Source organism: Idiotropiscis lumnitzeri, unplaced genomic scaffold (genome assembly GCF_059441095.1).
Source record: "Idiotropiscis lumnitzeri isolate Australia: NSW breed Sydney's pygmy pipehorse unplaced genomic scaffold, RoL_Ilum_1.0 HiC_scaffold_179, whole genome shotgun sequence".
Lineage (NCBI taxonomy): Eukaryota > Metazoa > Chordata > Actinopteri > Syngnathiformes > Syngnathidae > Idiotropiscis > Idiotropiscis lumnitzeri.
This window is the reverse complement of record NW_028283717.1, coordinates 225305-297393: the sequence shown is the minus strand read 5'-3', so window position 1 is coordinate 297393 and position 72089 is coordinate 225305.

Sequence of the window (72089 nt, the reverse complement as noted above, 5' to 3'; positions counted from 1 at the left end):
AGCAGCGACCGCTGCGAAGTCCCTATTGTTTTTGTAGAAATTATTATTATTATTATTTTTCCGATTGTTCGATTGCATTTTTGTCCCCCGAAACATGCACAAAAATTCACCAAACTTGGCAGTCTCATCGGGCATGGCGAAAAATTTGATATTTTAACGTCTAATATGAACAGGAAGTGAGTTATGAATTTTTGAAAGTCCGACTTTTGCCCTTTTTTGCATGTTTACAGGGGTCATTCTTTTGCACCCTGATCCTAAAGGCTTCATCTGATTGCCTTAAAATTCTGTCTGTAGCATCTTAAGACCTGGGACAAACACTGGGACTAAAATTTTTTGTTTCCGAAATACTATATGACGGGGGCGGGGCTTCGAAGTTTTCACTTAAGATTTCCTTCGCCGCAATGGACAAAATGCTTAATAACTCTCTTGCACATGCTGCTAAAAATCCAAAACTTCACATGTACATAAAGAGTCGGTACCTGAAGACATCTATATGTTTATATTCAGTTATACACCTTGCGCCAATCAATATCATTTTTTACATTTTGACGTACTGCACGGTGCCCTTTTAACGAATCCGATTGAAAATTGGCTAGAAAAGACTCAAGACATTGATCTTACTCTATCCCTATTTTTGTGACTTTCCTTCGAAGGGCGTGGCTATTACGGTGCCGCAGAGTCTGATTATTCTCCGTGGCAACAAAAGTTCCTGCAAAATGATTCAGATGATCCATCTTCTCGAAATTTTTCACATTTGAGGATATTCAGGCCCTGAAGACGGCTGCCAACTTATTTTTGATCGCAGTGGTAGCGCCACCAACTGGTTAAAACAAATACAAATTATTTTCGTTGATGTTTTTCTCCGGGCAGGTTAACAAAATCTACCTTATATTTGCTCGGATGAGTGTTTAGGCCTTGAGGATGTCACAATACGAAAGTCTTTCGCCTTTTTCAGAGTGTCACATGATGGTGTCTTGTGGCCCGTCTTTATCAGCTGATGTTCCATGAGGGCGTGACTTACCTGTCACAAGAATGAAGGCAAGTCACGCCCCCCGCTGTCCGTTAACTCCGCCAAGATGCTGCTCCAGGTGGTAGAGAGGATGAAGGCTCCCTTGTCTCTGTTCATGGTTTTTATGCCTCGCTTGCAGATCTCAATGGCCTCTCTGATCCAGCGCTGTTGTTTGTTCTCTTCGGTGCCGATGACCCTGCCCTTCTCCCGGTCCATGATGTGGTTTTCCCTTTTGCAGTGGTCAGTGATTGCTGATTTGTAATGTTCATGTTGTGCTTGTTCTTTTTCATTTTTTTGACAGGTAAGTCACACCCTCATGGAACATCAGCTGATAAAGACGGGTCTCAAGACACCATCATGCGACACTCTGAAGAAGGCGAAAGACTCGCCGAAACATGTCAGGTAAAAAATTTTACCGAAAACATAATTGTCTGCTTTTAATGAATCTGTCAAATATCAATAATAAGAAGACAAAATGAACCTAATACAAATAAATGAATGCTTAATAACTCCCCTGCACATGCTCCTAAAAATCCAAACATTCACCTGTAAATAAAATGTCCCGACCTGAAGACATCTTAATGTTATTATTTTGTTATACACACAGCGCCGCCAAGTGGAATCAAAAATTTGTTTTTATTTTAATTTTCACGTACTGCACGGTGCCCTTTTGACGAATCCGACTGAAAATTAGTCAGAAAAGACTCAAGACAATGATCTTACTCTCTGGCGAGTTTTGTGACGTTTTGGCAAAAGGCGTGGCAATTACGGTGCTGAAAAGTCCGATTGTACTTTGTGGCAACAAAAGCTCCGGCAACATGACTCAGATGATCCTATCTTCTCGAAGTTGTACACATTTGAGGATACTTCAGCCCTGAAGACATCTACCAACTTATTTTTCATCGTAGTAGTAGCGCCACCAACTGGTAAAAGCTAATACAAGTTATTTTCTTGGATGTTTTTCTCCGTGCAACTCAACAAGGTCGCCCTCATATATGCTCGGAGGACTGTTTCGGCCATGAGGATGTCACAATACGAAATTCATCCTTTTTCGTGAAAAGTTGTGGGAGTGGCATTGCACTTTTTGGCAATAAAACAACGCTGATTATGAGGTTCTAAATATGAACGACAACTCGTGAAACTTGACACACACATCAGGCAGAGCAAATTTATCAATATTTTATACGTTAGTTGTGCAGCTTTTTTGAAATGGCTCGCCATGGCCCTCGAGAAATGTTCAAAAAAGCAGCCCTGGTTGAGTGTTTCACCTCGCTTTTTGTAAATTTTATGGAGTACAGTGAACCCTCGGTTATCGCGGTTAATGGGGACCGAGACCACCCGCGGAAACTGAAAATCCGCGAAGTAGCGGCGCACCTTCAAAAATGCTTAAAAGAAAATACAATATATATATAATAAATATATATATATATATATATATATATATATGTATATATATATATATATATATGTATATATATATATATATATATGTATATATATATACGGGGAGAGAGAGAGAGAGAGAGAGTGAAATTCATGTGATAACAAAAAAAACAAATTATTATTAAAACGTATTATTTTTTTATTCCCCAGCCATTCTTTTTGTATTTATTTAATTACTCCGACTTTTACCTGCTGGTACGCCGTCCGGTGTTCCCTGTGAAATGAAAGGTGGCATTCTTTATTTATTTATTTATTTATTCATTTATTCATTCATAACTGACAGCTTCGCGCTCCGTTCGTGCCCGGGCGGAAGAGGTGTTCCAATTCGGCTTAACTGTGACACACGCCCGCCCTCCTCCCCCGGAGCTTCCATTCGGTTAAACTTAGGGGCCGCTTGGCACCGCCCGTGCCCGGGGAAGGTGCTCCTCTTCGGCTTACTGTGACGCGAGCATGCCCGCCTCCTCCGGAGCTTCAATTCGGTTAAACTTAGGGGCCGCTTGGAACCGCCCGTGCCCGGCGAAGGTGCTCCTCTTCGGCTTACTGTGACGCGAGCATGCCCTCCTCCTCCAGAGCTTCCATTCGGTTAAACTTAGGGGCCGCTTGGCACCGCCCGTGCCCGGGGACGGTGCTCCTCTACGGCTTAACTGCCACGCACGCCGGCCGGAGCCCTGGTACGGTCCGAACCGCGCGAAACGTCGCCACCGATCGTGTCCGGGGGAACGTGCTCTTCTTCGTCCACTCTCCTCTTCGCCCACGCTCTTCTTCGGCGCACGCCGGCCGTCTAACCGCTCCAGCGCCCGTCGTGCCGCTCGGCGAAACTACAATGCCCCCGAATATTTTTTAGACCCGCGAAGAACTGAACCCGCGAAAGGTGAACCGCGAAGTAGCGAGGGTTCACTGTATGTATAAGACCAAGACCTACAAAAAAGTCTCTTGGAGCAATGAGCTAGGTTTTACAGGAAGTCGGCCATTTTGAATTTACTTAAAAGGGGCGGGTCACCACAATGGACTTTGTGTAGAAATTATTATTGGGGCCCGAGCAGCGACCGCGGCGAGGTCCCTATTGTTTATGTAGAAATTATTATTAGGGCCCGAGCAGCAACCGCTACGAGGTCCCCATTGTTTTTGTGGAAATTATTATTATTATTATTATTAGGGCCCGAGCAGTGACCGCTGCGAGGTCCCTATCGTTTTTCTAGAAATTGTTATTAGGGCCCGAGCTGCGACGGCTGCGAAGTCCCTAATGTTTTTGTAGAAAATATTATTACTTTTATTATTATTATTATTATTATTATTAGGGCCTGAGCAGCGACCGCTGCGAAGTCGCTATTGTTTTTGTTGAAATTATTATTATTATTATTTTTCCGATTGTTCGATCGCATTTTTGACCCCCGAATCATGCACAAAAACTCACCAAACTTGGCAGTCTCATCGGGCATGGCGAAAAATTTGATATTTTAACGTCTAATATGAACAGGAAGTGAGTTATGAATTTTTGAAAGTCCGACTTTTGCCCTTTTTTGCATGTTTACAGGGGTCATTCTTTTGCACCCTGATCCTAAAGGCTTCATCTGATTGCCTTAAAATTCTGTCTGTAGCATCTTAAGACCTGGGACAAACACTGGGGCTAAAATCTTTTGTTTCCGAAATACTATATGACGGGGGCGGGGCTTCAAAGTTTTCACTTAAGATTTCCTTCGCCGCAATGGACAAAATGCTTAATAACTCTCATGCACATGCTGCTAAAAATCCAAAACTTCACATGTACATAAAGAGTCGGTACCTGAAGACATCTATATGTTTATATTCTGTTATACACCTTGCGCCAATCAATATCATTTTTTACATTTTGACGTACTGCACGGTGCCCTTTTAACGAATCCGATTGAAAATTGGCTAGAAAAGACTCAAGACATTGATCTTACGCTATCCCTATTTTTGTGACTTTCCTTCGAAGGGCGTGGCTATTGCGGTGCCGCAGAGTCTGATTATTCTCCGTGGCAACAAAAGTTCCTGCAAAATGATTCAGATGATCCATCTTCTCGAAATTTTTCACATTTGAGGATATTCAGGCCCTGAAGACGGCTGCCAACTTATTTTTGATCGCAGTGGTAGCGCCACCAACTGGTTAAAACAAATACAAATTATTTTCATTGATGTTTTTCTCCGGGCAGGTTCACAAAATCTACCTTATATTTGCTCGGATGAGTGTTTAGGCCTTGAGGATGTCACAATACAAAAGTCTTTCGCCTTCTTCAGAGTGTCACATGATGGTGTATTGTGACCCGTCTTTATCAGCTGATGTTCAATGAGGGCGTGACTTACCTGTCACAAGAATGAAGGCAAGTCACACCCCCCGCTGTCCGTTCACTCCGCCAAGATGCTGCTCCAGGTGGTCGAGAGGATAAAGGCTCCCTTGTCTCTGTTCATGGTTTTTATGCCTCGCTTGCAGATCTCAATGGCCTCTCTGATCCAGCGCTGTTGTTTGTTCTCTTCGGTGCGGATAACCCTGCCCTTCTCCCGGTCCATGATGTGGTTTTCCCTTTTGCAGTGGTCAGTGATTGCTGATTTGTAATGTTCATGTTGTGCTTATTCTTTTACTGCTCTGATTTTTAATTTTTTTGACAGGTAAGTCACACCCTCATGGAACATCAGCTGATAAAGACGGGTCTCAAGACACCATCATGCGACACTCTGAAGAAGGCGAAAGACTCGCCGAAACATGTCAGGTAAAAAAATTTACCTAAAACATAATTGTCTGCTTTTAATGAATCAGTCAAATATCAATAATAAGAAGACAAAATGAACCTAATACAAATAAATGAATGCTTAATAACTCCCCTGCACATGCTCCTAAAAATCCAAACCTTCACCTGTAAATAAAATGTCCCGACCTGAAGACATCTTAATGTTATTATTTTGTTATACACACAGCGCCGCCAAGTGGAATCAAAAATTTGTTTTTATTTTAATTTTCACGTACTGCACGGTGCCCTTTTGACGAATCCGACTGAAAATTAGTCAGAAAAGACTCAAGACAATGATCTTACTCTCTGCCGAATTTGTGACGTTTTGGCAAAAGGCGTGGCTATTACGGTGCTGAAAAGTCCGATTGTACTTTGTGGCAACAAAAGCTCCGGCAACATGACTCAGATGATCCTATCTTCTCGAAGTTGTACACATTTGAGGATACTTCAGCCCTGAAGACATCTACCAACTTATTTTTCATCGTAGTAGTAGCGCCACCAACTGGTAAAAGCTAATACAAGTTATTTTCTTGGATGTTTTTCTCCGTGCAACTCAACAAGGTCGCCCTCATATATGCTCGGAGGACTGTTTCGGCCATGAGGATGTCACAATACGAAATTCATCCTTTTTCGTGAAAAGTTGTGGGAGTGGCATTGCACGGTTCGGCAATAAAACAACGCTGATTATGAGGTTCTAAATATGAACGACAACTCGTGAAACTTGACACACACATCAGGCAGAGCAAATTTATCAATATTTTATACGTTAGTTGTGCAGCTTTTTTGAAATGGCTCGCCATGGCCCTCGAGAAATGTTCAAAAAAGCAGCCCTGGTTGAGTGTTTCACCTCGCTTTTTGTAAATTTTATGGAGTACAGTGAACCCTCGGTTATCGCGGTTAATGGGGACCGAGACCACCCGCAAAAACTGAAAATCCGCGAAGTAGCGGCGCACCTTCAAAAATGCTTAAAAAAATATACAATATATATAATAAATATATAAATATTTATATTTATATATATATATATATATATATACGGGGAGAGAGAGAGAGAGAGAGAGTGAAATTCATGTTATAACAAAAAAACCAAATTATTATTAAAACGTATTATTTTTTTATTCCCCAGCCATTCTTTTTGTATTTATTTAATTACTCCGACTTTAACCTGATGGTACGCCGTCCGGTGTGCCCTGTGAAAAAAAGGTGGCATTCTTTATTTATTTATTCTTTCATAACGGACAGCCTCGCGCTCCGCTCGTGCCCGGGCGGAAGAGGTGCTCCAATTCGGCTTAACTGTGACACACGCCCGACCTCCTCCTCGGAACTTCCATTCGGTTAAACTTAGGGGCCGCTTGGCACCGCCCGTGCCCGGGGAAGGTGCTCCTCTTCGGCTTACTGTGACGCGAGCATGCCCTCCTCCTCCGGAGCTTCCATTCAGTTAAACGTAGGGGCCGCTTGGAACCGCCCGTGCCCGGGGAAGGTGCTCCTCTTCGGCTTACTGTGACGCGAGCATGCCCTCCTCCTCCGGAGCTTCCATTCGGTTAAACTTAGGGGCCGCTTGGAACCGCCCGTGCCCGGGGAAGGTGCTCCTCTTCGGCTTACTGTGACGCGAGCATGCCCTCCTCCTCCGGAGCTTCCATTTGGTTAAACTTAGGGGTCGCTTGGCACCGCCCGTGCCCGGGGAAGTGTTAAAGAAATTTAAGTTTGTATGTTCATCTGTTAGTTTTGTTGTTTAGTTTGTCATCTTAGCAAGTTTCAAACTATAACTAATCTTACAGGCCCCCTTTGTTGCACATGCATTCGTATCTTTCTGGCCTCTAATTAAACTTTCGACAGCTACGGGTGCCAGGTACGGCCTCATCGCGAATGTGACTCCCCAACGCCAGAACCCTTTTCTGTAAACACCTCCCTTGGGGTGTTGATGACCCCTTTAACCCTTCGTAGATAATGTTGGGGCCCGAGGCCTCTTAAGGCTGTAACTTATGCATTTAGGGAGGTCCAACACAAGGCTTGGTATTTCTAAAGCAACAATATCGTCATGGCCATAAAATAAGTTCAACATGTTAAGCCTTGTGAAAATACACTACACAGGTCAAATGAAGTTCAGAGTGAACATGCTCCCTTTTGCTGTTAGAATAAGCAGAAGTATGAACAAAAGGTGTCTTGTAAGCTGAAACCGTTAGAATAGGCAGGAAGAGGGTGGGCAAGTGGGATGGAGTCAAATGTCAAGTTTTCCATTCTGTATGTATTGCATATTCAAATTGCTTATGCTGATGCAAATAAAAACCATGTGTGCAGTCGAACACGCTGGCTTCGCCTCGGAGTTCGAGGGCTGCCCAGCGCGGAAATGACAGACAATCTTGGCTGGTTGATTCATTTGTTCAGGCTTGTTTTGATAGAAACATCCTTAACATTACTTGGTCCTTCGAATGCCGGATGAAAACGTGTGATCTGCGGTGGACGATTGACGACGACTGAAAACGGCGCCATCGTGAAAAGTCCTCTCTTCCAGGAGGCCGGTCCTCGGCCATCCTCCACCGGAGAGAACACAGACTTCATCCATGAACCGCGAGTGTCTCGACCAGCGGAGAGATTGTCACAGGTCAGTGGTTGTATACAACAGATAGTAAAAAACTTTTTGGGGTTTTTGAAGGATAGTAGGGTTTCAGGGAGTTCCTTTACCCGAAGAGATAGTACATCTTAGCTTAGCTATTTTCTGGAAGAAATACAGATTTAACTTTGCTATTTTGGAAGACTTGTTGGAAGACTCGGACAGTACAGAATTAACTGTTGTTTATTCTGGAAGGCAGATTAAGGCATTCCTTGTCTGGTAGAGAGTACAAGTGTAGTTGATTATATCTGCTCGGATAGTACAGAATTAACTGTTGTTTTTTCTGGAAGACAGATTTAGGGGTCCTTATTTCTGGTAGAGTACAGATGTAATTATTACTATATTTGGAAGTGATAGTACAACGTTTGTTATTTATAGAAGACGAAAATAGTTTATCTATTTTCACAGACACAGAACTGATCAATCTGTGAGTGTGTATGTGTATTGTATGAATGTCCAACGTTTGAGAAATCTAAAACTGACCGAGGGTTGTGAGTAAAAACACCCAGGAATACCCGCTCCAAATTGGGAGTAGAAGCTTGGTATTCAACCCAAAGTCAGGCAATTTGAATTTTTCTCAACACTGAGGAACCATAACTAGACACCATAACAATTAAGACTGTCAGAAATGGCGGCAGAATTGATGAAGGAAGTTAACTGTCAACTTTCCGAATTTGAAATAAAGGAAAAATGTAGGTTAGTTGAAATTGAAAAATATTGATTAGCTTCTCGTTTGTAGCTGTTCAATGTTGAGAACTGTGTGTGTTGTTTTGTGGGCCCGTGTATATGTCTGAGTCTGACTATGTGTGTGTGTGAGAACAAAGAAGAGAAAGGGTGGGGGTTGAGTCAGTGAGCTGGAGTGTGTGCGATTGGGGATTACTAATACCACTTGGTATTTTATCCCATGTAATACAGTAGGATTATAAACAGCAGACTGTTGTGGATGTAATAGACAAGAAATCTCCACCTGAAAAAGTTGAAGTGAGAATTGCCACAACAGGAAAATTGAGTTGCTGTCCTACTGATGAGAAACCAGTTTTTAGAACACCCTAGGTGTTGACAAACTGGTCCAATTTTCTAAAATTGGGGTATTGGGTAGTATAGTAAAGTCCAGGGAAACTTTGCAGTGTAGAGATTGGAAGTTAATAAGAAAAGAAAAGGAATGTGTAAAGAAAGAAAAAGAATGTGTAGAAAAGGGAAAGGAACAATTAATGTTCCATAGAAAGGATTGATGAAGTCCAAATGATAGGGCAAGTGAGAAAGGTGTCATAGGCAGATTTGCAAGTGGAAAACTGTATAGAGTAACAGAATTAGAACCTATGTGGTTGAGGGATGTAAGACACTGAGTTGGTTGCATGAATTGAAAGAGAGAAGTAGGTGTTATGAAAGATGGAATGAAGGTTTTGAAAGTGAACATGAGGAATCTTTGCAAAAGCATAGGTGTTTCCTGATTTTGAATTTTAAGTGGTGTCAAACCTGAGGTGCGGGGGCAGAATTTGGTTCTCTAACTGAGAGGCAAGGTAGGTTGAGAAGGAAAAGCGTAAGTGAAATAGGATGAGCGGAAAGTTAAGAGGGGGTTGGAGATGACTGAGAGGTAAAGTAGGTTGGGCAGATGCCAGAAGGAAAGCGTAAGTGAATTGGAACGAGCGGAAAGTTTAGGGGGAAGGAGCTGTTGCCATTGGCTTGAGATTGCCTGCTCGTAAATTGGCAGGGAGGAGTGGCCAGTAAACTGGAGCCTTTGGTAGGGGGCGTAACCCCTGGCAGCTTGGTTGCCTGGGGACCGCGTGATTGGCGTATGAACAGTGAGGCCCCCCCCCTCCCTTCTTTTTCTGCTGTGAGCGTCTAGGATAGGCTTGCACACGAGGGCGGCCAAGGAGAAGACGAGTAATTTACATAATGAATGAAGGGTTTGAGAACTTGTTTTAAGGAAGTGTACGATTGGGAAAATGAATGACTAGGCCGGGACCCCAGTGGGGCTTCGGACTGCGAGTTGATGTCCAAACCTCTGGATTCCCCCTCTGACAGTGACAACAGTGAGGACATTGAGGAAGATATTAAACATATGTTTGACCTCGAGAATTACTTAATGCGTCATCAAACTGAACCGATGAGATGCAGCTGTTAAAAAAGGAAGTCACATATTTAGGCCGCATTTTGACTGAAAAGGGGCGCATTTTTGGTGACAAGCAAAAAGAAGGCGTTGCCCGAGCCCTAAAACCAATAACAAAGAAGTAAATGATGTCCCTTATAGGTGTACGCAATTATTGCCAGGCATGGATTGCAAAGTACTTAGAAATCACACGACTATTGCTGGACATCATTTATGACAAGCCAATGACATTTGAGGAAAAAAAAAATGTTTGAACACTTGAGGTTGACAAGCTTTTGAACTTGTCAAGTGTGAACTCATTGATTAAGATGTATTAGCACTACCAAATTACTATGAGCCATTTGAGCAAACAGTGACTGCAAAAAATGGTTTCATGACCTTGTGTGGCTGCAGACGCGCAGGGCTCATGAAATCACTTGCATATTAGTCACAACAATTGGATCAAGCAGCCTTCACCCACCACATTCACATTGCACGGCGACCTAATTGTCACATTACACTGATAAGGTGCGCTCAGCCCAGCGTCACTTTTTCCCGCACCAGTAGAAGGCACACCACACGACTGTGGAAGCCGAGTCCAAATTACCACCAAACAGCGACCTGACCTCTTGGACACCTTTCTCCCGACTGGAGAGACAGTTTTTTGACGGCCGCAAAGGGGTGGGAATTTTTTTTTTAACAAAGCATTTTGTTTCAAGGGATATTAAAATCTGTATGTGCAGGACAAGCAGCAGAAACTTCTGTGCTGATCCAGAATTGTAAGATGTTTTCTAAAAAACATTTTACAATTTGGACTGACTGCCAAGATATATGTTTATGTGTTCTGTCGACATTGGGCAAACGGCGTTTTAAAAAATCACAAAAGATGAAAGAAAAGTTGTGCATAAAGCACGTCTAAATAAGTATTTGTAAATGCAAAATTTTCTGAACAGAAAATGAAACGATTACAATTGAATACTGCCTCGCAGACAATGCAGCAAGGGGTAATGCACACACACACACACACACACACGCAGCAAATCAACTTGACAATTTGATCTCACGCCAGGGAAAAATACACCACTAATTGAATGCACACATTGGGAGAAAAAAGGTGCAAACATTGCTGAGGAGTAGAGGAGTAACATGAGTGACACATGTGTGTCAACAGGGGGAAGTATGATATGAAATTGTTCCCACATATAGACTTTTCAACAAAAAACTTTTTTTTAGACAAAGTGTTAGTTGTTTGGGTTGCAATATTGTTTGGTTATAATTAATGTGTTTTCAAAATGGATTACGTTGTTTCCAACAACACATGATGATGTTAAAACAGTTGGAAAAAGTGTTGTGTAATCGAATTATCCTGACATTTGGAATTTCAAGAGTGATTTAAAGTGAAAATGATGCATTTTGTGAATAATGTTTGTAACAAGTGGGACAGTTGTTGCAAAATTGACTCAAAGCGTCATTTTGCATACAGTCTGCAGGACTTGTGGAACGCACGAATGGAACTGACTTATCAAGACAAAGAAAAAAAAAAGAGACAATGGCCAGACTGTGTTTCAATCACAGCAATGAGGATAGTGCCAGCCGAAGGAAGGACACTATCCCCTTTTTATCCTATATGGCCTCACACATAGACTCTCAGGTTCATCAGAACCACCAGCGACTGGCACATCTGTCCCAGTCCACATGAAAGACATGTTTGACCACAATTACTGGCCAGTGTGTTTTGATCCACAGATAAACCACGTCCATGTGGGAGACCAACTCTTCCTCAAGGTGCTGAAACGACCTCGTTGGGACAGTGAACGCTGGGACGGCCCTCATCAGGTGATTGCAGTGACCCCGACGGCAGCAAAGGTCGAGGGGCGTGGCGGCTGGAACCATCAGTCGCAGTGCAAGCTTCTCCGGTCCCTGCTGAAGGCTGAGCGACGCAAGTCCCTTGGAGAGGATCTCCACCACGTACCAACAAAAGACCACAGTTGGAAAGAGGGTTTTCCGTGGCAAACACACCCCTCTCGGAAGGATGGAGCAAGCCGCCGAACAGCAACTGGGCACTGCCCTGTCGACCAGATGCATCATCTACTTCCTTGCAGGGCTGTGCCTGGTCAGCGCACAACCTCGAGACCAGGACAACGTCAAACGCAGACGAGTTGCACAGGCGCAGACTGCTGACTACACGCACATCAAATAAAACCTGCAGCCTCTGAAAAAACGCTCAAGGTCACTGATTCATGTAACTTGCATCACAGAAAAGAGTTGCAGTTGTGAATGTTTGATGTTCCGGGTTTATTTTGTACATACATGTATTGGACCAAAAACTGCATTAGCTTTGCTTTATTATCTTTTAATTGTTATTATTTTTTTGGGCTTCTCGTTCGGGGCATGGGTTTCTACCCTTTTCTCCAAGAATTTTTGAGTTTTTGGGTAGTTTTTCTCCCCCCTCAAGCGACAGCCTTTGATGATGAGATTTGAAACTTGATAAACAGGAGGGATATGTTAAAGAAATTTAAGTTTGTATGTTCATCTGTTAGTTTTGTTGTTTAGTTTGTCATCTTAGCAAGTTTCAAACTATAACTAATCTTACAGGCCCCCTTTGTTGCACATGCATTCGTATCTTTCTGGCCTCTAATTAAACTTTCGACAGCTACGGGTGCCAGGTACGGCCTCCTCGCGAATGTGACTCCCCAACGCCAGAACCCTTTTCTGTAAACACCTCCCTTGGGGTGTTGATGACCTCTTTAACCCTTCGTAGATAATGTTGGGGCCCGAGGCCTCTTAAGGCTGTAACTTCTGCATTTAGGGAGGTCCAACACAAGGCTTGGTATTTCTAAAGCAACAATATCGTCATGGCCATAAAATAAGTTCAACACGTTAAGCCTTGTGAAAATACACTACACAGGTCAAATGAAGTTCAGAGTGAACTTTTGCTGTTAGAATAAGCAGAAGTATGAACAAAAGGTGTCTTGTAAGCTGAAACCGTTAGAATAGGCAGGAAGAGGGTGGGCAAGTGGGATGGAGTCAAATGTCAAGTTTTCCATTCTGTATGTATTGCATATTCAAATTGCTTATGCTGATGCAAATAAAAACCATGTGTGCAGTCGAACACGCTGGCTTCGCCTCGGAGTTCGAGGGCTGCCCCGCGCGTAAATGACAGACAATCTTGGCTGGTTGATTCATTTGTTCAGGCTTGTTTTGATAGAAACATCCTTAACAGGAAGGTGCTCCTCTACGGCTTAACTGCCACGCACGCCGGCCGGAGCTCTGGTACGGTCCGAACCGCGCGAAACGTCGCCACCGATCGTGTCCGGGGGAACGTGCTCTTCTTCGTCCACTCTCCTCTTCGCCCACGCTCTTCTTCGGCGCACGCCGGCCGTCTAACCGCTCCAGCGCCCTGTCGTGCCGCTCGGCGAAACTACAATGCCCCCGAATATTTTTTAGACCCGCGAAGCACTGAACCCACGAAAGGTGAACCGCGAAGTAGCGAGGGTTCACTGTATGTATAAGACCAAGACCTACAAAAAAGTCTCTTGGAGCAATGAGCTAGGTTTTACAGGAAGTCGGCCACTTTGAATTTACTTAAAAGGGGGCGGGTCACCACAATGGACTTTGTGTAGAAATTATTATTGGGGCCCGAGCAGCGACCGCTACGAGGTCCCCATTGTTTTTGTCGAAATCATTATTATTTTTATTATTATTATTAGGGCCCGAGCAGTGGCCGCTGCGATGTCCCTATTGTTTTTCTAGAAATTGTTATTAGGGCCCGAGCTGCGACGGCGGCGAGGTCCCTATTGTTTTTGTAGAAATTATTATTAGGGCCCGAGCAGCGACCGCTACGAGGTCCCCATTAACCGCGATAACCGAGGGTTCACTGTATTACTCTTACTCGATCTTGGCGCCGCTTTTGACACTTGATCATAACATATTATTAAAACGCCTTGAAACTTGTGTTGGCATTTCAGGTTCAGCGCTTTCTTGGATTAATTCGTATCTGTCGGAGACGACGCACCGTGTAATTCATGGCAATGCGTCTTCTGATCTTTGTAAGATCACACGCGGAGTTCCGCAGGGATTGGTACTAGATGCTACCGCTTGGTGATATTATACGGAAATATCACATTAGTTTTCATTGTTATGCTGATGATACGCAATTATACATGCCGTTGGATATAACGAATCCGTGTGATTGCTATAAATTAGAGGCATGCCTTGCCGAAATTAAACTATGAATGTCTTTCAATATTTTGCGTCTTAACTCAGATAAAACCGAGATGCTGATCATTGGACCAGCGCGTCATCTGTACCTTTTTCAAAGACACCACTATGAGTATCGATAAATTGCCCAAAAGGATTCAACAAAAAATCTCGGTCTTATATTTGACACAACTATGTCGTTTCAAATGCACATTAAAAATATTACTAGAACTGCATTTGTTCATCTGCGTAACATTGCTAAAATTCGCCCAATTCTATCAACTTGTGATGCAAAAATCTTAATCCATGCGTTTGTTACGTCTCGCCTCGACTATTGTAACGTTTTGCTCTCGGGTCTCCCCATGTCTAGTATTAAAAGTTAGTTCAAAATGCAGCAGCTAGACTCTTGACTAGAACGAGAAAGTTTGATCATATTACCCCGATACTTGCCAATTTGAATTGGCTTCCGGTCCACTTGAGATGTGATTTTAAAGTTCTGCTACTTGCCTATAAAATATTGCATGGCTTAGCACCTTCCTATCTCGTTGACCTCGTGGTACCATATGTGCCGTCCCGAAACCTTCGCTCACAAAATGCTGGTCTTTTAGTGATCCCGCGAGCCAAAAAGAAGTCCACAGGTTCTAGAGCGTTCTCTATTCGGGCACCAATGCTTTGGAATGTACTACCCTCAGGTATTAGAGGCGCCACCTCAGTAGAAATGTTCAAAACACTATTAAAGACGCATTTATACTCTTGTGCATTTAGTTGAACTATTTGTTGGCCTGTTTACTGCCGCTTTTTCTCTTATCTTCTCTTTTCTGCCCCCTTTTCCCCGGCTGGGGGATTAGGTGACGGTGACCCACTAGGAAGTTTAAGGCATTGACAAACTGGGCATGCACCTGTTCCAGTGATGTCGTCTTCCTGCAGCGCGACATTTATTTATATACTTTAGCATCTAATTTAATTATTTGTTGGCCTGTTTACTGCCGCTTCTCCTCTTTTCTGCCCCCTCTTCCCCTGCTTGGGAATTAGGTGATGGTGACCTGCTATGAAGATTACGGCACTGACCAACCGGGGAGGGACCTGCTCTGCCGAAGTCGTCTTCATGCAGCACCTCTTCTGATTTCCCTATATTTCAGCACTTCGTTGAACTACTTGTTGGCCTGTTTACTATTTCTGTTCTTTTTTTTCTGTTCCCAATTCCACAGCTTGGGAATTAGGTGATGGTGATTCACTTGGAAGTGGCTGTTCTGAATTTACCCCAAACTGACTATTTCAAGATCAAAGGCTCAACCTCGGATATGCTGCCATGGCGATTACGGTCCTGGATGAGGACCCACTCCACTAAAGTCATCTTCCTGCAGCACTTCATTTAATTGACTCTCACATTATCTCATCTAACATTGTATAGCATCATTGTATGTGTCAAATGTTGCCCACTTGGCATCCAAAGCAGCCTGGTCATCCTGGAAGGGGGTTTCCCCCCCATCTGTGGTCCCTTCTCAAGTTTTCTCACTTTTCCCCCAATGGGGTTTTGAGTTTTTCCTTGCCCTCCTGGGGGTTAAGATCAGTGGATGTTGATTGTGGTTATGTAAAGCCCTTTGAGACTGTCTGTGATTAAGGGCTATACACATAAAATTGACTTGACTCGACTTGGACCAGAATAGAAGTGGATGAGGGAAAAAGGGAGGGGCGGTGTTGACTGATATTGTGCAGATGGAAGTAGGCTGACCGGGTTGTGTTATTATGCTTATGGAAAGATAGAGTGCTGTCAAGGATGACACCCAGACTCTTGACCTGAGGGGATGGGAAAACAATGGAGGGGCCAACAGGAATGGGAAAACTGCCAACTTTGGATTGTATTGATTTTGTACTGAAAAGAATAACTTCTGTTTTGTCGCTGTTAAGCCTCATGAAATTATTAGAAAACCAGTCATTGATTTCAGATAGACAGGAGGTGACGGAGGTGGGAGGGAGTGATATGCTGGGTTTGCAGGAGAACTAGAGCTGGGTGTCATCCGCGAAGCAATGGAAAGCGATATTGAATTTTCGGAAAATTCTGCCAAGGGGAAGGAGGTATATGATAAATAATAGGGGGGCCAGGACCGAGCCTTGGGGCAAACCTGAGGTGACTGGGAGGGACTTTGATGAGAAATATTTAAGCTGGATGAACTGAGTGCGGTCTTTGAAGTATGAATGGAACCAGTTGAGGGCGGTGTGGGTGATGCCGATGGAAGAAAGTCTTTTGAGAAGGATGGTGTGTGAGATGGTGTCAAAGGCCGCAGTCAGGTTAAGAAGGATGACAATGGAGAATGAATCTGAGTCAGCTGCAATGAGGAGAGCAGAGGTGACCTTGAGTAGAGTTGATTCAGTGCTGTGAAGTGCACGGAAACCGGACTGAAAGGGTTATTGCAGGTGAGATGAGAGTGGAGTTGAGTGGCGACTACATTATCTAGGACTTTTGAAATGAATGGTAGGTAGGAAATAGGGCGGAGGTTCAGGAAATAGTACTGAGCGGCTTTTTCTTAATCTCATGAGAAAATGTACTTGGGCAAGCACAGTCGAAAAGAGTCGTGCGTTATCTCAGCCCAGCCTCACATTCTTCCCCCGGCACGGGTCTACGTCCAAGGGAAGGTCCTCTCCAGATTAATCATTGTCTGGATGGTTGATTCCCAGCTGGTCCCCAAGACTGGTATTCCACGGCTGGCCTTCTCCGGCGGGCAGTCTCTCCGTCTCTTCTGCTGGTATTCCCCTGTAATCTTGTCAGTGTGCATGTATGTGTGCTCCAAAATCAAATTATGTCTTTCAGAATGTGTTTTTGCAATGGCGTCCCCTTGAACCCTCCAATCAATCAATCAAATTTTATTTATAAGAGCACTTTTCATACATAAAATGCGGCTCAAAGTGCTGTACAATAAAAACATCCAAATTACAACGAAAAACTAAAACCCATTCCACCCACTCAACATAAACACAAGACACATCCACATACACGCCTGAACTCGCACACACACAGAACACTCGCATTCACACAACTTAATAAACCATCTTAGTAGAAAGACAGGGTAAGGCACAGAGAAACCATATGAGAAAATGTACCCAGGGTAGGTCATCCGCGCTGAGAGGGATGACGGCTCACGCCCACAGGGAGCTGCGCCAACACACAGACCCCTAGCCCAGACTGACCGGGGTAGACCCTACACATAGTGCAGAGGGCCCCGGTCCGCCGGGCCTAAGGAGCCTCCGGGATGAAGCCCCCTGTGAGAAGGCCAGCCACACCTCCCAGCGCGGAGGCCCCCCTTGAGGAAACACTGGAGCTAAAATATATAAAAGAAAATGATAATGCTAAACAAAAAAGAAGCTAAAAATTAAAGGACAATAATATAAAAAGACGAAGCTAAAATATATAAGAAAAATTATGATACTAAAAGACAGAGAAGAAGCTAAAAATTAAAAGACAATAATATAAAACGACGCAGCTAAAATATATAAGAAAAATGATGATACTAAAAGACAAAGAAGCTAAAAAAAATTAAAGACAATGATAATATATAAAATGACAATCCTGAATTAAAAGACTAAGATAAATTATTTAAAAGCCAAACAAAAAAGGTGAGTCTTGAGCAGGGGTGGGCAATTATTTTTTCCATGGGGCCACATAAGAAACATTAAATATTGTGGAGGGCCGGGCCAAAAGGCTGAACTCAATTCTGCATAATATTAATTGTATTTCTTTTTTAAAAAGCAGTAAATAGCACTGTTTTGACAAGCTGGCATTAAAGTTAAGCAATGAAACTAAATACCAAATAAACTGAAAAAATGAGGTTGCCTTACAAAAATGTATTCATTCAAATTTCTCAACACAATGGTAGACATAATATTAACATTTTTTACTATTTGTGACTCATATTAGTAAACATATTCTGTCACATTCACTTCAAAACACATTTTGAGTTCCATATACTGTTGGATAGTTGTGTAAAGGTTCTGAGCATTTTAAAGACATCACAATATTGTCTTTTTGCACCAAACATTAAGCAAGATACAACATATTGACTGTCACTGAACTGTGATTTTGAGAAAAAGTGTCCCAGTTCATTGTTATCTGGTGCCGTTTTTATATTTCTCTGCATGTTTCGTCTGGTAATGCCGACTCAAATTGTAGTCCTTCAACACGGCGATCTGCTCCCCGCAAACTAAACACACAGCTTTACCTCTAACTTCAGTAAATAAATACTTCGCTGTCCAATTTTTGTTGAAAATTCTACATTCGGCATCTACCTTTCTTTTTGTAGCCTGAGCGGACATTTTTGAGGACGAACGTTGTCTTGTTGTGATTCAATCGCGCGCATGTCTTGATAAACGCATTACGTCATTATGTGCGACGCACATTGTGCGGGAATAAAAAAAAAAAACAATTTCAGAATAAAAGCAGTGCAGCTTTCGCCCATGAATGAGGTGAAATTAAAAAGTATGTTTATTTTGAAATTTCCAATTAACCTTACACTCGCGGTCAGAGTCAACCAAAGGTATGTGGCCCGGGCCATACAATGCCCAGGTCTGTCATACGGGCCAGTCAGTGCCACCCGGCGGGCCGGATGTGGCCCGCGGGCCGTGCAATGCCCAGGTCTGGTCTTGAGCCTCCTTTTAAAAATATCAACAGTCTCTGCGGACCTGATGTCCTCCGGCAGGCTATTCCATAGACGAGGACCAGAATGGCTGAATGCAGCCTCGCCATGTGTTCCAGTCCTCACCCGAGGAATAATTAACAGGCCGGTGCCAGAGGACCTCAGGGTCCGCGAGGATGGCCCAAGACCGTTAAGGCATTTAAAAACTAATTGAAGAACCTTAAAATCAATCCTGAAACACACGGGGAGCCAATGCAGCGATTTTAAAACTAAATCCAGTGCCCAATTTGGTATGTTTGCATCTCTATGTCCTATGTGGAGAATGTGCTTTGTCATATTTGTCCATGAAGTGCTGTCTGGCTTGTCATCAGTTTGTAATGTGCAGACTGAATATGTATGATGTGAATGTGAGTGTAGGTCATGAAAATACTATGTTCACACATTTATAAACTAAGTAATATAACTTTAGCATGTGAAAATAATATCATAAATCAGTAAAGACCATGACTACAATCAGTCATTCCTATGCGTAGTAGAATTAGAATTAGAATTAGAAATCCCTTTATTGTCATTGTACTCAAGTGTGCAACGAGATTAGAAGGCTCCCCTCTCCAGTGCAATACAACAATAAGACAGACAAATATATAAATTAGATTAATAAATAAGAGAGTGCAATGGAATTTAGTACAGAATAGGGTATATAAAAACACATCACGATGCTGTTCTGCAAGGTAAGGGTGTTCTCGTGTGTGTGTGAGAGTTCAGAATGGAGATGGCTCTCGGAAAGCAACTGTTTCTCAGTCTATTGGTCCTCGATTTGATGCATCTGTAGCGCCTGCCAGAGGGCAACAGGTCGAACAGGTGTGAGTTTGGGTGGGTATTGTCTTTGACGATGTTGAGATCCCTTCTGAGGCACCGGGCGGTGTAGATGTCCGACAGTGAGGGGAGAGGGCAGCCAATAATCCTTTGCGCTGTTTTGACTGTCCTCTGGAGCCTCACTCTGTCGGCCTCAGTGCAGCCGCTGTACCAGGTGGAGACACAGTACGTCAACAGGCTCTCAATGGACGAGTGGTAGAAGGCTAGCAGCAGCTTCCTGTCCAGGTTGAATTTCCTGAGGACTCTCAGGAAGTGCAGACGCTGGTGGACCTTCTTTACCACTGCTGTGGTGTTGTGAGTCCAAGAAAGGTCGTCGGAGATCTGTACTCCCAGGAACTTGAACGTGTGGACCCTCTCCACACACACGCCTTCGATGCAGAGGGGGGGCGGCACCGTCTTGTTCCTCCTGAAGTCGACGACAATCTCCTTTGTTTTTGCAGTGTTAAGGTGCAGTCTGTTGTCCTTGCACCAAGCTGTCAGTCTCTTTACCTCCTCTCTGTAGGCTGTCTGGTCACCTTCCGAGATCAGACCGACCACTGTCGCGTCGTCAGCAAACTTGACGATGGTGTTGTTGCCATGGGCCGGGCTGTAGTCGTAGGTGTAGAGGGCGTATAGGAGAGGGCTCAGCACGCATCCTTGAGGGGAACCGGTGCTCAGCATGCAGGTGGAGGACGTGTAGGGGCCGAGCAACACAGTCTGGGGTCTGTTGGTCAGAAAGTCCTTAATCCAGATGCGTGTGAGGGCAGGGAGGCCGAGAATGTCAAGTTTGGCGACGTGGATGTCTGGGATGATTGTGTTGAATGCCAAGCTGTAGTCCACAAAGAGCATCCTTGCATAGCTCTGCTGTTGTTCCAGGTGGCCCAGCACAACATGCAGAGCAGTGTTGATGGCGTCCTCAGTGGATCTGTTAGCCCAGTATGCAAACTGGTAGGGGTCCAGAGTGGGAGGAAGGCAGTCCCTGATGTGCTGGAGAACCAGCCTCTCGAAGCACTTCATGATGACTGGTGTGAGAGCAACAGGACGGTAGTCATTCAGGTGGACGGCTGGTGACTTTTTGGGGACAGGAATAATGATGGAAGTTTTCAAGCAGGAGGGGATGACTGCTTGAGCCAGGGAGCGGTTGAAGATCCTGCAGAATACATGTGACAGTTGGTGGGCACATGTTTTGAGGACCTTGCCTGGTATTCCGTCGGGTCCAGTAGCTTTCCTGGGGTTAACAGCCAGGAGCGCGCGCCTCACATCGTGTTCCTCTACGGTGAGTGGGGGGGAGTTGGAGCATGAAGTGCGGGGGTGTGACGGTTGGGGCGAGTCAAAGCGAGCAAAGAAGCAGTTAAGCTCCTCTGCCAGCGATGCACTCGGGTCTGCAGAGGTCGTGCTGCTGCCACGGAAGTTGGTGATGCTCCGTAGACCCTGCCACACCTCCCGTGGTCTGTTACTGGCAAGGTGGGCCTCCAGCCTCCCCTTGTAGGTTGCCTTGGCTAGCTTGATGCCTTTGCTCAGGTCAGCACGAGCCACCCTGTACTGGGCTTTGTCGCCTGACCTGAAGGCAGCGTCACGGGCCTTGAGGAGAGAGCGAACCCTGCTGGACATCCAGGGCTTCGCATTTGGGAAGGTCCGTATAGTCCTGTGTAGGGACACAGTTTCCATGCAGAACTTGATGTAGTCCACTACACAATGTGTGTAGACATCAAGGTCCTGATGATCAAAGAGGCCCCAGTTTGTGTCTTGAAAGCAGTCCTGTAATTCACTCATGGCGCCGTCACGCCAGGTTTTCACAGTCTTTGTGGTGGGCCTGAATCTGCGCCTGAGAGGGATGTATGCAGGTGCGAGCTGCAAGGACAGGTGGTCTGACTGGCCGAGGGGGGCGAGTGGGAGGGCCCTGTATGCGTGCTTGATGTTCGAGTACACATGGTCGAGAGTGTTGTCTCCCCTCGTTGGGCACTTGACATGCTGGTGAAACTCTGGGAGTACAGTCTTTAAATTGGCCTTATTAAAGTCTCCCGCTACTACGTGAACGCCATCAGGGTGGGCCCGCTGATGTTTATTGATGACGCACGCGAGTAGCGAGAGCGCCGTGCTAGTGCTAGCGTCGGGAGGGATGTAAACAGCTGTGACAATCACGACCGTTAGCTCCCTCGGGAGAAAATAAGGCCGGCATTTAACGGACATGAACTCGATGTCGGGGGAAGAGTGCTTCTCGACGATCGTGCTATCGCCGCACCAGTTCTCATGCACGTAAACACAGAGCCACCCCGCCCCGTCTCTTACCGGTGTCCCTTGTCCGATCCGCGCGATGTAGCGAGCGCCCGGCCAGCTGGATGCTAGCATCGGGGACGTCTGCGTGCAGCCAGGATTCCGTGACGACGATCACACTGCTGTCTCGCACATAGCGGTTTCCCAGGATTTGTAATCCCAGGTCGTCCATTTTGTGGACCACGGATCTGGCGTTGGTGAGGTACAGACTCGGCAGTGGTTGCCTATGGGGCTGCCGTCGCAGCCGTTGCAAGACACCGGACCTGCAGCCCCGCTTCTGCTTCCTCTCTCTGCGTCGCCTGCGCCGCCTCCCGGTCCCGATGACAAGCCACGGTGAGCCGGGCAGCCTCGCCAGTTCGTCCGGAATTTTGCGATCATAGCATATTCAGTAAATATAAACCTGCTAAATTAAATAATTGACATTCTGTCCCATAAATGTTTAAAATGCCGGTAATTGCCATACAATCCTTCAAGGGTCGACGAGCGATGTTCGGGAGGAGGAGCAGTGGTGGTGGTGCGTTTCCCTCGGGCATGTGTCGGTAAATCCAGCGGAGTTCAGCGGCAGTGGATTGAAGTTGTCCTGACACAGGTTGATGACATGACAGGAACAGGCAGAAGTGCGAGAAGCAGACTGGCCTGCGGGTCCACATGGCAGACAGGTGCTAACTTTGATAGGTAAGCTAAACTTTAGCCACAGTAGACGCGTCAGCGACTATGCAATCGGTGGGTGGCATTCATGAGAATCGGGATCGCTCAACATACAGATAATAATAAATAAAATCACTGTAACTGGAGGGATTGTAAACTGCTAAAGCAGGTACAACAAGCGGATCCAAAAAATTTCTGAGAGTTACCGGTGAGCAGTGGCAGCCAAACGTGCCAGCGTCCACTCAACCGGGAGTTGATTCAATATTCACAATATTTTATTATTTTGTCGTACAGTTGTTTAAAAATGGCTCGCTATCGCCCCCTAGAAAAAAAAAAACAACAAAAAAAAACAGCCCCATATCTCTGTTTCACCAAACTGAAAATTTGATGAAGTGTGTACAAAGCCAAGACCTAATAAAAAGTCTCATGGAGCCGTATGCTAAATTGAACAGGAAGTCGGCCATTCTAAATTGATCAGAATCCGAAATCCTTTTATTGTCATTGTACAGTGTGCAACAAGATTAGGGAGCTCCCCTCTCCAGTGCAATACAACAATAATTTAATCAAATATATAAATTAGATAAATAAGAGAATAAATATTGTGATGGAAAATAGTATGAAATTGGAGAAATACAACACAATACGTCGCTGTTCAGCAAGGTAAGGGTGGTCGTGTGTGTGTGCATGTGTGTGAGAGTTCAGAATGGTGATGGCTCTCGGAAAGAAAATGTTTTTCAGTCTATTAGTCTTTGATTTGATGCACCTGTAGTGCCTGCCAACAAATTTACTTCAAACATTGACGAGGCTTTGAAAACAAAAGCTGCTCTAACTTTAACTACAAGCAAATTCCTCTTGAAGATTCCTCACGTTATTTCTCGGAAATATTTCACATTTCCAACGTGCCAGTACCCCAACGTTGTCCGGGTGGCGAGGGCCCTTTATAGCTGCTCGCAGCTCTAGTTTTTAATTAATTTTTTTAAATCAATGGTGATGACAGTGAAATATGTCTTGTCTGGTATCATGATAGCTGGAGGATATTTTGTCATGATATTTTAGTCAGGCCTGATAACAGTGATGTATGCTGATTTAAGGCTACTTTTATTTTGAAATGCCGTATCACATTTTGGTGGGACCGCATTTGATGGACAACTGGGGTTGTCTAGTGTCCCCCAAAATGGGTCTGATATCACGATAGCTCGAGGGTATTTTGAAATGATTATTTTAAAATCAGTGTTGATGACAATGAAATGTGCATATTTCAGGTGGGTTTTTTTTTTATTGTGAAATTACACATCAGATTTTGATGGGACCATTTTTGATGAACAGCTGGGGTCGTCTAGTGTCCAACAAAACTAGTCTGGTATTACGACAGCTCCAGCTCTTTTATTTTAAAATGCCTCCTTACATTTTGATGGGACTACTTTTGGTGGAAAGCTGTGTTGTCTTGTGTCCTCCAAACCTGGTTTGGTATTACCATAGCTAGAGGATATTTTTTAATGAAATTTTAAAGTCAGGCATGATGACAGTGAAATGTGCAGATTTCAGGCAACTTTTAGTTTGAAATTACAAATTAGATTTCGATGGGACCACTTTTTATGGACAGCTGGGGTAGTCTCGTGTCCCACAAAACTGGTCTGGTATCACGATAGCTCGAGCTATTTTTTTTTTAACTCAGTGGTGATGACCGTGAAATAAGCGAATTTCAGGCTACTTTTATTTTGAAGTGCCACATCACATTTTGATGTGACCACTTTTGGTGGACAGCTGGTGTGGTCTAGTATCCCCAATCCTGGTTTGGTATCACGATAGTTTGAGGATATTTTTTAAAGATTTTTCTTTTAAATCAGTGTTGATCACAGTGCATATTTCAGGTGATTTTTTTATTTTTAAATGCCACATCAAATTTTGAAGTGACCACTTTTTGTGGACAACTGGGGTGGTCTGGTGTCCCGCAGAACTTGTCTGGTATCACGATAGCTTGAGGATTTTGTAATGATTTTAATTTTTTTAATCATTGGTGACGACAGACAAATAAGCAAATTTTCACGCTTTTATTTTTAAATATCCCATCAGATTTTGATGGGACCACATTTGTTTTTACGGTTCCGTCACCACGCGAGTGGCTACCTGCTAAAGCAGCACGGCTCACTATTTGAGCCTTTTTCGCGTGTTTTTTCCTTTACCCAGTTTTATTTATTTTACCTCATCGCAGCAATGGACATCCAAATTGCGGTGGTTTTATTGCTGCTGGGGGCTGTTTTTTGCGTGATCGTGTCCGGAGATGTCACTGGGAGCTACGGATCAATCGTTTACACAAGAGATCAGCTGTTAGCACTTCGTGCTAACCCCGTGCCGACTCCCGGAGCGAGACCCGATATCCCCCACGAGTTGAGGAGGAAGAGACGGGGGATGTCGCGCGGGGGCGAAACGCCAGGCAAAGAGGAGGCGTGACCACCCCGTCCTCCTGTCCGTTTTTATGGGAAATGTTAGATACCTTCCCAAGAAAATGGACGCGGCACGAGAGGAACTTCCAATGAGCTAGCTTGCTGATGTTCACGGATTCATGGCTAACAGACCTAACGCCGGACACCGTCGTGGAATTTGACGGCTTCCAAATACTACTTGCGGACAGGACACTGGAAAGCGGTAAGAGGAAAGAGGAGGGCTGGCTGTGTTTGTTAATGATAGATAGTGTAACCCTAGGCACATCACAGCTAAGGAGCAACTTTCCAGTCGGGACAATGAGCTGCTAGCTGTTAGCATGCGTCCATACTTGACAAGCATCGCGAGTTAACAAGGACGTGCACGTAACAGGTGCGTGAGTAAACTGCTTAAAACTTTGATCGTCATTCAGCTGACCTACAAATTGAGACGCTACAGTCAGTTTGACGTTTTTGTTTGCTTGATTGTGGATTGACATGGAGGAACAAGACAGTGGAAAGCGGACATTAAAAATGACGGAGAAAAGCTGTAGAAGATCACAAGCCTAAACGGATGCAGGCACGCAGGTGCAAATTTGCTCAATTGACCTCCATGCAACGTCAAATTGAACAATTGATGGAGGATGATGCAAATGTTGACGCTGTAAAAAACTGAGCTTTGTGTTTGCTTTAGCGGCATGGAGCAAGAATTTGTGGACCTCAATTCCGGTGTGCAAAATTTAAAGACTGAAGAGGATTTTGTCGATGACCAAAATAACTGGTTTGATCCAAAAAATGTAATTAATGGAAATGTGAGCAATGGAAGAAGGACGTTTTGAAACGTGCAGAGGAAGGATGCAATAAACAAATATCACCTGATGATAGTAGATCTGCATCAACTAACTACACCCATAGAAGTAGAAGTAAAGAATCTAACAGACAGAAGCTCACTTCTGTCAACGTCTTCAATTAAATTAAAGGCTCAAATGGAACGAGCATGTTTAAAGGCAAAGGCTGCTGATTTACAACAAAGGTTGGCACTTGAGCAAGAAGAAGCTGCAATTAAGGCAAAGAAGGAAATGCATGCAATGCAAACGGCACTCCCTGAGTCTGATGCTAAATTGGATGTCTTGAGAAGATATGAAAATACCCAGGAGGATGGTATCCACATTCCTGATGAGTGTGTTACAATTTAAACAAGGAAAAACATTCAATTACCATCACAGCCTATCAGAGCAACAAGCAGTGTTGACCTGAAATGCTCCCACTTCGACTATTCCAATGGCTAGATTTCCACATCAGACAGAAAGTAGAGAACAACAGGGACATGTGCTTGATGGCCTTTGCCAAGCAATCTCACAGCAAGCCAGTGTCGCAGAATACTTAGCAAAGAGTCAAAAAGCATCGCTACTTCCCGAACTTTCCATTCCTACGTTTAAAGGCGACCCTCTGCATTATAAAACCTGTATAGGTGCCATTGAACATGGGATTGAAGGCCGTACAAGTGATAACCGTGATCATCTTCAATTTTAGTTGCAGTATACTAGTGAACAACCACATGAGTTGGTGAAGAGCTGCATCCATATGGAACCTCTGACAGGATATACCAAAGCAAAACAAATCTTGAAGGAGTTTTATGGTGATGACTTCATGATAGCAGAAGCATATTTAAAGGAAGCCATGGATTGGCCAACAATCAAGTCTGAAGATGGTGTTGCACTTCAGTCTTTCACATTATTCCTTATGGGCTGTTTGAACATAATGGCAGATGTTAATTATATGGAGGACTTGGACAACATGGCTAATATAAAGGCATTGGCAAACAAACTTCCATACAGACTTATAGAATCTTGGAGAAAATTTGCCTGCAATCTCCAAGAAAGAACAAATAGAAGAGTGAAGTTTAAGGATTTTGTTGACTTTGTTGACAAGCACGAAAGATTCTATAAAACAGAAAACAAAATCACAACACACAGAAACACCAAAATCAAAGAAAGTCTTCACAACAGTCATTGTGCCCGCCAAGATGGAAAACAACAAAACCACCACGCCAAAGGCAGAACCTGTTTCAGTGGATGCTATTGCCAAACCATGTGCTAATTGTAATGGAGAGCAACAGTCTCACAATTTGTAAGGAATTTAGGAGAAAGCATCACAAGGATAAGATTGACTTCTTGAGGAGCAAGGGTCTGTGTTTTGCATGTTTGATGCACGGTCGCATTAGCAGTTGCTGGAAACAAAAGCTTCAATGTCAAGAATGCTCTAGACTGCATCCTACAGCACTACACATTGTCCATAAACTTCTGCAAAGAAACAGCCTAAGACGATTGTGAATAGCAGTACCTATTAAGCGCCCTCGTACAAACAACAGAAACCTGGGGTGTCACTGGGGCCTGTAAATAGGACTGCATCCTTTCAATAATTCCGGGATGGGTCAAGGCACAAAAAGGAACCAAGACAGTGACGACTTACTGTCCGGTTTAAAAATGCCCTGACGCCTTTTTTAGACTGAAATAACTTACTAAAGTTTTCGTTTTGTGCCATTCAGAATGGGAGAGGGAGCCAGGAGGCGAAACAGCCGTCTTGCCAGTTCAATCCCGCACACCCTCTGACTCTCACCCTCCGTTCTGCCTTTTTATTGAAACTAACTCATCAATAACTAATCACCAGAAGACAGAAAAGCATCAACAACTAATCACCAAGAGACAGAAAACATCAATAACTCACGGTATAAAGGTCAGTTTAACTAAAGCATCAATAACTAATCACCAGGGACTCCAGCAGGCAGAAAATCATAACCCAAGGTCAGTTTAACTAAACACATCTTCAGGATGGGGTGTCTGTGTGTGTGTGTGTTAAAATAACAAGTAAGTGTCTCTGTGTGTGTTAAACATTAATGAGTGTATAAAAACATGATTATGAATACACAAACTGATTACCTATCCTCAGCCCATCTTACATTTCCCCCCTGTTGTGGATTTAAAAATCATGTCCTTACGGCTTTAAGACAGATCATCATAATGAAATCATACAACAGTGTGATCATCAGTGGAGGAGCGAAAACCTCACATTAGGGAAAAATTCCCCTCCTCCCTTCCGGCGTAGAATGAGATCCTCATAATTTGATGACCATCAGGGAATAAAACTTGTCCCTGGGGTGACTTGGTGGAGGCCCTTGCCTCGTTGTAGGAGAGGACAGCCGTCCTTACCTCCCGGATCTTCGTGTATGGTGTGTGTGTGTGTGCACGTGTGTGGACAGGGGCAAGAAGTCCATGTGTTTTTACGTTTTAGTGTCCAGTTTGAGTTCGTCATTCTCAACATTAATCAGGTTGTAACGGTACATTTGGGCAACAAACCTACGATTAACCATCATCTTTGTCATAAAAATAATGCAACATGAACAGACTAAACATAACAAAATGAAAACTATAATTATCCCTATATATTGTTTTTTTAAATTCTTCATAGTGGTCATAACATCAATAATTGTTTCATTTTTATTAAAAATTTAAATGCAGTAATGTACTCCAATCAAGGCTGATATTCCTTTGTTATGTACGTCATTAATTTCCAAACAATATCTAATCTTTTTGTTCTGTGGCTTCAACATATTTATCATCTCATCAATATTAGCACCACAGAGTACTGAGTTTCGAGATCCTCACAATAGTCGTTCTCAAAATGATATTTTTTTTTATCAATTTAGCTTTGTTAAGGTAAGATATTTTATTGACAATCTAACATTAATATGCAAAGAACATGTACATTAGTACGAAATGTAAAAAAAAATTGTGGTGGGGGGGGGTGCGAATTGTTTTCTTCTTGGTAGGGGGGGCATGACAGGAAATAATTGAGAACCACTGGTCTAGTCACACACCAGCTCGGGTTCATTCCCTACCAGAGAAATGACATTCCATGTCCCCAGAGCTAGGCGCTTTATGTTGCCGGGGATTGGACTGCCTTTGACTGCCTCCTAGCTCAAAGGAAACCCAAATTCTTTGGTCCCGCCCACTGGTAGTGAGCCGAAGCCCTTGTATTAAATAATAAATAAATACATAAAATAAAAAAATTAATAAATTTAAAAAACGGACCGATCCACTGCTTGGGTTAGTTTGACCCACCTTGAGATCCGTTCCCACTCAGTGACAGTGTCTACAAGCCACTGCCACCAGGCCAGTGAACCGACGTCCAGGCAGTGACAAAAAACGTGATCAAATTACATTGCTCATCATAAGGTGTTTGTGAGACGCTCTTTGTATGTTTCCTCAATTAAGACCTGTTTTCCATTGGTGTATTTGAAAAAAGTGGTGAACCTGTTAAATTCACTACAAAACGTTAAGAAGATGAAAGTAATGTTTGAAGGAATATTATTTTTCTATCGACATGCCGGCGGGCGGGCACAGATAGAGAGTGATAAAGCAGCACCACCCGCGCGGGGCGTGCTGACGAAAAGGCAAGCGCTCCTCCTCTCATCGCGTCCTTATTAAGACAGAAAAAAGACGCTGTTGAATTTGACCTATTCGCAGTTCGAGCAGGTGCTTAACGCTGGAGAATATCACCACTTCGAAGTTCGAACTGCTGTTGAAACGGAGAGGTAAGTGTTTTTCGTTTGTTTTTATTCAAAACATGCCTCGAGTGCATTTGTTCATGGTTAGAGATAGTTGTGTGGAAAACACTATACAAAGTAGCACCATGGATGTGGGCCTACAACACTGGCCTAGCAAACATGTGCTCCTACATCGACATAATTGACGAGCTCCAGTTAAGCATTGAATAATTATAAAACGTCATGGTGCTTTTACTCATTTAAAGAACTAAACCGACGCGTATTTTCATCCGGTGGTCAGGTTTGCATTGAATGTGAGCACGAGGGACGCTAGCTTGTTGCGTTAGCTTTGCGGAGCTAACAGCTTGCACTTTTGTTATAGAACAACAGAATGCAAGTACCATGATAATTTCTGTCATTAATTTTTGTGTAAGACACGATGTTCACTGGTTAATTACATGATTCTTAAAGCAAAGGTTACTGTGAATGCAATTTTGGTAAGATTTTTGTAGTCACACTGCATAAATCTGTCTGTCTGTTGTTTAAACTTCAATATAAACTATTATGGTTGAAATCGTTAATTGGGATGGAGGGATTGATATTTTTTTAATTTATAATTTATTTTTCTTACACTGATATTGTTAAAACTCCATTTAGCCTATAGTATTAATAATTCTCAACACAAAACTGTCTTTTTTCTTTATAGAATAAACAATGCCTTCCCTGAGATGCAGGAAGTCCCCAAAGCAGGATACTATTGAACATGCAGTCAAGGGTCTGGACAAGACTGCAGAGTTAGAAGCGAAGTATATAAACTCATTTAAAGGTATGATGTTAACGCTTTTGCTAAGATATATTATTGTTTTCTGATAACCAAGCTGACATCGTTTTTTAAGTGGTTATTTTACATTAAGAGTGTCTTGACCTTTTCTTTTGTCAGTTTCAAGTTATTTCAGTGAGCGTGAAACCTGATGGTAGGAGTTCTATCTAAATTAAGGCTGTACTTGATGACGCCCTCCGGCATTTTTATACCACAATAGACCGGTGAACAAGTCCGATATTGATAGTCTAGTGTAAAGCACGTTATACGTCACAGAGATCACGTGACGCGATCCAATATGACTGTGTATACAGTGTATGTCATTGTTATGAAACTAAATAATCTTAAAGTTTTTTTTTTACGTAACCAGGTGCCATTGACATTTGTACTTTCAGTCCTAATACATACTGGCTAATGCAATGCTGGAAAATGAATTTTGGCTGGTCTGTTCCTTTAAAATCATAAAGAAGGGCTCTGCTCTATCCCTCACAAGAAGCAATGTTTCAAACCACCCTACATTAGTATAGTGGCCCAAATGAATATGATGACTCCTTATTTGTGTGCTTAAAAATATGACGAAGCTATCTTGATTTCCCTGTTAACTAGGTCGAGGAGTATTTACCAAGGCCCCTTTCAGGAAAGACGACTTTATTCTTTATTATGGAGTACAGAGGAAAATTGATAGATTCTGATAAATCTCAACGCAGGAAGATGGATGGAAGAGGCACTGTCTTTTTGTTTGACTTCCGCCGGCAAGAAAAAACTTGGAGGTGAGGCAAAGATTGAGATGTTATCTTATTTTTGTTTTTATTTAAAAAAATAAACACATACTCATCCCATAAGTGTTAGGGGAAAAATCATTCTCTAAGCAAAAATGTATACCGTATTTTCGCACCCAAAAGACGCGCCGTGTCAAAGGGCGCAACACCTGTTGAGGCCGCTATTTCTGTCTTTGTAACATATACTGGACGCACCGCCTGACAAGACGATAGCACAGCTGCTGTTAGCATAGCATGAACTTGGCAGAGCTGCCCACACTGACACAGCCGATAGCAGCCTACTATGCCCCAATAACATGAGCAATCACCCCATTGTTGCAGCAGACGCCAAGTCTCTATTGACAATAGCTGACAATGGCTCAGGCCAATATTAGGTGCATTGGCAATAGCCTACAAAGCAACGTCAGGGGAGGGACTTGGCTGCTCACCACACACAAAAAATAAAAAACTCATCATACAAGCAAACAATGAAACATAGAAATAAGATTAACACAAACATGTATCTCTCATGCCATCAATATACCCAAAAAAAATGAAAATAATACAAAAGCCACTCAGCCTTAGCTAATTCAAGCAATGCATTCTGGGAGCAGAGACCCACAATCCCATAGCTGTTTAGAGAGATTTGCATGGCTGTTTAAAGAGATGTGCTGTTATGCTTTGGACTTTTTGTCTGTTGTCTAAACCTGGGACGTTTCTTGCTTGCAATAACATAAATGATAAGACAGACTAAAACATTGTGGACAGCTGCCCTTTGTCCAGCTTTTTCCAACACCATCACCCAAACATTATAGTCAGATGGTGTATTTGTCACGGTCGATTGTAAGCATGGACAACTCACTCTTTGCCCAGCAGGGTGTGCTAACATGCACTTCCAACAGCTCGTTGATGACAAGGGCTGATGGACGTGAGTGGTACTTTGTCCATTTAATGGACGCATCGACTGACAGGGCGCTTTGTTTGCTTATGACTGCGAAAATACGGTGATTACTTTTATTCATGCGTTGAATCTGTACAAATGAAAATATAGACCATGAAGTCTCAAAGACAAGCTGTTAATAGGGTCTGATTCCAATAGAAATTTCTTGTATGATTTTATTTAGAAGATTTAAAAATTGTGGATTTCCTATTTTTATGTTTTGTGTACACAAGATTGTCTCAAAGATTAATTTCTGACATTGATTGAATAATTGTTTTTTTTTTTTTTAAATCTATTTTAAGTGTTGATGCCGCTCAAGAAGATGGCAGTCTGGGAAGACTGGTTAATGATGACCACATGCACCCCAACTGTAAAATGAAGAAGAAGACAACAGAGGACAGACCACACCTCTGTCTGATGTTGGCGAAGAAATAACTTAAGACTATGGACCAGCTGGCCTTGGAGAACACAGGTTTGTAAGATGCATCTTTAAGTACAATAACAGAGCCCACTTGTGGTGTTCTGGTGATGTAGTTTCCAATTAGTTTGGCAATCTAATAAATGTATGTTGAGGTTTCTATGGAAGTTGAACATGCTGACTGACTGGGGGAGTTCTCCATTGTCCACTATCTGTAATTCAAATTTGTGGGTCTGAGTCAAAGTTTGGCTCTTCAGGAACAACGAACTGGTCAGGGAGTGACAGTATTACAAAGTTCTGCGTTACTCTTTTCTGGGCGGTGGCCCTGTTAGGCCATCATATGCCATATTGCAAATATCCCCATTGTGGGACTAATTAAGGACATCTTTATGTTGTGGTTTCCCTACCAGAACCAGCACCAACCCTGTATATTCATGATATAAAACACTGTTTCAATTTGATATTTAGCCTTTCTATACTGTAAAAATAGAAGACCCCAGGCTTTCCTGCGCTCCCTTGCCCAATTGGTGGTGTTCAGGAGACAACCTGGGACTGAAATATCAGTCACAACCAGTGTTGTTTTCGTCACTGATGACTATGACGAAAATACTTCGTTAACGCCCCTTTTTTAATGACGATGACAAGCTAAACGAGGTTCTTTTATGACGAAAACATGACGTGATGTACATGAATTTTTTTCGTTGACGAGACAAAATTGTTAGCATGTGGTTCATAAATTATTTTATGTTGCTTTTAGTGAAATAAAGCCACAACAGTTGCCCAACAAAATGTTTTGCTTCTCTGCTTATTTTGGAGCAGTGAGCATTGATTCCACTGTTGCCACTTTTTTCTGTTTGTAATGAAGAATCCTTTGTAGTCCATCCAAAAGTCTTTGTTATTGGGTGGAAACCTTGAATGCCTTGTTTTAACTCAAATGGACTTAAACCCATCCATCCATCCATCCGTTATCTGTACCGCTTCTCCTCACTAGGGTCGCGGGGGGTGTTGGAGCCGATCCCAGCTGTCTTCGGCAGTAGGCGAGGTACACCCTTGAATTGGTGTCCAGCCAATCGCAGGGCATACATAGACGAACAACCATCCACGCTCACACTCATGCCTAGGGGCAATTAGAGTGTCCAAGCAACTTGCCATGCATGTTTTAAGAATATGGGAGGAAACCGAATTACCCAGAGGAAACCCACGCAGGAAGGCCGGAGCCAGAATCGTACCTACGACCTCAATATTGTGAGGCCATCCTGCTAACCAGTTGGGCCACCGTGCCGCTTGGACTAAAACCTTTGTGAATAAATTGACGAAAACTAGGGTAAAACTTTTTTTGCGTTTCCGTCGATTAAAACTGGACTAAAACCCTTTTTTTAGTTTTCGTTGACTAAAACTGGACTAAAACTATAACGAATTGGGATGACTAAATGTGATGTAAACAAATCAGCACTTTGTCCAAATGACTTGGACAAAATCTAAAATGCCTGCCAAAAACAACACTGGTCACAACACGTGTCTACAGAAGATTAATTGGCATGGGCGAAATTAATTAGTTTTATTTCATTCATGAGCTTATGTTTTGTTTTGGGTGGCTAAGGCTTAAAATGTGTAAAAATCTAATCCAACCTCAAATATAATTAATTCAATAAATTTATGATGCTACTAAAACATCGAAGCAGCCTCCTCCAGGCTTTACAGACTCAGAAATGGAGGTATGCGTATCGTGTACTCATCCTGTCGTGTCTCGAGATGTTAAAATTGCAGTTAGATAGACGTGTGCTGATTAGACAAGACTTCTAATATATCTGGTGTCACAGGATATTTGTCAGTGAATGTGTATGTCTGGTTTGAGGCTCACTCAGCTTTTTCAGAGTTTTGTGACGTTTTGGCAAAAGGCGTGGCTATTACGGTGCTGAAAAGTCCGATTGTACTTTGTGGCAACAAAAGCTCCGGCAACATGACTCAGATGATCCTATCTTCTCGAAGTTGTACACATTTGAGGATACTTCAGCCCTGAAGACATCTACCAACTTATTTTTCATCGTAGTAGTAGCGCCACCAACTGGTAAAAGCTAATACAAGTTATTTTCTTGGATGTTTTTCTCCGTGCAACTCAACAAGGTCACCCTCATATATGCTCGGAGGACTGTTTCGGCCATGAGGATGTCACAATACGAAATTCATCCTTTTTCGTGAAAAGTTGTGGGAGTGGCATTGCACTGTTTGGCAATAAAACAACGCTGATTATGAGGTTCTAAATATGAACGACAACTCGTGAAACTTGACACACACATCAGGCAGAGCAAATTTATCAATATTTTATACGTTAGTTGTGCAGCTTTTTTGAAATGGCTCGCCATGGCCCTCGAGAAATGTTCAAAAAAGCAGCCCTGGTTGAGTGTTTCACCTCGCTTTTTGTAAATTTTATGGAGTACAGTGAACCCTCGGTTATCGCGGTTAATGGGGACCGAGACCACCCGCGGAAACTGAAAATCCGCGAAGTAGCGGCGCACCTTCAAAAATGCTTAAAAGAAAATACAATATATATAATAAATATATATATATATATATATATATACGGGGAGAGAGAGAGAGAGAGTGAAATTCATGTTATAACAAAAAAACCAAATTATTATTAAAACGTATTATTTTTTTATTCCCCAGCCATTCTTTTTGTATTTATTTAATTACTCCGACTTTTACCTGCTGGTACGCCGTCCGGTGTTCCCTGTGAAATGAAAGGTGGCATTCTTTAATTATTTATTTATTTATTCATTTATTCATTCATAACTGACAGCTTCGCGCTCCGTTCGTGTCCGGGCGGAAGAGGTGTTCCAATTCGGCTTAACTGTGACACACGCCCGCCCTCCTCCCCCGGAGCTTCCATTCTGTTAAACTTAGGGGCCGCTTGGCACCGCCCGTGCCCGGGGAAGGTGCTCCTCTTCGGCTTACTGTGACGCGAGCATGCCCGCCTCCTCCGGAGCTTCCATTCGGTTAAACTTAGGGGCCGCTTGGAACCGCCCGTGCCCGGCAAAGGTGCTCCTCTTCGGCTTACTGTGACGCGAGCATGCCCTCCTCCTCCGGAGCTTCCATTTGGTTAAACTTAGGGGCCGCTTGGAACCGCCCGTGCCTGGGGAAGGTGCTCCTCTTCGGCTTACTGTGACGCGAGCATGCCCTCCTCCTCCGGAGCTTCCATTCGGTTAAACTTAGGGGCCGCTTGGCACCGCCCGTGCCCGGGGACGGTGCTCCTCTACGGCTTAACTGCCACGCACGCCGGCCGGAGCCCTGGTACGGTCCGAACCGTGCGAAACGTCGCCACCGATCGTGTCCGGGGGAACGTGCTCTTCTTCGTCCACTCTCCTCTTCGCCCACGCTCTTCTTCGGCGCACGCCGGCCGTCTAACCGCTCCAGCGCCCGTCGTGCCGCTCGGCGAAACTACAATGCCCCCGAATATTTTTTATACCCGCGAAGCACTGAACCCGCGAAAGGTGAACCGCGAAGTAGCGAGGGTTCACTGTATGTATAAGACCAAGACCTACAAAAAAGTCTCTTGGAGCAATGAGCTAGGTTTTACAGGAAGTCGGCCATTTTGAATTTACTTAAAAGGAGCGGGTCACCACAATGGACTTTGTGTAGAAATTATTATTGGGGCCCGAGCAGCGACCGCGGCGAGGTCCCTATTGTTTATGTAGAAATTATTATTAGGGCCCGAGCAGCGACCGCTACGAGGTCCCCATTGTTTTTGTGGAAATTATTATTATTATTATTATTAGGGCCCGAGCAGTGACCGCTGCGAGGTCCCTATTGTTTTTCTAGAAATTGTTATTAGGGCCCGAGCTGCGACGGCTGCGAGGTCCCTATTGTTTTTGTAGAAAATATTATTACTTTTATTATTATTATTATTATTATTATTAGGGCCTGAGCAGCGACCGCTGCGAAGTCCCTGTTGTTTTTGTAGAAATTATTATTATTATTATTTTTCCGATTTGTACGATCGCATTTTTGACCCCGAAACATGCACAAAAACTCACCAAACTTGGCAGTCTCATCGGGCATGGCGAGAAATTTGATATTTTAACGTCTAATATGAACAGGAAGTGAGTTATGAATTTTTGAAAGTCCGACTTTTGCCCTTTTTTGCATGTTTACAGGGGTCATTCTTTTGCACCATGATCCTAAAGGCTTCATCTGATTGCCTTAAAATTCTGTCTGTAGCATCTTAAGACCTGGGACAAACACTGGGGCTAAAATCTTTTGTTTCCGAAATACTATATGACGGGGCGGGGCTTCAAAGTTTTCACTTAAGATTTCCTTCGCCGCAATGGACAAAATGCTTAATAACTCTCCTGCACATGCTGCTAAAAATCCAAAACTTCACATGTACATAAAGAGTCGGTACCTGAAGACATCTATATGTTTATATTCTGTTATACACCTTGCGCCAATCAATATCATTTTTTACATTTTGACGTACTGCACGGTGCCTTTTAACGAATCCGATTGAAAATTGGCTAGAAAAGACTCAAGACATTGATCTTACTCTATCCCTATTTTTGTGACTTTCCTTCGAAGGGCGTGGCTATTGCGGTGCCGCAGAGTCTGATTATTCTCCGTGGCAACAAAAGTTCCTGCAAAATGATTCAGATGATCCATCTTCTCGAAATTTTTCACATTTGAGGATATTCAGGCCCTGAAGACGGCTGCCAACTTATTTTTGATCGGATGAGTGTTTAGGCCTTGAGGATGTCACAATACGAAAGTCTTTCGCCTTCTTCAGAGTGTCACATGATGGTGTCTTGTGGCCCGTCTTTATCAGCTGATGTTCCATGAGGGCGTGACTTACCTGTCACAAGAATGAAGGCAAGTCACGCCCCCCGCTGTCCGTTCACTCCGCCAAGATGCTGCTCCAGGTGGTAGAGAGGATGAAGGCTCCCTTGTCTCTGTTCATGGTTTTTATGCCTCGCTTGCAGATCTCAATGGCCTCTCTGATCCAGCGCTGTTGTTTGTTCTCTTCGGTGCGGATGACCCTGCCCTTCTCCCGGTCCATGATGTGGTTTTCCCTTTTGCAGTGGTCAGTGATTGCTGATTTGTAATGTTCATGTTGTGCTTGTTCTTTTACTGCTCTGATTTTTCATTTTTTTGACAGGTAAGTCACACCCTCATGGAACATCAGCTGATAAAGACGGGTCTCAAGACACCATCATGCGACACTCTGAAGAAGGCGAAAGACTCGCCGAAACATGTCAGGTAAAAAATTAACCTAAAACATAATTGTCTGCTTTTAATGAATCAGTCAAATATCAATAATAAGAAGACAAAATGAACCTAATACAAATAAATGAATGCTTAATAACGCCCCTGCACATGCTCCTAAAAATCCAAACCTTCACCTGTAAATAAAACGTCCCGACCTGAAGACATCTTAATGTTATTATTTTGTTATACACACAGCGCCGCCAAGTGGAATCAAAAATTTGTTTTTATTTTAATTTTCACGTACTGCACGGTGCCCTTTTGACGAATCCGACTGAAAATTAGTCAGAAAAGACTCAAGACAATGATCTTACTCTGTGCCGAATTTTGTGACGTTTTGGCAAAAGGCGTGGCTATTACGGTGCTGAAAAATCCGATTGTACTTTGTGGCAACAAAAGCTCCGGCAACATGACTCAGATGATCCTATCTTCTCGAAGTTGTACACATTTGAGGATACTTCAGCCCTGAAGACATCTACCAACTTATTTTTCATCGTAGTAGTAGCGCCACCAACTGGTAAAAGCTAATACAAGTTATTTTCTTGGATGTTTTTCTCCGTGCAACTCAACAAGGTCGCCCTCATATATGCTCGGATGACTGTTTCGGCCATGAGGATGTCACAATACGAAATTCATCCTTTTTCGTGAAAAGTTGTGGGAGTGGCATTGCACTGTTCGGCAATAAAACGCTGATTATGAGGTTCTAAATATGAACGACAACTCGTGAAACTTTACACACACATCAGGCAGAGCAAATTTATCAATATTTTATACGTTAGTTGTGCAGCTTTTTTGAAATGGCTCGCCATGGCCCTCGAGAAAAGTTAAAAAAAGAATAGAATAGAAATAGAAATCCCTTTATTGTCATTGTACTCAAGTGTGCAACGAGATTAGAGGGCTCCCCTCTCCAGTGCAATACAACAATAATACAGACAATATATAAATTAGATAAATAAATAAGACAGTGCAATGGAATTCAGTACTGAATAGGGCATATAGAAACACATCACAATGCTGTTTTGCAAGGTTAGGGTGGTCTCGTGTGTGTGTGAGAGTTCAGTATGGAGATGGCTCTCGGAAAGAAACTGTTTCTCAGTCTATTGGTCCTTGATTTGATGCATCTGTAGCGCCTGCCAGAGGGCAACAGGTCGAACAGGTGTGAGTTTGGGTGGGTATTGTCTTTGACGATGTTGAGAGCCCTTCTGAGGCACCGGGCGGTGTAGATGTCCGACAGCGAGGGGAGAGGGCAGCCAATAATCCTTTGCGCTGTTTTGACTGTCCTCTGGAGCCTCACTCTGTCCGCCTCAGTGCAGCCGCTGTACCAGGTGGAGACACAGTACGTCAGCAGGCTCTCGATGGACGAGTGGTAGAAGGCCAGCAGCAGCTTCCTGTCCAGGTTGAATTTCCTGAGGACTCTCAGGAAGTGCAGACGTTGGCGGACCTTCTTTACCACTGCTGTGGTGTTGTGACTCCAAGAAAGGTCATCGGAGATCTGTACTCCCAGGAACTTGAACGTGTGGACCCTCTCCACACACACGCCTTCGATGCAGAGGGGGGGCGGCAGCGTCTTGTTCCTCCTGAAGTCGACGACAATCTCCTTTGTTTTAGCAGAGTTAAGGTGCAGTCTGTTGTCCTTGCACCAAGTTGTCAGTCTCCCTACCTCCTCTCTGTAGGCTGTCTCGTCACCTTCCGAGATCAGACCGACCACTGTCGTGTCGTCAGCAAACTTGACGATGGTGTTGTTGCCGTGGGCCGGGCTGCAGTCGTAGGTGTAGAGGGCGTACAGGAGAGGGCTCAGCACGCATCCTTGGGGGGAACCGGTGCTCAGCATGAGGGTGGAGGACGTGTAGGGGCCGAGCAACACAGTCTGGGGTCTGTTGGTCAGAAAGTCCTTAATCCAGATGCGTGTGAGGGCAGGGAGGCCGAGAGTGTCCAGTTTGGCGACGAGGATGTCTGGGATGATCGTGTTGAATGCCGAGCTGTAGTCCACCAAGAGCATCCTTGCATAGCTCCGCTGTTGTTCCAGGTGGCCCAGCACAACATGCAGAGCAGCCCTGGTTGAGTGTTTCACCTCGCTTTTTGTAAATTTTATGGAGTACAGTGAACCCTCGGTTATCGCGGTTAATGGGGACCGAGACCACCCGCGAAAACTGAAAATCCGCGAAGTAGCGGCGCACCTTCAAAAATGCTTAAAAAAAAATACAATATATATAATAAATATATAAATATATATATATATATATATATATATATATACGGGGAGAGAGAGAGTGAAATTCATGTTATAACAAAAAAAACAAATTATTATTAAAACGTATTATTTTTTTATTCCCCAGCCATTCTTTTTGTATTTATTTAATTACTCAGACTTTTACCTGCTGGTACGCCGTCTGGTGTGCCCTGTGAAATGAAAGGTGCCATTCTTTATTTATTTATTTATTTATTCATTTATTCATTCATAACTGACAGCTTCGCGCTCCGCTCGTGCCCGGGCGGAAGAGGTGCTCCAATTCGGCTTAACTGTGACACACGCCCACCCTCCTCCCCCGGAGCTTCCATTCGGTTAAACTTAGGGGCCGCTTGGCACCGCCCGTGCCCGGGAAAGGTGCTCCTCTTCGGCTTACTGTGTCGCGAGCATGCCCTCCTCCTCCGGAGCTTCCATTCGGTTAAACTTAGGGGCCGCTTGGAACCGCCCGTGCCCGGGGAAGGTGCTCCTCTTCGGCTTACTGTGACGCGAGCATGCCCTCCTCCTCCGGAGCTTCCATTCGGTTAAACTTAGGGGCCGCTTGGCACCGCCCGCGCCCGGGGAAGGTGCTCCTCTACGGCTTAACTGCCACGCACGCCGGCCGGAGCTCTGGTACGGTCCGAACCGCGCGAAACGTCGCCACCGATCGTGTCCGGGGGAACGTGCTCTTCTTCGTCCACTCTTCTCTTCGCCCACGCTCTTCTTCGGCGCACGCCGGCCGTCTAACCGCTCCAGCGCCCCGTCGTGCCGCTCGGCGAAACTACAATGCCCCCGAATATTTTTTATACCCGCGAAGCACTGAACCCGCGAAAGGTGAACCGCGAAGTAGCGAGGGTTCACTGTATGTATAAGACCAAGACCTACAAAAAAGTCTCTTGGAGCAATGAGCTCGGTTTTACAGGAAGTCGGCCATTTTGAATTTATTAAAAGGGGGCGGGTCACCACAATGGACTTTGTGTAGAAATTATTATTGGGGCCCGAGCAGCGACCGCGGCGAGGTCCCTATTGTTTATGTAGAAATTATTATTAGGGCCCGAGCAGCGACCGCTACGAGGTCCCCATTGTTTTTGTGGAAATTTTTATTATTATTATTATTATTAGGGCCCGAGCAGTGACCGCTGCGAGGTCCCTATTGTTTTTCTAGAAATTGTTATTAGGGCCCGAGCTACGACGGCTGCGAGGTCCCTATTGTTTTTGTAGAAAATATTATTACTTTTATTATTATTATTATTATTATTATTAGGGCCTGAGCAGCGACCGCTGCGAAGTCCCTGTTGTTTTTGTAGAAATTATTATTATTATTATTTTTCCGATTGTACGATTGCATTTTTGACCCCCGAAACATGCACAAAAACTCACCAAACTTGGCAGTCTCATCGGGCATGGCGAGAAATTTGATATTTTAACGTCTAATATGAACAGGAAGTGAGTTATGAATTTTTGAAAGTCCGACTTTTGCCCTTTTTTGCATGTTTACAGGGGTCATTCTTTTGCACCCTGATCCTAAAGGCTTCATCTGATTGCCTTAAAATTCTGTCTGTAGCATCTTAAGACCTGGGACAAACACTGGGGCTAAAATCTTTTGTTTCCGAAATACTATATGACGGGGGCGGGGCTTCAAAGTTTTCACTTAAGATTTCCTTCGCCGCAATGGACAAAATGCTTAATAACTCTCCTGCACATGCTGCTAAAAATCCAAAACTTCACATATACATAAAGAGTCGGTACCTGAAGACATCTATATGTTTATATTCTGTTATACACCTTGCGCCAATCAATATCATTTTTTACATTTTGACGTACTGCACGGTGCCCTTTTAACGAATCCGATTGAAAATTGGCTAGAAAAGACTCAAGACATTGATCTTACTCTATCCCTATTTTTGTGACTTTCCTTCGAAGGGCGTGGCTATTGCGGTGCCGCACAGTCTGATTATTCTCCGTGGCAACAAAAGTTCCTGCAAAATGATTCAGATGATCCATCTTCTCGAAATTTTTCACATTTGAGGATATTCAGGCCCTGAAGACGGCTGCCAACTTATTTTTGATCGCAGTGGTAGCGCCACCAACTGGTTAAAACAAATACAAATTATTTTCGTTGATGTTTTTCTCCGGGCAGGTTAACAAAATCTACCTTATATTTGCTCGGATGAGTGTTTAGGCCTTGAGGATGTCACAATACGAAAGTCTTTCGCCTTCTTCAGAGTGTCACATGATGGTGTCTTGTGACCCGTCTTTATCAGCTGATGTTCCATGAGGGCGTGACTTACCTGTCACAAGAATGAAGGCAAGTCACGCCCCCCGCTGTCCTTTCACTCCGCCAAGATGCTGCTCCAGGTGGTAGAGAGGATGAAGGCTCCCTTGTCTCTGTTCATGGTTTTTATGCCTCGCTTGCAGATCTCAATGGCCTCTCTGATCCAGCGCTGTTGTTTGTTCTCTTCGGTGCGGATGACCCTGCCCTTCTCCCGGTCCATGATGTGGTTTTCCCTTTTGCAGTGGTCAGTGATTGCTGATTTGTAATGTTCATGTTGTGCTTGTTCTTTTACTGCTATGATTTTTCATTTTTTTGACAGGTAATTCACATCCTCATGGAACATCAGCTGATAAAGACGGGTCTCAAGACACCATCATGCGACACTCTGAAGAAGGTGAAAGACTCGCCGAAACATGTCAGGTAAAAAATTTCCCTAAAACATAATTGTCTGCTTTTAATGAATCTGTCAAATATCAATAATAAGAAGACAAAATGAACCTAATACAAATAAATGAATGCTTAATAACTCCCCTGCACATGCTCCTAAAAATCCAAACCTTCACCTGTAAATAAAATGTCCCGACCTGAAGACATCTTAATGTTATTATTTTGTTATACACACAGCGCCGCCAAGTGGAATAAAAAATTTGTTTTTATTTTAATTTTCACGTACTGCACGGTGCCCTTTTGACGAATCCGACTGAAAATTAGTCAGAAAAGACTCAAGACAATGATCTTACTCTCTGCCGAGTTTTGTGACGTTTTGGCAAAAGGCGTGGCTATTACGGTGCTGAAAAGTCCGATTGTACTTTGTGGCAACAAAAGCTCCGGCAACATGACTGAGATGATCCTATCTTCTCGAAGTTGTACACATTTGAGGATACTTCAACCCTGAAGACATCTACCAACTTATTTTTCATCGTAGTAGTAGCGCCACCAACTGGTAAAAGCTAATACAAGTTATTTTCTTGGATGTTTTTCTCCGTGCAACTCAACAAGGTCGCCCTCATATATGCTCGGAGGACTGTTTCGTCCATGAGGATGTCACAATACGAAATTCATCCTTTTTCGTGAAAAGTTGTGGGAGTGGCATTGCACTGTCCGGCAATAAAACAACGCTGATTATGAGGTTCTAAATATGAAGGACAACTCGTGAAACTTGACACACACATCAGGCAGAGCAAATTTATCAATATTTTATACGTTAGTTGTGCAGCTTTTTTTAAATGGCTCGCCATGGCCCTCGAGAAATGTTCAAAAAAGCAGCCCTGGTTGAGTGTTTCACCTCGCTTTTTGTAAATTTTATGGAGTACAGTGAACCCTCGGTTGTCGCGGTTAATGGGGACCGAGACCACCCGCGGAAACTGAAAATCCGCGAAGTAGCGGCGCACCTTCAAAAATGCTTAAAAAAAAATACAATATATATAATAAATATATATATATATAGATATATATGTAGATATATATATATATATATATATACAGAGAGAGAGAGAGAGTGAAATTCATGTTATAACAAAAAAAACAAATTATTATTAAAACGTATTATTTTTTTATTCCCCAGCCATTCTTTTTGTATTTATTTAATTACTCCGACTTAGGGCTGGGCGATTAACCGAATATTTACCGTTACCGAAATTTATTAGAATGACCGACATCATTTTGCCCATGTCGGTAAATTCGGTGTCTAAAAAAAAAAAAGAAAAAGGAAAGTCTTTTCTGTCTGCGGCAATGTTCATGCCTCTTTAAGTCTGCTCCAGCGCATGTAGTCACGTGACTCAGGCGCTGTAGAAGAATGTAAACAAGACGCGTTCGTAGCTGGCGATTCAAATTCAGAAGAGGCTGACACGGCTAAAGACGAAGTAACGTTAGTTGAAATTGGTCTTGTCGCGCTTGTCCCAAAAAGAAATTCGACATCTGTCGTTTGGAAATGTTTTGGGTTCCATAAAGACGATGTTTGCGCAAAAGAACATGAACTACAAAGTGCGTCGTAAGCACTTGAAACAGCGCGTCCAACCTTTTCTTTTTCACCACCCACAACACAACCATGCTGTTGACTTGGAGCTTGTGCTAAAAGTTCAAAGTGAGAAGCAAGGTTGGACAAGTGACAACAGCTCATAACGGAGGCGACACCATACGAGAGAACGTCTCAGTGGTGGACGCGATAGCCTAGCACATAGCTAAAGATAGAGCTCCTGAAGTTACAGTGGAGCGCACAGGATTTAAACGCCTCAGGAACGTAGCCGACAAGAGGTACGAAAATATTTGCCGCAAACAGCACTTCCCGATATGGACAACATCGGGACGGGAGCGGAGACATGTCGAGCATTTTGCATCCACATCCGACTTGTGGTCGAGTCGCAACATGCATCCCTGTTTGAGCCTGAAATGTGCAGTACATAGACGAGAAGTGGCGACTGCGCACCGGAGTACTCGAGACGGCACATTTTACTGATGAAGCACACGCGTTTGTTTGGCACTGGCATTCCATTGATTTTTTTTTTTCATTTTATTTAGCATTTTGTTTACAGGCGACTAGTGCCTTTGCACATGGCATTACACCATCTCGGCACAATCTATTTGCAGGAAAAGATTTTGTGAGAGGTACCCTTTTTTTCCTGTTCTTTGTGACATTGTTCAAGTCATGCAAAGCAAGCTATTTTGAATGTTTATTCAAATGATTTTTGTACTTCTATTTTTCATTGAAAGTAATGTGTACCAGTTGGTCAATAAAAAAAAGCAGTTAATATGCATTTTCTGCATTTATTTTGATTTTGGTCCTCAGGGGGAATTTATCGTGCATTTATCGTTATCGAGGTAAAATTGCCCAATTTATCGCGATATTGATTTTAGGTCATATCGCCCAGCCCTACTCCGACTATTACCTGCTGGTACGCCGTCCGGTGTGCCCTGTGAAATGAAAGGTGGCATTCTTTATTTATTTATTTATTTATTCATTTATTCATTCATAACTGACAGCTTCGCGCTCCGTTCGTGCCCGGGCGGAAGAGGTGTTCCAATTCGGCTTAACTGTGACACACGCCCGCCCTCCTCCCCCGGAGCTTCCATTCGGTTAAACTTAGGGGCCGCTTGGCACCGCCCGTGCCCGGGGAAGGTGCTCCTCTTCGGCTTACTGTGACGCGAGCATGCCCGCCTCCTCCGGAGCTTCCATTCGGTTAAACTTAGGGGCCGCTTGGAACCGCCCGTGCCCGGCGAAGGTGCTCCTCTTCGGCTTACTGTGACGCGAGCATGCCCTCCTCCTCCGGAGCTTCCATTTGGTTAAACTTAGGGGCCGCTTGGAACCGCCCGTGCCCGGGGAAGGTGCTCCTCTTCGGCTTACTGTGACGCGAGCATGCCCTCCTCCTCCGGAGCTTCCATTCGGTTAAACTTAGGGGCCGCTTGGCACCGCCCGTGCCCGGGGAAGGTGCTCCTCTACGGCTTAACTGCCACGCACGCCGGCCGGAGCTCTGGTACGGTCCGAACCGCGCGAAACGTCGCCACCGATCGTGTCCGGGGGAACGTGCTCTTCTTCGTCCACTCTCCTCTTCGCCCACGCTCTTCTTCGGCGCACGCCGGCCGTCTAACCGCTCCAGCGCCCGTCGTGCCGCTCGGCGAAACTACAATGCCCCCGAATATTTTTTATACCCGCGAAGCACTGAACCCGCGAAAGGTGAACCGCGAAGTAGCGAGGGTTCACTGTATGTATAAGACCAAGACCTACAAAAAAGTCTCTTGGAGCAATGAGCTAGGTTTTACAGGAAGTCGGCCATTTTGAATTTACTTAAAAGGGGCGGGTCACCACAATGGACTTTGTGTAGAAATTATTATTATTATTATTTTTCCGATTGTTCGATTGCATTTTTGACCCCCGAAACATGCACAAAAATTCACCAAACTTGGCAGTCTCATCGGGCATGGCGAAAAATTTGATATTTTAACGTCTAATATGAACAGGAAGTGAGTTATGAATTTTTGAAAGTCCGACTTTTGCCCTTTTTTGCATGTTTACAGGGGTCATTCTTTTGCACCCTGATCCTAAAGGCTTCATCTGATTGCCTTAAAATTCTGTCTGTAGCATCTTAAGACCTGGGACAAACACTGGGCTAAAATTTTTTGTTTCCGAAATACTATATGACGGGGGCGGGGCTTCGAAGTTTTCACTTAAGATTTCCTTCGCCGCAATGGACAAAATGCTTAATAACTCTCTTGCACATGCTGCTAAAAATCCAAAACTTCACATGTACATCAAGAGTCGGTACCTGAAGACATCTATATGTTTATATTCTGTTATACACCTTGCGCCAATCAATATCATTTTTTACATTTTGACGTCCTGCACGGTGCCCTTTTAACGAATCCGATTGAAAATTGGCTAGAAAAGACTCAAGACATTGATCTTACTCTTTCCCTATTTTTGTGACTTTCCTTCGAAGGGCGTGGCTATTACGGTGCCGCAGAGTCTGATTATTCTCCGTGGCAACAAAAGTTCCTGCAAAATGATTCAGATGATCCATCTTCTCGAAATTTTTCACATTTGAGGATATTCAGGCCCTGAAGACGGCTGCCAACTTATTTTTGATCGGATGAGTGTTAAGGCCTTGAGGATGTCACAATACGAAAGTCTTTCGCCTTCTTCAGAGTGTCACATGATGGTGCCTTGTGGCCCGTCTTTATCAGATGATGTTCCATGAGGGCGTGACTTACCTGTCACAAGAATGAAGGCAAGTCACGCCCCCCGCTGTCCGTTCACTCCGCCAAGATGCTGCTCCAGGTGGTAGAGAGGATGAAGGCTCCCTTGTCTCTGTTCATGGTTTTTATGCCTCGCTTGCAGATCTTAATGGCCTCTCTGATCCAGCGCTGTTGTTTGTTCTCTTCGGTGCGGATGACTTTGCCCTTCTCCCGGTCCATGATGTGGTTTTCCCTTTTGCAGTGGTCAGTGATTGCTGATTTGTAATGTTCATGTTGTGCTTGTTCTTTTACTGCTCTGATTTTTCATTTTTTTGACAGGTAAGTCACACCCTCATGGAACATCAGCTGATAAAGACGGGTCTCAAGACACCATCATGCGACACTCTGAAGAAGGCGAAAGACTCGCCGAAACATGTCAGGTAAAAAATTAACCTAAAACATAATTGTCTGCTTTTAATGAATCAGTCAAATATCAATAATAAGAAGACAAAATGAACCTACAATGTACAATGTACAAAGTACAATGACAATAAAGGGATTTCTATTCTATTCTATTCTAATACAAATAAATGAATGCTTAATAACGCCCCTGCACATGCTCCTAAAAATCCAAACCTTCACCTGTAAATAAAACGTCCCGACCTGAAGACATCTTAATGTTATTATTTTGTTATACACACAGCGCCGCCAAGTGGAATCAAAAATTTGTTTTTATTTTAATTTTCACGTACTGCACGGTGCCCTTTTGACGAATCCGACTGAAAATTAGTCAGAAAAGACTCAAGACAATGATCTTACTCTGTGCCGAATTTTGTGACGTTTTGGCAAAAGGCGTGGCTATTACGGTGCTGAAAAATCCGATTGTACTTTGTGGCAACAAAAGCTCCGGCAACATGACTCAGATGATCCTATCTTCTCGAAGTTGTACACATTTGAGGATACTTCAGCCCTGAAGACATCTACCAACTTATTTTTCATCGTAGTAGTAGCGCCACCAACTGGTAAAAGCTAATACAAGTTATTTTCTTGGATGTTTTTCTCCGTGCAACTCAACAAGGTCGCCCTCATATATGCTCGGATGACTGTTTCGGCCATGAGGATGTCACAATACGAAATTCATCCTTTTTCGTGAAAAGTTGTGGGAGTGGCATTGCACTGTTCGGCAATAAAACAACGCTGATTATGAGGTTCTAAATATGAACGACAACTCGTGAAACTTTACACACACATCAGGCAGAGCAAATTTATCAATATTTTATACGTTAGTTGTGCAGCTTTTTTGAAATGGCTCGCCATGGCCCTCGAGAAAAGTTAAAAAAAGAATAGAATAGAAATAGAAATCCCTTTATTGTCATTGTACTCAAGTGTGCAACGAGATTAGAGGGCTCCCCTCTCCAGTGCAATACAACAATAATACAGACAATATATAAATTAGATAAATAAATACGACAGTGCAATGGAATTCAGTACTGAATAGGGCATATAGAAACACATCACAATGCTGTTTTGCAAGGTTAGGGTGGTCTCGTGTGTGTGTGAGAGTTCAGTATGGAGATGGCTCTCGGAAAGAAACTGTTTCTCAGTCTATTGGTCCTTGATTTGATGCATCTGTAGCGCCTGCCAGAGGGCAACAGGTCGAACAGGTGTGAGTTTGGGTGGGTATTGTCTTTGACGATGTTGAGAGCCCTTCTGAGGCACCGGGCGGTGTAGATGTCCGACAGCGAGGGGAGAGGGCAGCCAATAATCCTTTGCGCTGTTTTGACTGTCCTCTGGAGCCTCACTCTGTCCGCCTCAGTGCAGCCGCTGTACCAGGTGGAGACACAGTACGTCAGCAGGCTCTCGATGGACGAGTGGTAGAAGGCCAGCAGCAGCTTCCTGTCCAGGTTGAATTTCCTGAGGACTCTCAGGAAGTGCAGACGTTGGCGGACCTTCTTTACCACTGCTGTGGTGTTGTGACTCCAAGAAAGGTCATCGGAGATCTGTACTCCCAGGAACTTGAACGTGTGGACCCTCTCCACACACACGCCTTCGATGCAGAGGGGGGGCGGCAGCGTCTTGTTCCTCCTGAAGTCGACGACAATCTCCTTTGTTTTAGCAGAGTTAAGGTGCAGTCTGTTGTCCTTGCACCAAGTTGTCAGTCTCCCTACCTCCTCTCTATAGGCTGTCTCGTCACCTTCCGAGATCAGACCGACCACTGTCGTGTCGTCAGCAAACTTGACGATGGTGTTGTTGCCGTGGGCCGGGCTGCAGTCGTAGGTGTAGAGGGCGTACAGGAGAGGGCTCAGCACGCATCCTTGGGGGGAACCGGTGCTCAGCATGAGGGTGGAGGACGTGTAGGGGCCGAGCAACACAGTCTGGGGTCTGTTGGTCAGAAAGTCCTTAATCCAGATGCGTGTGAGGGCAGGGAGGCCGAGAGTGTCCAGTTTGGCGACGAGGATGTCTGGGATGATCGTGTTGAATGCCGAGCTGAAGTCCACAAAGAGCATCCTTGCATAGCTCCGCTGTTGTTCCAGGTGGCCCAGCACAACATGCAGAGCAGCCCTGGTTGAGTGTTTCACCTCGCTTTTTGTAAATTTTATGGAGTACAGTGAACCCTCGGTTATCGCGGTTAATGGGGACCGAGACCACCCGCGAAAACTGAAAATCCGCGAAGTAGCGGCGCACCTTCAAAAATGCTTAAAAAAAAAATACAATATATATAATAAATATATAAATATATATATATATATATATATATACGGGGAGAGAGAGAGTGAAATTCATGTTATAACAAAAAAAACAAATTATTATTAAAACGTATTATTTTTTTATTCCCCAGCCATTCTTTTTGTATTTATTTAATTACTCAGACTTTTACCTGCTGGTACGCCGTCTGGTGTGCGCTGTGAAATGAAAGGTGCCATTCTTTATTTATTTATTTATTTATTCATTTATTCATTCATAACTGACAGCTTCGCGCTCCGCTCGTGCCCGGGCGGAAGAGGTGCTCCAATTCGGCTTAACTGTGACACACGCCCACCCTCCTCCCCCGGAGCTTCCATTCGGTTGAACTTAGGGGCCGCTTGGCACCGCCCGTGCCCGGGGAAGGTGCTCCTCTTCGGCTTACTGTGTCGCGAGCATGCCCTCCTCCTCCGGAGCTTCCATTCGGTTAAACTTAGGGGCCGCTTGGAACCGCCCGTGCCCGGGGAAGGTGCTCCTCTTCGGCTTACTGTGACGCGAGCATGCCCTCCTCCTCCGGAGCTTCCATTCGGTTAAACTTAGGGGCCGCTTGGCACCGCCCGTGCCCGGGGAAGGTGCTCCTCTACGGCTTAACTGCCACGCACGCCGGCCGGAGCTCTGGTACGGTCCGAACCGCGCGAAACGTCGCCACCGATCGTGTCCGGGGGAACGTGCTCTTCTTCGTCCACTCTTCTCTTCGCCCACGCTCTTCTTCGGCGCACGCCGGCCGTCTAACCGCTCCAGCGCCCCGTCGTGCCGCTCGGCGAAACTACAATGCCCCCGAATATTTTTTATACCCGCGAAGCACTGAACCCGCGAAAGGTGAACCGCGAAGTAGCGAGGGTTCACTGTATGTATAAGACCAAGACCTACAAAAAAGTCTCTTGGAGCAATGAGCTAGGTTTTACAGGAAGTCGGCCATTTTGAATTTATTAAAAGGGGGCGGGTCACCACAATGGACTTTGTGTAGAAATTATTATTGGGGCCCGAGCCGCGACCGCGGCGAGGTCCCTATTGTTTATGTAGAAATTATTATTAGGGCCCGAGCAGCGACCGCTACGAGGTCCCCATTGTTTTTGTGGAAATTTTTATTATTATTATTATTATTAGGGCCCGAGCAGTGACCGCTGCGAGGTCCCTATTGTTTTTCTAGAAATTGTTATTAGGGCCCGAGCTACGACGGCTGCGAGGTCCCTATTGTTTTTGTAGAAAATATTATTACTTTTATTATTATTATTATTATTATTATTAGGGCCTGAGCAGCGACCGCTGCGAAGTCCCTGTTGTTTTTGTAGAAATTATTATTATTATTATTTTTCCGATTGTACGATTGCATTTTTGACCCCCGAAACATGCACAAAAACTCACCAAACTTGGCAGTCTCATCGGGCATGGCGAGAAATTTGATATTTTAACGTCTAATATGAACAGGAAGTGAGTTATGAATTTTTGAAAGTCCGACTTTTGCCCTTTTTTGCATGTTTACAGGGGTCATTCTTTTGCACCCTGATCCTAAAGGCTTCATCTGATTGCCTTAAAATTCTGTCTGTAGCATCTTAAGACCTGGGACAAACACTGGGGCTAAAATCTTTTGTTTCCGAAATACTATATGACGGGGGCGGGGCTTCAAAGTTTTCACTTAAGATTTCCTTCGCCGCAATGGACAAAATGCTTAATAACTCTCTTGCACATGCTGCTAAAAATCCAAAACTTCACATGTACATCAAGAGTCGGTACCTGAAGACATCTATATGTTTATATTCTGTTATACACCTTGCGCCAATCAATATCATTTTTTACATTTTGACGTCCTGCACGGTGCCCTTTTAACGAATCCGATTGAAAATTGGCTAGAAAAGACTCAAGACATTGATCTTACTCTATCCCTATTTTTGTGACTTTCCTTCGAAGGGCGTGGCTATTACGGTGCCGCAGAGTCTGATTATTCTCCGTGGCAACAAAAGTTCCTGCAAAATGATTCAGATGATCCATCTTCTCGAAATTTTTCACATTTGAGGATATTCAGGCCCTGAAGACGGCTGCCAACTTATTTTTGATCGGATGAGTGTTTAGGCCTTGAGGATGTCACAATACGAAAGTCTTTCGCCTTCTTCAGAGTGTCACATGATGGTGTCTTGTGGCCCGTCTTTATCAGCTGATGTTCCATGAGGGCGTGACTTACCTGTCACAAGAATGAAGGCAAGTCACGCCCCCCGCTGTCCGTTCACTCCGCCAAGATGCTGCTCCAGGTGGTAGAGAGGATGAAGGCTCCCTTGTCTCTGTTCATGGTTTTTATGCCTCGCTTGCAGATCTCAATGGCCTCTCTGATCCAGCGCTGTTGTTTGTTCTCTTCGGTGCGGATGACCCTGCCCTTCTCCCGGTCCATGATGTGGTTTTCCCTTTTGCAGTGGTCAGTGATTGCTGATTTGTAATGTTCATGTTGTGCTTGTTCTTTTACTGCTCTGATTTTTCATTTTTTTGACAGGTAAGTCACACCCTCATGGAACATCAGCTGATAAAGACGGGTCTCAAGACACCATCATGCGACACTCTGAAGAAGGCGAAAGACTCGCCGAAACATGTCAGGTAAAAAATTAACCTAAAACATAATTGTCTGCTTTTAATGAATCAGTCAAATATCAATAATAAGAAGACAAAATGAACCTAATACAAATAAATGAATGCTTAATAACGCCCCTGCACATGCTCCTAAAAATCCAAACCTTCACCTGTAAATAAAACGTCCCGACCTGAAGACATCTTAATGTTATTATTTTGTTATACACACAGCGCCGCCAAGTGGAATCAAAAATTTGTTTTTATTTTAATTTTCACGTACTGCACGGTGCCCTTTTGACGAATCCGACTGAAAATTAGTCAGAAAAGACTCAAGACAATGATCTTACTCTGTGCCGAATTTTGTGACGTTTTGGCAAAAGGCGTGGCTATTACGGTGCTGAAAAATCCGATTGTACTTTGTGGCAACAAAAGCTCCGGCAACATGACTCAGATGATCCTATCTTCTCGAAGTTGTACACATTTGAGGATACTTCAGCCCTGAAGACATCTACCAACTTATTTTTCATCGTAGTAGTAGCGCCACCAACTGGTAAAAGCTAATACAAGTTATTTTCTTGGATGTTTTTCTCCGTGCAACTCAACAAGGTCGCCCTCATATATGCTCGGATGACTGTTTCGGCCATGAGGATGTCACAATACGAAATTCATCCTTTTTCGTGAAAAGTTGTGGGAGTGGCATTGCACTGTTCGGCAATAAAACAACGCTGATTATGAGGTTCTAAATATGAACGACAACTCGTGAAACTTTACACACACATCAGGCAGAGCAAATTTATCAATATTTTATACGTTAGTTGTGCAGCTTTTTTGAAATGGCTCGCCATGGCCCTCGAGAAAAGTTAAAAAAAGAATAGAATAGAAATAGAAATCCCTTTATTGTCATTGTACTCAAGTGTGCAACGAGATTAGAGGGCTCCCCTCTCCAGTGCAATACAACAATAATACAGACAATATATAAATTAGATAAATAAATACGACAGTGCAATGGAATTCAGTACTGAATAGGGCATATAGAAACACATCACAATGCTGTTTTGCAAGGTTAGGGTGGTCTCGTGTGTGTGTGTGAGAGTTCAGTATGGAGATGGCTCTCGGAAAGAAACTGTTTCTCAGTCTATTGGTCCTTGATTTGATGCATCTGTAGCGCCTGCCAGAGGGCAACAGGTCGAACAGGTGTGAGTTTGGGTGGGTATTGTCTTTGACGATGTTGAGAGCCCTTCTGAGGCACCGGGCGGTGTAGATGTCCGACAGCGAGGGGAGAGGGCAGCCAATAATCCTTTGCGCTGTTTTGACTGTCCTCTGGAGCCTCACTCTGTCCGCCTCAGTGCAGCCGCTGTACCAGGTGGAGACACAGTACGTCAGCAGGCTCTCGATGGACGAGTGGTAGAAGGCCAGCAGCAGCTTCCTGTCCAGGTTGAATTTCCTGAGGACTCTCAGGAAGTGCAGACGTTGGCGGACCTTCTTTACCACTGCTGTGGTGTTGTGACTCCAAGAAAGGTCATCGGAGATCTGTACTCCCAGGAACTTGAACGTGTGGACCCTCTCCACACACACGCCTTCGATGCAGAGGGGGGGCGGCAGCGTCTTGTTCCTCCTGAAGTCGACGACAATCTCCTTTGTTTTAGCAGAGTTAAGGTGCAGTCTGTTGTCCTTGCACCAAGTTGTCAGTCTCCCTACCTCCTCTCTATAGGCTGTCTCGTCACCTTCCGAGATCAGACCGACCACTGTCGTGTCGTCAGCAAACTTGACGATGGTGTTGTTGCCGTGGGCCGGGCTGCAGTCGTAGGTGTAGAGGGCGTACAGGAGAGGGCTCAGCACGCATCCTTGGGGGGAACCGGTGCTCAGCATGAGGGTGGAGGACGTGTAGGGGCCGAGCAACACAGTCTGGGGTCTGTTGGTCAGAAAGTCCTTAATCCAGATGCGTGTGAGGGCAGGGAGGCCGAGAGTGTCCAGTTTGGCGACGAGGATGTCTGGGATGATCGTGTTGAATGCCGAGCTGAAGTCCACAAAGAGCATCCTTGCATAGCTCCGCTGTTGTTCCAGGTGGCCCAGCACAACATGCAGAGCAGCCCTGGTTGAGTGTTTCACCTCGCTTTTTGTAAATTTTATGGAGTACAGTGAACCCTCGGTTATCGCGGTTAATGGGGACCGAGACCACCCGCGAAAACTGAAAATCCGCGAAGTAGCGGCGCACCTTCAAAAATGCTTAAAAAAAAATACAATATATATAATAAATATATAAATATATATATATATATATATATATATATATATATATATATATATATATATATATATATATACGGGGAGAGAGAGAGTGAAATTCATGTTATAACAAAAAAAACAAATTATTATTAAAACGTATTATTTTTTTATTCCCCAGCCATTCTTTTTGTATTTATTTAATTACTCAGACTTTTACCTGCTGGTACGCCGTCTGGTGTGCCCTGTGAAATGAAAGGTGCCATTCTTTATTTATTTATTTATTTATTTATTTATTCATTTATTCATTCATAACTGACAGCTTCGCGCTCCGCTCGTGCCCGGGCGGAAGAGGTGCTCCAATTCGGCTTAACTGTGACACACGCCCACCCTCCTCCCCCGGAGCTTCCATTCGGTTAAACTTAGGGGCCGCTTGGCACCGCCCGTGCCCGGGGAAGGTGCTCCTCTTCGGCTTACTGTGTCGCGAGCATGCCCTCCTCCTCCGGAGCTTCCATTCGGTTAAACTTAGGGGCCGCTTGGAACCGCCCGTGCCCGGGGAAGGTGCTCCTCTTCGGCTTACTGTGACGCGAGCATGCCCTCCTCCTCCGGAGCTTCCATTCGGTTAAACTTAGGGGCCGCTTGGCACCGCCCGTGCCCGGGGAAGGTGCTCCTCTACGGCTTAACTGCCACGCACGCCGGCCGGAGCTCTGGTACGGTCCGAACCGCGCGAAACGTCGCCACCGATCGTGTCCGGGGGAACGTGCTCTTCTTCGTCCACTCTTCTCTTCGCCCACGCTCTTCTTCGGCGCACGCCGGCCGTCTAACCGCTCCAGCGCCCCGTCGTGCCGCTCGGCGAAACTACAATGCCCCCGAATATTTTTTATACCCGCGAAGCACTGAACCCGCGAAAGGTGAACCGCGAAGTAGCGAGGGTTCACTGTATGTATAAGACCAAGACCTACAAAAAAGTCTCTTGGAGCAATGAGCTAGGTTTTACAGGAAGTCGGCCATTTTGAATTTATTAAAAGGGGGCGGGTCACCACAATGGACTTTGTGTAGAAATTATTATTGGGGCCCGAGCCGCGACCGCGGCGAGGTCCCTATTGTTTATGTAGAAATTATTATTAGGGCCCGAGCAGCGACCGCTACGAGGTCCCCATTGTTTTTGTGGAAATTTTTATTATTATTATTATTATTAGGGCCCGAGCAGTGACCGCTGCGAGGTCCCTATTGTTTTTCTAGAAATTGTTATTAGGGCCCGAGCTACGACGGCTGCGAGGTCCCTATTGTTTTTGTAGAAAATATTATTACTTTTATTATTATTATTATTATTATTATTAGGGCCTGAGCAGCGACCGCTGCGAAGTCACTGTTGTTTTTGTAGAAATTATTATTATTATTATTTTTCCGATTGTACGATTGCATTTTTGACCCCCGAAACATGCACAAAAACTCACCAAACTTGGCAGTCTCATCGGGCATGGCGAGAAATTTGATATTTTAACGTCTAATATGAACAGGAAGTGAGTTATGAATTTTTGAAAGTCCGACTTTTGCCCTTTTTTGCATGTTTACAGGGGTCATTCTTTTGCACCCTGATCCTAAAGGCTTCATCTGATTGCCTTAAAATTCTGTCTGTAGCATCTTAAGACCTGGGACAAACACTGGGGCTAAAATCTTTTGTTTCCGAAATACTATATGACGGGGGCGGGGCTTCGAAGTTTTCACTTAAGATTTCCTTCGCCGCAATGGACAAAATGCTTAATAACTCTCTTGCACATGCTGCTAAAAATCCAAAACTTCACATGTACATCAAGAGTCGGTACCTGAAGACATCTATATGTTTATATTCTGTTATACACCTTGCGCCAATCAATATCATTTTTTACATTTTGACGTCCTGCACGGTGCCCTTTTAACGAATCCGATTGAAAATTGGCTAGAAAAGACTCAAGACATTGATCTTACTCTATCCCTATTTTTGTGACTTTCCTTCGAAGGGCGTGGCTATTACGGTGCCGCAGAGTCTGATTATTCTCCGTGGCAACAAAAGTTCCTGCAAAATGATTCAGATGATCCATCTTCTCGAAATTTTTCACATTTGAGGATATTCAGGCCCTGAAGACGGCTGCCAACTTATTTTTGATCGGATGAGTGTTTAGGCCTTGAGGATGTCACAATACGAAAGTCTTTCGCCTTCTTCAGAGTGTCACATGATGGTGTCTTGTGGCCCGTCTTTATCAGCTGATGTTCCATGAGGGCGTGACTTACCTGTCACAAGAATGAAGGCAAGTCACGCCCCCCGCTGTCCGTTCACTCCGCCAAGATGCTGCTCCAGGTGGTAGAGAGGATGAAGGCTCCCTTGTCTCTGTTCATGGTTTTTATGCCTCGCTTGCAGATCTCAATGGCCTCTCTGATCCAGCGCTGTTGTTTGTTCTCTTCGGTGCGGATGACCCTGCCCTTCTCCCGGTCCATGATGTGGTTTTCCCTTTTGCAGTGGTCAGTGATTGCTGATTTGTAATGTTCATGTTGTGCTTGTTCTTTTACTGCTCTGATTTTTCATTTTTTTGACAGGTAAGTCACACCCTCATGGAACATCAGCTGATAAAGACGGGTCTCAAGACACCATCATGCGACACTCTGAAGAAGGCGAAAGACTCGCCGAAACATGTCAGGTAAAAAATTAACCTAAAACATAATTGTCTGCTTTTAATGAATCAGTCAAATATCAATAATAAGAAGACAAAATGAACCTAATACAAATAAATGAATGCTTAATAACGCCCCTGCACATGCTCCTAAAAATCCAAACCTTCACCTGTAAATAAAACGTCCCGACCTGAAGACATCTTAATGTTATTATTTTGTTATACACACAGCGCCGCCAAGTGGAATCAAAAATTTGTTTTTATTTTAATTTTCACGTACTGCACGGTGCCCTTTTGACGAATCCGACTGAAAATTAGTCAGAAAAGACTCAAGACAATGATCTTACTCTGTGCCGAATTTTGTGACGTTTTGGCAAAAGGCGTGGCTATTACGGTGCTGAAAAATCCGATTGTACTTTGTGGCAACAAAAGCTCCGGCAACATGACTCAGATGATCCTATCTTCTCGAAGTTGTACACATTTGAGGATACTTCAGCCCTGAAGACATCTACCAACTTATTTTTCATCGTAGTAGTAGCGCCACCAACTGGTAAAAGCTAATACAAGTTATTTTCTTGGATGTTTTTCTCCGTGCAACTCAACAAGGTCGCCCTCATATATGCTCGGATGACTGTTTCGGCCATGAGGATGTCACAATACGAAATTCATCCTTTTTCGTGAAAAGTTGTGGGAGTGGCATTGCACTGTTCGGCAATAAAACAACGCTGATTATGAGGTTCTAAATATGAACGACAACTCGTGAAACTTTACACACACATCAGGCAGAGCAAATTTATCAATATTTTATACGTTAGTTGTGCAGCTTTTTTGAAATGGCTCGCCATGGCCCTCGAGAAAAGTTAAAAAAAGAATAGAATAGAAATAGAAATCCCTTTATTGTCATTGTACTCAAGTGTGCAACGAGATTAGAGGGCTCCCCTCTCCAGTGCAATACAACAATAATACAGACAATATATAAATTAGATAAATAAATACGACAGTGCAATGGAATTCAGTACTGAATAGGGCATATAGAAACACATCACAATGCTGTTTTGCAAGGTTAGGGTGGTCTCGTGTGTGTGTGTGAGAGTTCAGTATGGAGATGGCTCTCGGAAAGAAACTGTTTCTCAGTCTATTGGTCCTTGATTTGATGCATCTGTAGCGCCTGCCAGAGGGCAACAGGTCGAACAGGTGTGAGTTTGGGTGGGTATTGTCTTTGACGATGTTGAGAGCCCTTCTGAGGCACCGGGCGGTGTAGATGTCCGACAGCGAGGGGAGAGGGCAGCCAATAATCCTTTGCGCTGTTTTGACTGTCCTCTGGAGCCTCACTCTGTCCGCCTCAGTGCAGCCGCTGTACCAGGTGGAGACACAGTACGTCAGCAGGCTCTCGATGGACGAGTGGTAGAAGGCCAGCAGCAGCTTCCTGTCCAGGTTGAATTTCCTGAGGACTCTCAGGAAGTGCAGACGTTGGCGGACCTTCTTTACCACTGCTGTGGTGTTGTGACTCCAAGAAAGGTCATCGGAGATCTGTACTCCCAGGAACTTGAACGTGTGGACCCTCTCCACACACACGCCTTCGATGCAGAGGGGGGGCGGCAGCGTCTTGTTCCTCCTGAAGTCGACGACAATCTCCTTTGTTTTAGCAGAGTTAAGGTGCAGTCTGTTGTCCTTGCACCAAGTTGTCAGTCTCCCTACCTCCTCTCTATAGGCTGTCTCGTCACCTTCCGAGATCAGACCGACCACTGTCGTGTCGTCAGCAAACTTGACGATGGTGTTGTTGCCGTGGGCCGGGCTGCAGTCGTAGGTGTAGAGGGCGTACAGGAGAGGGCTCAGCACGCATCCTTGGGGGGAACCGGTGCTCAGCATGAGGGTGGAGGACGTGTAGGGGCCGAGCAACACAGTCTGGGGTCTGTTGGTCAGAAAGTCCTTAATCCAGATGCGTGTGAGGGCAGGGAGGCCGAGAGTGTCCAGTTTGGCGACGAGGATGTCTGGGATGATCGTGTTGAATGCCGAGCTGAAGTCCACAAAGAGCATCCTTGCATAGCTCCGCTGTTGTTCCAGGTGGCCCAGCACAACATGCAGAGCAGCCCTGGTTGAGTGTTTCACCTCGCTTTTTGTAAATTTTATGGAGTACAGTGAACCCTCGGTTATCGCGGTTAATGGGGACCGAGACCACCCGCGAAAACTGAAAATCCGCGAAGTAGCGGCGCACCTTCAAAAATGCTTAAAAAAAAATACAATATATATAATAAATATATAAATATATATATATATATATATATATATATATATATATATATATATATATACGGGGAGAGAGAGAGTGAAATTCATGTTATAACAAAAAAAACAAATTATTATTAAAACGTATTATTTTTTTATTCCCCAGCCATTCTTTTTGTATTTATTTAATTACTCAGACTTTTACCTGCTGGTACGCCGTCTGGTGTGCCCTGTGAAATGAAAGGTGCCATTCTTTATTTATTTATTTATTTATTCATTTATTCATTCATAACTGACAGCTTCGCGCTCCGCTCGTGCCCGGGCGGAAGAGGTGCTCCAATTCGGCTTAACTGTGACACACGCCCACCCTCCTCCCCCGGAGCTTCCATTCGGTTAAACTTAGGGGCCGCTTGGCACCGCCCGTGCCCGGGGAAGGTGCTCCTCTTCGGCTTACTGTGTCGCGAGCATGCCCTCCTCCTCCGGAGCTTCCATTCGGTTAAACTTAGGGGCCGCTTGGAACCGCCCGTGCCCGGGGAAGGTGCTCCTCTTCGGCTTACTGTGACGCGAGCATGCCCTCCTCCTCCGGAGCTTCCATTCGGTTAAACTTAGGGGCCGCTTGGCACCGCCCGTGCCCGGGGAAGGTGCTCCTCTACGGCTTAACTGCCACGCACGCCGGCCGGAGCTCTGGTACGGTCCGAACCGCGCGAAACGTCGCCACCGATCGTGTCCGGGGGAACGTGCTCTTCTTCGTCCACTCTTCTCTTCGCCCACGCTCTTCTTCGGCGCACGCCGGCCGTCTAACCGCTCCAGCGCCCCGTCGTGCCGCTCGGCGAAACTACAATGCCCCCGAATATTTTTTATACCCGCGAAGCACTGAACCCGCGAAAGGTGAACCGCGAAGTAGCGAGGGTTCACTGTATGTATAAGACCAAGACCTACAAAAAAGTCTCTTGGAGCAATGAGCTAGGTTTTACAGGAAGTCGGCCATTTTGAATTTATTAAAAGGGGGCGGGTCACCACAATGGACTTTGTGTAGAAATTATTATTGGGGCCCGAGCCGCGACCGCGGCGAGGTCCCTATTGTTTATGTAGAAATTATTATTAGGGCCCGAGCAGCGACCGCTACGAGGTCCCCATTGTTTTTGTGGAAATTTTTATTATTATTATTATTATTAGGGCCCGAGCAGTGACCGCTGCGAGGTCCCTATTGTTTTTCTAGAAATTGTTATTAGGGCCCGAGCTACGACGGCTGCGAGGTCCCTATTGTTTTTGTAGAAAATATTATTACTTTTATTATTATTATTATTATTATTATTAGGGCCTGAGCAGCGACCGCTGCGAAGTCCCTGTTGTTTTTGTAGAAATTATTATTATTATTATTTTTCCGATTGTACGATTGCATTTTTGACCCCCGAAACATGCACAAAAACTCACCAAACTTGGCAGTCTCATCGGGCATGGCGAGAAATTTGATATTTTAACGTCTAATATGAACAGGAAGTGAGTTATGAATTTTTGAAAGTCCGACTTTTGCCCTTTTTTGCATGTTTACAGGGGTCATTCTTTTGCACCCTGATCCTAAAGGCTTCATCTGATTGCCTTAAAATTCTGTCTGTAGCATCTTAAGACCTGGGACAAACACTGGGGCTAAAATCTTTTGTTTCCGAAATACTATATGACGGGGGCGGGGCTTCAAAGTTTTCACTTAAGATTTCCTTCGCCGCAATGGACAAAATGCTTAATAACTCTCCTGCACATGCTGCTAAAAATCCAAAACTTCACATATACATAAAGAGTCGGTACCTGAAGACATCTATATGTTTATATTCTGTTATACACCTTGCGCCAATCAATATCATTTTTTACATTTTGACGTACTGCACGGTGCCCTTTTAACGAATCCGATTGAAAATTGGCTAGAAAAGACTCAAGACATTGATCTTACTCTATCCCTATTTTTGTGACTTTCCTTCGAAGGGCGTGGCTATTGCGGTGCCGCAGAGTCTGATTATTCTCCGTGGCAACAAAAGTTCCTGCAAAATGATTCAGATGATCCATCTTCTCGAAATTTTTCACATTTGAGGATATTCAGGCCCTGAAGACGGCTGCCAACTTATTTTTGATCGCAGTGGTAGCGCCACCAACTGGTTAAAACAAATACAAATTATTTTCGTTGATGTTTTTCTCCGGGCAGGTTAACAAAATCTACCTTATATTTGCTCGGATGAGTGTTTAGGCCTTGAGGATGTCACAATACGAAAGTCTTTCGCCTTCTTCAGAGTGTCACATGATGGTGTCTTGTGACCCGTCTTTATCAGCTGATGTTCCATGAGGGCGTGACTTACCTGTCACAAGAATGAAGGCAAGTCACGCCCCCCGCTGTCCGTTCACTCCGCCAAGATGCTGCTCCAGGTGGTAGAGAGGATGAAGGCTCCCTTGTCTCTGTTCATGGTTTTTATGCCTCGCTTGCAGATCTCAATGGCCTCTCTGATCCAGCGCTGTTGTTTGTTCTCTTCGGTGCGGATGACCCTGCCCTTCTCCCGGTCCATGATGTGGTTTTCCCTTTTGCAGTGGTCAGTGATTGCTGATTTGTAATGTTCATGTTGTGCTTGTTCTTTTACTGCTATGATTTTTCATTTTTTTGACAGGTAATTCACACCCTCATGGAACATCAGCTGATAAAGACGGGTCTCAAGACACCATCATGCGACACTCTAAAGAAGGCGAAAGACTCGCCGAAACATGTCAGGTAAAAAATTTACCTAAAACATAATTGTCTGCTTTTAATGAATCTGTCAAATATCAATAATAAGAAGACAAAATGAACCTAATACAAATAAATGAATGCTTAATAACTCCCCTGCACATGCTCCTAAAAATCCAAACCTTCACCTGTAAATAAAATGTCCCGACCTGAAGACATCTTAATGTTATTATTTTGTTATACACACAGCGCCGCCAAGTGGAATAAAAAATTTGTTTTTATTTTAATTTTCACGTACTGCACGGTGCCCTTTTGACGAATCCGACTGAAAATTAGTCAGAAAAGACTCAAGACAATGATCTTACTCTGTGCCGAATTTTGTGACGTTTTGGCAAAAGGCGTGGCTATTACGGTGCTGAAAAATCCGATTGTACTTTGTGGCAACAAAAGCTCCGGCAACATGACTCAGATGATCCTATCTTCTCGAAGTTGTACACATTTGAGGATACTTCAGCCCTGAAGACATCTACCAACTTATTTTTCATCGTAGTAGTAGCGCCACCAACTGGTAAAAGCTAATACAAGTTATTTTCTTGGATGTTTTTCTCCGTGCAACTCAACAAGGTCGCCCTCATATATGCTCGGATGACTGTTTCGGCCATGAGGATGTCACAATACGAAATTCATCCTTTTTCGTGAAAAGTTGTGGGAGTGGCATTGCACTGTTCGGCAATAAAACAACGCTGATTATGAGGTTCTAAATATGAACGACAACTCGTGAAACTTTACACACACATCAGGCAGAGCAAATTTATCAATATTTTATACGTTAGTTGTGCAGCTTTTTTGAAATGGCTCGCCATGGCCCTCGAGAAAAGTTAAAAAAAGAATAGAATAGAAATAGAAATCCCTTTATTGTCATTGTACTCAAGTGTGCAACGAGATTAGAGGGCTCCCCTCTCCAGTGCAATACAACAATAATACAGACAATATATAAATTAGATAAATAAATAAGACAGTGCAATGGAATTCAGTACTGAATAGGGCATATAGAAACACATCACAATGCTGTTTTGCAAGGTTAGGGTGGTCTCGTGTGTGTGTGAGAGTTCAGTATGGAGATGGCTCTCGGAAAGAAACTGTTTCTCAGTCTATTGGTCCTTGATTTGATGCATCTGTAGCGCCTGCCAGAGGGCAACAGGTCGAACAGGTGTGAGTTTGGGTGGGTATTGTCTTTGACGATGTTGAGAGCCCTTCTGAGGCACCGGGCGGTGTAGATGTCCGACAGCGAGGGGAGAGGGCAGCCAATAATCCTTTGCGCTGTTTTGACTGTCCTCTGGAGCCTCACTCTGTCCGCCTCAGTGCAGCCGCTGTACCAGGTGGAGACACAGTACGTCAGCAGGCTCTCGATGGACGAGTGGTAGAAGGCCAGCAGCAGCTTCCTGTCCAGGTTGAATTTCCTGAGGACTCTCAGGAAGTGCAGACGTTGGCGGACCTTCTTTACCACTGCTGTGGTGTTGTGACTCCAAGAAAGGTCATCAGAGATCTGTACTCCCAGGAACTTGAACGTGTGGACCCTCTCCACACACACGCCTTCGATGCAGAGGGGGGGCGGCAGCGTCTTGTTCCTCCTGAAGTCGACGACAATCTCCTTTGTTTTAGCAGAGTTAAGGTGCAGTCTGTTGTCCTTGCACCAAGTTGTCAGTCTCCCTACCTCCTCTCTGTAGGCTGTCTCGTCACCTTCCGAGATCAGACCGACCACTGTCGTGTCGTCAGCAAACTTGACGATGGTGTTGTTGCCGTGGGCCGGGCTGCAGTCGTAGGTGTAGAGGGCGTACAGGAGAGGGCTCAGCACGCATCCTTGGGGGGAACCGGTGCTCAGCATGAGGGTGGAGGACGTGTAGGGGCCGAGCAACACAGTCTGGGGTCTGTTGGTCAGAAAGTCCTTAATCCAGATGCGTGTGAGGGCAGGGAGGCCGAGAGTGTCCAGTTTGGCGACGAGGATGTCTGGGATGATCGTGTTGAATGCCGAGCTGTAGTCCACAAAGAGCATCCTTGCATAGCTCCGCTGTTGTTCCAGGTGGCCCAGCACAACATGCAGAGCAGCCCTGGTTGAGTGTTTCACCTCGCTTTTTGTAAATTTTATGGAGTACAGTGAACCCTCGGTTATCGCGGTTAATGGGGACCGAGACCACCCGCGAAAACTGAAAATCCGCGAAGTAGCGGCGCACCTTCAAAAATGCTTAAAAAAAAAATACAATATATATAATAAATATATAAATATATATATATATATATATATATATATATATATATATATACGGGGAGAGAGAGAGTGAAATTCATGTTATAACAAAAAAAACAAATTATTATTAAAACGTATTATTTTTTTATTCCCCAGCCATTCTTTTTGTATTTATTTAATTACTCAGACTTTTACCTGCTGGTACGCCGTCTGGTGTGCCCTGTGAAATGAAAGGTGCCATTCTTTATTTATTTATTTATTTATTCATTTATTCATTCATAACTGACAGCTTCGCGCTCCGCTCGTGCCCGGGCGGAAGAGGTGCTCCAATTCGGCTTAACTGTGACACACGCCCACCCTCCTCCCCCGGAGCTTCCATTCGGTTAAACTTAGGGGCCGCTTGGCACCGCCCGTGCCCGGGGAAGGTGCTCCTCTTCGGCTTACTGTGACGCGAGCATGCCCGCCTCCTCCGGAGCTTCCATTCGGTTAAACTTAGGGGCCGCTTGGAACCGCCCGTGCCCGGCGAAGGTGCTCCTCTTCGGCTTACTGTAACGCGAGCATGCCCTCCTCCTCCGGAGCTTCCATTTGGTTAAACTTAGGGGCCGCTTGGAACCGCCCGTGCCCGAGGAAGGTGCTCCTCTTCGGCTTACTGTGACGCGAGCATGCCCTCCTCCTCCGGAGCTTCCATTCGGTTAAACTTAGGGGCCGCTTGGCACCGCCCGTGCCCGGGGAAGGTGCTCCTCTACGGCTTAACTGCCACGCACGCCGGCCGGAGCTCTGGTACGGTCCGAACCGCGCGAAACGTCGCCACCGATCGTGTCCGGGGGAACGTGCTCTTCTTCGTCCACTCTCCTCTTCGCCCACGCTCTTCTTCGGCGCACGCCGGCCGTCTAACCGCTCCAGCGCCCGTCGTGCCGCTCGGCGAAACTACAATGCCCCCGAATATTTTTTATACCCGCGAAGCACTGAACCCGCGAAAGGTGAACCGCGAAGTAGCGAGGGTTCACTGTATGTATAAGACCAAGACCTACAAAAAAGTCTCTTGGAGCAATGAGCTAGGTTTTACAGGAAGTCGGCCATTTTGAATTTACTTAAAAGGGGCGGGTCACCACAATGGACTTTGTGTAGAAATTATTATTGGGGCCCGAGCAGCGACCGCGGCGAGGTCCCTATTGTTTATGTAGAAATTATTATTAGGGCCCGAGCAGCGACCGCTACGAGGTCCCCATTGTTTTTGTGGAAATTATTATTATTATTATTATTAGGGCCCGAGCAGTGACCGCTGCGAGGTCCCTATTGTTTTTCTAGAAATTGTTATTAGGGCCCGAACTGCGACGGCTGCGAGGTCCCTATTGTTTTTGTAGAAAATATTAATACTTTTATTATTATTATTATTATTAGGGCCTGAACAGCGACCGCTGCGAAGTCCCTGTTGTTTTTGTAGAAATTATTATTATTATTATTTTTCCGATTGTTCGATTGCATTTTTGACCCCCGAAACATGCACAAAAATTCACCAAACTTGGCAGTCTCATCGGGCATGGCGAAAAATTTGATATTTTAACGTCTAATATGAACAGGAAGTGAGTTATGAATTTTTGAAAGTCCGACTTTTGCCCTTTTTTGCATGTTTACAGGGGTCATTCTTTTGCACCCTGATCCTAAAGGCTTCATCTGATTGCCTTAAAATTCTGTCTGTAGCATCTTAAGACCTGGGACAAACACTGGGGCTAAAATTTTTTGTTTCCGAAATACTATATGACGGGGGCGGGGCTTCGAAGTTTTCACTTAAGATTTCCTTCGCCGCAATGGACAAAATGCTTAATAACTCTCTTGCACATGCTGCTAAAAATCCAAAACTTCACATGTACATCAAGAGTCGGTACCTGAAGACATCTATATGTTTATATTCTGTTATACACCTTGCGCCAATCAATATCATTTTTTACATTTTGACGTCCTGCACGGTGCCCTTTTAACGAATCCGATTGAAAATTGGCTAGAAAAGACTCAAGACATTGATCTTACTCTATCCCTATTTTTGTGACTTTCCTTCGAAGGGCGTGGCTATTACGGTGCCGCAGAGTCTGATTATTCTCCGTGGCAACAAAAGTTCCTGCAAAATGATTCAGATGATCCATCTTCTCGAAATTTTTCACATTTGAGGATATTCAGGCCCTGAAGACGGCTGCCAACTTATTTTTGATCGGATGAGTGTTTAGGCCTTGAGGATGTCACAATACGAAAGTCTTTCGCCTTCTTCAGAGTGTCACATGATGGTGTCTTGTGGCCCGTCTTTATCAGCTGATGTTCCATGAGGGCGTGACTTACCTGTCACAAGAATGAAGGCAAGTCACGCCCCCCGCTGTCCGTTCACTCCGCCAAGATGCTGCTCCAGGTGGTAGAGAGGATGAAGGCTCCCTTGTCTCTGTTCATGGTGTTTATGCCTCGCTTGCAGATCTCAATGGCCTCTCTGATCCAGCGCTGTTGTTTGTTCTCTTCGGTGCGGATGACCCTGCCCTTCTCCCGGTCCATGATGTGGTTTTCCCTTTTGCAGTGGTCAGTGATTGCTGATTTGTAATGTTCATGTTGTGCTTGTTCTTTTACTGCTCTGATTTTTCATTTTTTTGACAGGTAAGTCACACCCTCATGGAACATCAGCTGATAAAGACGGGTCTCAAGACACCATCATGCGACACTCTGAAGAAGGCGAAAGACTCGCCGAAACATGTCAGGTAAAAAATTAACCTAAAACATAATTGTCTGCTTTTAATGAATCAGTCAAATATCAATAATAAGAAGACAAAATGAACCTAATACAAATAAATGAATGCTTAATAACGCCCCTGCACATGCTCCTAAAAATCCAAACCTTCACCTGTAAATAAAACGTCCCGACCTGAAGACATCTTAATGTTATTATTTTGTTATACACACAGCGCCGCCAAGTGGAATCAAAAATTTGTTTTTATTTTAATTTTCACGTACTGCACGGTGCCCTTTTGACGAATCCGACTGAAAATTAGTCAGAAAAGACTCAAGACAATGATCTTACTCTGTGCCGAATTTTGTGACGTTTTGGCAAAAGGCGTGGCTATTACGGTGCTGAAAAATCCGATTGTACTTTGTGGCAACAAAAGCTCCGGCAACATGACTCAGATGATCCTATCTTCTCGAAGTTGTACACATTTGAGGATACTTCAGCCCTGAAGACATCTACCAACTTATTTTTCATCGTAGTAGTAGCGCCACCAACTGGTAAAAGCTAATACAAGTTATTTTCTTGGATGTTTTTCTCCGTGCAACTCAACAAGGTCGCCCTCATATATGCTCGGATGACTGTTTCGGCCATGAGGATGTCACAATACGAAATTCATCCTTTTTCGTGAAAAGTTGTGGGAGTGGCATTGCACTGTTCGGCAATAAAACAACGCTGATTATGAGGTTCTAAATATGAACGACAACTCGTGAAACTTTACACACACATCAGGCAGAGCAAATTTATCAATATTTTATACGTTAGTTGTGCAGCTTTTTTGAAATGGCTCGCCATGGCCCTCGAGAAAAGTTAAAAAAAGAATAGAATAGAAATAGAAATCCCTTTATTGTCATTGTACTCAAGTGTGCAACGAGATTAGAGGGCTCCCCTCTCCAGTGCAATACAACAATAATACAGACAATATATAAATTAGATAAATAAATACGACAGTGCAATGGAATTCAGTACTGAATAGGGCATATAGAAACACATCACAATGCTGTTTTGCAAGGTTAGGGTGGTCTCGTGTGTGTGTGAGAGTTCAGTATGGAGATGGCTCTCGGAAAGAAACTGTTTCTCAGTCTATTGGTCCTTGATTTGATGCATCTGTAGCGCCTGCCAGAGGGCAACAGGTCGAACAGGTGTGAGTTTGGGTGGGTATTGTCTTTGACGATGTTGAGAGCCCTTCTGAGGCACCGGGCGGTGTAGATGTCCGACAGCGAGGGGAGAGGGCAGCCAATAATCCTTTGCGCTGTTTTGACTGTCCTCTGGAGCCTCACTCTGTCCGCCTCAGTGCAGCCGCTGTACCAGGTGGAGACACAGTACGTCAGCAGGCTCTCGATGGACGAGTGGTAGAAGGCCAGCAGCAGCTTCCTGTCCAGGTTGAATTTCCTGAGGACTCTCAGGAAGTGCAGACGTTGGCGGACCTTCTTTACCACTGCTGTGGTGTTGTGACTCCAAGAAAGGTCATCAGAGATCTGTACTCCCAGGAACTTGAACGTGTGGACCCTCTCCACACACACGCCTTCGATGCAGAGGGGGGGCGGCAGCGTCTTGTTCCTCCTGAAGTCGACGACAATCTCCTTTGTTTTAGCAGAGTTAAGGTGCAGTCTGTTGTCCTTGCACCAAGTTGTCAGTCTCCCTACCTCCTCTCTGGAGGCTGTCTCGTCACCTTCCGAGATCAGACCGACCACTGTCGTGTCGTCAGCAAACTTGACGATGGTGTTGTTGCCGTGGGCCGGGCTGCAGTCGTAGGTGTAGAGGGCGTACAGGAGAGGGCTCAGCACGCATCCTTGGGGGGAACCGGTGCTCAGCATGAGGGTGGAGGACGTGTAGGGGCCGAGCAACACAGTCTGGGGTCTGTTGGTCAGAAAGTCCTTAATCCAGATGCGTGTGAGGGCAGGGAGGCCGAGAGTGTCCAGTTTGGCGACGAGGATGTCTGGGATGATCGTGTTGAATGCCGAGCTGTAGTCCACAAAGAGCATCCTTGCATAGCTCCGCTGTTGTTCCAGGTGGCCCAGCACAACATGCAGAGCAGCCCTGGTTGAGTGTTTCACCTCGCTTTTTGTAAATTTTATGGAGTACAGTGAACCCTCGGTTATCGCGGTTAATGGGGACCGAGACCACCCGCGAAAACTGAAAATCCGCGAAGTAGCGGCGCACCTTCAAAAATGCTTAAAAAAAAAATACAATATATATAATAAATATATAAATATATATATATATATATATATATATATATATACGGGGAGAGAGAGAGTGAAATTCATGTTATAACAAAAAAAACAAATTATTATTAAAACGTATTATTTTTTTATTCCCCAGCCATTCTTTTTGTATTTATTTAATTACTCAGACTTTTACCTGCTGGTACGCCGTCTGGTGTGCCCTGTGAAATGAAAGGTGCCATTCTTTATTTATTTATTTATTTATTCATTTATTCATTCATAACTGACAGCTTCGCGCTCCGCTCGTGCCCGGGCGGAAGAGGTGCTCCAATTCGGCTTAACTGTGACACACGCCCACCCTCCTCCCCCGGAGCTTCCATTCGGTTAAACTTAGGGGCCGCTTGGCACCGCCCGTGCCCGGGGAAGGTGCTCCTCTTCGGCTTACTGTGACGCGAGCATGCCCGCCTCCTCCGGAGCTTCCATTCGGTTAAACTTAGGGGCCGCTTGGAACCGCCCGTGCCCGGCGAAGGTGCTCCTCTTCGGCTTACTGTAACGCGAGCATGCCCTCCTCCTCCGGAGCTTCCATTTGGTTAAACTTAGGGGCCGCTTGGAACCGCCCGTGCCCGAGGAAGGTGCTCCTCTTCGGCTTACTGTGACGCGAGCATGCCCTCCTCCTCCGGAGCTTCCATTCGGTTAAACTTAGGGGCCGCTTGGCACCGCCCGTGCCCGGGGAAGGTGCTCCTCTACGGCTTAACTGCCACGCACGCCGGCCGGAGCTCTGGTACGGTCCGAACCGCGCGAAACGTCGCCACCGATCGTGTCCGGGGGAACGTGCTCTTCTTCGTCCACTCTCCTCTTCGCCCACGCTCTTCTTCGGCGCACGCCGGCCGTCTAACCGCTCCAGCGCCCGTCGTGCCGCTCGGCGAAACTACAATGCCCCCGAATATTTTTTATACCCGCGAAGCACTGAACCCGCGAAAGGTGAACCGCGAAGTAGCGAGGGTTCACTGTATGTATAAGACCAAGACCTACAAAAAAGTCTCTTGGAGCAATGAGCTAGGTTTTACAGGAAGTCGGCCATTTTGAATTTACTTAAAAGGGGCGGGTCACCACAATGGACTTTGTGTAGAAATTATTATTGGGGCCCGAGCAGCGACCGCGGCGAGGTCCCTATTGTTTATGTAGAAATTATTATTAGGGCCCGAGCAGCGACCGCTACGAGGTCCCCATTGTTTTTGTGGAAATTATTATTATTATTATTATTAGGGCCCGAGCAGTGACCGCTGCGAGGTCCCTATTGTTTTTCTAGAAATTGTTATTAGGGCCCGAACTGCGACGGCTGCGAGGTCCCTATTGTTTTTGTAGAAAATATTAATACTTTTATTATTATTATTATTATTAGGGCCTGAGCAGCGACCGCTGCGAAGTCCCTGTTGTTTTTGTAGAAATTATTATTATTATTATTTTTCCGATTGTTCGATTGCATTTTTGACCCCCGAAACATGCACAAAAATTCACCAAACTTGGCAGTCTCATCGGGCATGGCGAAAAATTTGATATTTTAACGTCTAATATGAACAGGAAGTGAGTTATGAATTTTTGAAAGTCCGACTTTTGCCCTTTTTTGCATGTTTACAGGGGTCATTCTTTTGCACCCTGATCCTAAAGGCTTCATCTGATTGCCTTAAAATTCTGTCTGTAGCATCTTAAGACCTGGGACAAACACTGGGGCTAAAATTTTTTGTTTCCGAAATACTATATGACGGGGGCGGGGCTTCGAAGTTTTCACTTAAGATTTCCTTCGCCGCAATGGACAAAATGCTTAATAACTCTCTTGCACATGCTGCTCAAAATCCAAAACTTCACATGTACATCAAGAGTCGGTACCTGAAGACATCTATATGTTTATATTCTGTTATACACCTTGCGCCAATCAATATCATTTTTTACATTTTGACGTCCTGCACGGTGCCCTTTTAACGAATCCGATTGAAAATTGGCTAGAAAAGACTCAAGACATTGATCTTACTCTATCCCTATTTTTGTGACTTTCCTTCGAAGGGCGTGGCTATTACGGTGCCGCAGAGTCTGATTATTCTCCGTGGCAACAAAAGTTCCTGCAAAATGATTCAGATGATCCATCTTCTCGAAATTTTTCACATTTGAGGATATTCAGGCCCTGAAGACGGCTGCCAACTTATTTTTGATCGGATGAGTGTTTAGGCCTTGAGGATGTCACAATACGAAAGTCTTTCGCCTTCTTCAGAGTGTCACATGATGGTGTCTTGTGGCCCGTCTTTATCAGCTGATGTTCCATGAGGGCGTGACTTACCTGTCACAAGAATGAAGGCAAGTCACGCCCCCCGCTGTCCGTTCACTCCGCCAAGATGCTGCTCCAGGTGGTAGAGAGGATGAAGGCTCCCTTGTCTCTGTTCATGGTGTTTATGCCTCGCTTGCAGATCTCAATGGCCTCTCTGATCCAGCGCTGTTGTTTGTTCTCTTCGGTGCGGATGACCCTGCCCTTCTCCCGGTCCATGATGTGGTTTTCCCTTTTGCAGTGGTCAGTGATTGCTGATTTGTAATGTTCATGTTGTGCTTGTTCTTTTACTGCTCTGATTTTTCATTTTTTTGACAGGTAAGTCACACCCTCATGGAACATCAGCTGATAAAGACGGGTCTCAAGACACCATCATGCGACACTCTGAAGAAGGCGAAAGACTCGCCGAAACATGTCAGGTAAAAAATTAACCTAAAACATAATTGTCTGCTTTTAATGAATCAGTCAAATATCAATAATAAGAAGACAAAATGAACCTAATACAAATAAATGAATGCTTAATAACGCCCCTGCACATGCTCCTAAAAATCCAAACCTTCACCTGTAAATAAAACGTCCCGACCTGAAGACATCTTAATGTTATTATTTTGTTATACACACAGCGCCGCCAAGTGGAATCAAAAATTAGTTTTTATTTTAATTTTCACGTACT